Here is a 72,089-nt window from a genome sequence, read left to right on the forward strand (position 1 = left end):
AAATACCCATCAATAATAAACTGGATAAAGAAAGTGTCACACATATACACCCACAGCCATGAAAAAGAATGAGTTCATGTCCTTCTCAGGGACATGGATGAAGCTAGAAACCATCATTCTCAGCAAACTGACACAAGAACAGAAAACCAAACACCACATTTTCACACTCATAAGTGGGAGTTGAACAATGAGAGTACATGGACACAGGGAGGGGAACATCACATACCGGAGCCTGTCGGGGTTGGGCCTAGGGGAGAAATAGCATTAGGAGAAATACATAAGGTAGATCATGGGTTGATGGGTGCAACAAGCCCCCACGGTATGTGTATACCTAAGTAACAAACATGCATGTTCTGCACATGTACCACAAAATTTAAAGCATAATAATAAAAATAAGAAATCTGCTTTTAATTATAAAGCTCTTAAATAAAATCCTTTTGAATCTCTTACTACCACATCATAGCTGGGACAAACTGCTGATATTTTAAAAGTAACAAATACCAAACCAGAAAGAACTAGATTTAGGAACCAAACTCAGGTTGCTGTAGGGAACAGGGCAGAATGTTAGGATTGAAAGGTCACCACTGCTCCTTCAGTCTGGCCTTGGCTGGCAAAAGATGGTCTTGGCTGACAAAAGATGGCCTTATGTGGACAGAAAGTTTTAGGTTAAAAAAAAAAAAAAAGGCCGGGCACGGTGGCTCAAGCCTGTAATCCCAGCACTTTGGGAGGCCGAGGCGGGTGGATCACGAGGTCAAGAGATCGAGACCATCCTGGTCAATATGGTGAAACCCTGTCTCTACTAAAAATACTAAAAATTAGCTGGGCATGGTGGCGCGTGCCTGTAATCCCAGCTACTCAGGAGGCTGAGGCAAGAGAATTGCCTGAACCCAGGAGGTGGAGGTTGCGGTGAGCCGAGATCGTGCCATTGCACTCCAGCCTGGGTAACAAGAGCGAAACTCCGTCTCAAAAAAAAAAAAAAAAGGAATTTCTGCTCACTAGAAAATACATACTTGGCAGCTACAAGAGTTTTAGCCAATTCAGATGACTTGCTTCCAAAAATTTGGAATATTCCCTTGGATTTGACCAAGTCAGAAAGATATGGTCATACTTGATGGAAGAAAAGTGAAATAACAACAAAATCCCAAACATAAATAAATAAAAAAGTTAAGCAAGATTAAAAAATGCACAATAAATATGATGACTGAGTGTTATAATGTTAAGGAGAAATTAAAACCAAGTGGTTGGTAACCTTAAATTTTAGTCATTAAGGAAAAATTTTAAGACAAATCTCTAATTTAGCCACTTACCTGGAAATAAGTCTCAGGCTGATGACTGTTCTCTACCATCTTGGAAGCAGGAAAAAATTCACACTCACCTTTCCTGTCAGAAGCAAGCTGAAACTCAAGAAAGGAAGTGCCTGCTCTCCACCATCATGGAAGCAGAAAAACTTGTCTTCCTTACCGGAAATGAGAAAAACTTCACAAAAGGAGCTATAAAGCAAAATTAACCTTAGCTCTGAACCAAATTTTGGGAGATCCGGGACTCTCCAGGGGGCAGAAGCTCCCAAACCTCAGTAAATCATCTATCCTATTGGTTTGAACAAAAAGGATAGCCCAGATTGGTATCAAGCAATAATAACATTTATCAAAGGTCAGGGCCACATTTGTAATGTCCTTCTCTCTCTCTCTTTTTCTTTCTTTCTTTCTTTCTTTTTTTTTTTTTTTTTTTGAGGCAGAGTCTCGCTCTGTTGCCAGGCCTCAGACTGGAGTGCAGTGGCGCGATCTCAGCTCACTGCAACCTCTGCCTCCTGGGTTTAAGCAATTCTCCTGCCTCACTCAGCCTCCCAGGTAGCTGGGACTATAGGAGCATGCCTCCACGTCCAGCTAATTTTTTTTTTATATATATTTTTAGTAGGGACGGAGTTTCACCATGTTGGCCAGGATTGTCTTGACTTCTTGACTTCATGATTCGCCTGCCATGGCCTCCCAAAGTGCTGGGATTACAGGCTTGAGCCACAGTGCCAGGCCCATGTTCTTCTGTTTTTATCTTTATTTGTATAGCCTGCTTTGTCAGAAACTAGGATTGCAACACCTGCTTTTTTCTGTTTCCCATTTGCTTGAAGGAATTTTCTCCATTCATTTTGAGCCTATGTGTGGGAGTTCATGTGAGATGGGTCTCTTAAAGACAGCATACTCAAATGAGTCTTGGCTCTTTATTCATCTTGCTGCCCTATGTCTTTCATTTGGAGCATTTAGCCCAATTGGTTAGCAATGATATGTATGGATTGATTCTGTCATCACACTGTTAATTGATAATTTCACAGACTTGTGTATGTGGTTGGTTTTTTAGCATCATTGGTCTGTGTAATTCAGTGCCTTTTTGTAGTGGCTGGTGATGACCTTTTCTTTCCGTATTAAGTTCTACTTTCAGGAGCTCTTGTAAGGTAGATCTGCTGGTAATGAACTCCCTCAGCATTTGCTTGCCTGAAAATGATCTTATTTCTCCTTCACTTAAGACACTTAGTTTTGCTGGACTTGAAATTCTGGGTTGAAATTTTTTCTTTAAAATTTGAATATCTCTTCTGGCTTGTAGAGTTTCAGCTGAGCAGTCCACTGTTAGTCTGAAGGGATTCCTTTTGTAAGTGACCTTGTCTTTCTCCCTAGCTGCCTTTGACAATTTTTATTTCATTTTGACCTTGGAGAACCTGATGATTATGTGTCTTAGGATGTTCTTCCCGTGGCATATCTGAGGTTCTCTGGATTTCCTGAATTTCAATGTTGTTCTGTCTTGCTAGGTTGGGGAAATTCTAATGAATGATATTCTGAAATATGTTTTCCAAGTTGGTTACACTTTTGTCATCTTTCAGGTATATTAATAAGGCATACATTTTGCCTTTTTACATAATCCTTTATTTCTCAAATGTTTTGTTCATTCCTTTTTATTCTTTTCCCCCATTCTTGCCTCTTTTCTTTCAGAAAGCCAGTTTTCAAGCTCTGAGACTCTTCCCTCTGCTTGGTCAATTCTACTAGGTGGTCTTGCACATGAGATGGTGCTGGTCTGACCTCAGCACTCCTTAGTCTGCTTGCCTCTCCCAGGACCCCAGTCTGGCCACACCTGCTTACAGGGCACCCTTAGGTGCCCACACACATTACAAGAATTTTTATAATGCAATCACACACAATTACCATGTGGCTGCATTATAAAAATTCATGTAGTGTGCTTTTCAGCTCTATCACATCAGTTTATTCTTTTTTAAAAAATTGTACTTCAGGTTATAGGGTACACATGGAGATCATGCAGAATTGTTGCATAGGTTCACACAAGGCAATGTGGTTTCCTGCCTGCATCCCGTCACCTACATCACGATATTGATTCTTCCTAAAAATATAGAATGCTTCATGAATTTGCATGTCATCCTTAAGCAGGAGCCATGCTAATCTTCTCTATATCATTCCAATTTTAATATATATGCTGCCATAGCGAGCACCGGTAAGGTTCTTTATACTGGCTATATTGCCTGTTAACTCCTGCAATGTTTTACAATGATTTTTGGCTTCCTTGCATTGGATCATGACATACTTCTTTCACTCAGTGAACTTTGTTTCTACCCACATTCTGAATTCTACTTGTATCATTGCAGACATGTCAGTCTCTGGCCAGTTCTGAACAGGCTGAAGAGTTGATGTAATCATCTAGAGGAAAGAAAGCATGCTGACTTTTTGAGTTTCAGTGTTCTTGCACTGATTCTTCCTCATTTCTATGAGCTTATTCACCTTCAACCTTAGAGGTTGCTGACCTTTGGACAGGGTATTTTTCTTTTATCATATTTGATGACCTTGAGGGTTTGACTGTGGTGTAAGGCAGATGCAGCCAGCTGGCTTTGGTTTTGGAGGATTTTAGGGGGCCGATATTCATCTCCAAATTCCTGGACTGTGTGCTTTAACTCTGAGAAATTTATATTGGGTATCAACTTTGTTCTCTGGCTCCTTGAAGTTTGGAGTCTACTGCACTGAAGGCAGCAAAGTGTAGCAGTTGTGGCAGAGTGCTAGCAGATGCAGAAGTGCCTGACTCCCTGTTGGCATTCACCCAATGGTGGAAGTGGTGGAGGCAAGACAGCTTGGTGGGGGCCAGGGGACCCCTGCTGTGCCTGCTGTTGCACTGGAGGTAGTGTTGGTTCAGGCTGGGGTGCTGGCCTGTGCAGGTCTGGGTGCCTTCTCTGTAACCCCCTAAGCAGCAATCAAGCAACGTATATTAGGGTTTCTTTTTCGTGCACAGCATTAACTCAAGGGCAAGGTGTTGGCAGAGTTGGTTCTTTTGGTTCTGTGCCTACCATGGCTATCTCTTCAATGGGAGTTCAGGTGGGTTGAAGTGTGTGCTACACTCTCATGTGCTGGTAGGGCAAGTACAGCAAAATCCACTCATGTAAACACAAACCAGTAAAGCGATATAGGAAGTTTGTGTATTAAGAGCTGCAGTATGGAGAGGCAATGTAGAGGCTGGTGTGTGCCTGGAATGGCCACGTTGCCGCATCTCTCCCCTGCTCAGGTATGCTCCATTGGCACAGAAGCTATGGTGTGGGCAGCTGAGAGTGCCCTGTAGGCAGGTGTGGCCAGGCTGGGGCCCTGGGAGAGGCAAGCAGACTATGGAGTGCTGAGGTCAGACCAGCTTCATCTCATGTGTAAGAATGCCCAGCAGAGATCAGGTCTCAGAGAACTGTCTGAAAAGTGAGACCCCAGCACAGCACAGCTGCTCTACAAAAACGTGGCCAGACTTCTTTTTTAAGCAAGTCTCCTTTTATTAAGAGGGAAAATCTCAAACCTGATCTCTGCTGGGCAATCTTCACATGAGATGTGGCTGATCTGACCTCCACACTCCTAAAGTGCTGGGATAATGTGTCTCATAAGACCAAGTAGAGCCTAGAGAGATAGCTGTGCCTGCCCTCTGGGCTTCACATCAGCTGGCTTCCTGCTTCATGACTTGGCTTGTCTCCTGGGGGCTCTACCCCAGAGAGATGTGAGTTAGCCATCACTTAGTGTAATCAGCCCAGGATAGAGGGCCTGTGCTGTGCGCCCAAGCCAGGGTTCCCTGTCTGGTGATAATCAGTGGGGGTTATGTGTTATCCACAAGAGATGGACTGCCTTCTTCCTTGGGTCAACTGCAGCTTGTTAGAGTTATCAGTATGGCGCTTAGGGTCTTTGATTTCTTGATATTCTGAAGGTAACAAGGGCAGATCCACCGCAGAGGCAGTGGAAGAGAGGATTTCAGTTGATCTGTGAAGCTCTGTCCAAGGAATTGCCAAGTTGCTACTGGCTTGCCACTTTTCCATAAGGCTGCTGTGATATACTGGGGGTCCACTCCAATCCCTTATTGCCTCATATCTTCCAGTGCCTCAAGGTATCACTAGTAAGCTGCAAAAAGGCAGAGATAATAGCCTGCCTCTTCCTCTGGGAGCTCTGTACCACTGAGGTACAATCCTGTTGCCAATCTGGACACAACTATGAGAGGTGGCTGGAAACACGTTCAGAAGTCTTGTCTAGTCAGGAGGAACGAGATCAGAGACTTGCTTTTAAAAAACTCTGGCCATGTTTCTGTAGAGCAGCTGTGCTGTGCTGAGGGTTCACTTCAGCCCCTGGTTGCCTCAGACACTCTGAAGCCCCAAGGTTGAAATGCCTGAGTCACCCAAACAACAAAGATGACAGTCTGGTCCTCTCTCTGGAAGCTCTGACTCAGGGAGGCCTGAAACATCTGTCAGCCAGAGAACAGCAGTGAAGGCAGCCAGAGACCCTGGTTGAAAGGCTGTACGCAGTGATTAGAAATGTGGTTGGGGATTGACTTAAACAAGAGTCTGGCCATGTTTTTGCAAGGTGGCTCTGCTGTGCTGAGCTACTACTTACACCCCTGGTCAGCTTGGGTTCTCCAAAGCCCATGGGCGAAAACACCTAGTCACCCAAACAGCAAATTGGTGGCCCACCTTTCTCTGTGGGAGCTCTGTCTAAGGAATGTTTCAAATCTCCATTGGCCAGGGAACACCTGTGGGGGTAGCTGTAAGCCCCAGGTGGGAGGTCCTGTTCAGTAAGAAGGAACAGGATCAGGAGCCCGCTTACAGAAGCAGTCTGGCCATGATTTGGTAAAGCAGCTGTGCTGTGCTGCAGGACCTCTATGCCCCTGGTTGGTCTGTACTCTCCAATGCCTGCAGGCTGGAATAACTAAGTTCCTCCAACAGGAAAGATGGCGGCCTGCTTTCTCTTTTCTCTCACAGTTTATCTTGTGTGATGGAGCTGAATTTTTAGGCTGTTAATTTTACACTAAGCATTACAGTTGTTCAGAAAGAATCTTGCTGTTCTCTTTCAGATTAGATGTATGAGAATTCATTGTCTCCTGTAAATAAACCTGTTCATGTTTTGTTCTCTGGAAAGAAGTTTCTTTCTCCTATCTGGCTTTGGTCACATTCATGTAGAGCAGTAGCCAGTCTACAATGACATGATTGAATTTCCATTTCCAGTGTTTCCTAGTTGTGTCTTACATTCTCCAGTTCAGAACTGACCATTTTATTCTTCGTTGTCAAAATGCTAAGTTGTCCACTGTCCTTAAATACCATCTTTGTTCATTCTTCCTTATCCAATTTTATAGCCTTTAGAACATTAGCATTCTTTCCTTTCACACTTTCAATGTCCTCCAAAAATTTCTTTGCCCTTAGTGGGTTTTGCTGTTTTATTGTGCCTAGTTCCAGTCCAAGCATGGCAATTTTCCCCCACAACATGCTATTTTCATGCAAGAGATCTTTTTTTTTTTCTTATGGCTAAGAGAACTCTAAATCAACAAAGGAGCATTTTAGTTAGCACACAATAGAATAACATATCATAATTTCCTCTGAATTTAAACCATAACATGTATATTTGTATAATGAAAGAATTCCCACTGTGAATACATAACTGAAAAAAAGTTGGACAGAACTTCAAACCTAATAGAGTTTATATTCCAGAAAGTTTTAATAATGATTTAAACACCATGAAAAATAAATTACTAGAGGATTTTAAAGATTTCAGAATTGGAAAAGCCTTTCTCTGAATTACAAAATAAACATAGGCATAAAATATAAGATTAATACATTTGACTACGTTTTTAAAATTGGATTTACACTCTGATATCTATCCTATAAATCACACCATTGTAAGAGCCTTAGCTATGCAAATATTTGGATAGAAGCAATTCCTCAAAGTTTTTAAGTCTCTTTTTCTGAAGAATGCTTTATCAATATATGACTTTTCTAATACTGTTATAGTCAGTTATAATAATTACATTTATTCATAACTGTTAAATCTAAGTATTGTATCCTTCTATATGTACACATCTGCATCTAAGCATTGTGCTTCTACATATAACTCTGAACTCATTTACGATCGGGATTCTTAAAAAGAGAAATAAGAAAATCTATGTGGCTGGGTACTGTGGCTCATGCCTGTAATCCCAGCACAGTGTAATGTTCAGTGTTGTATGTAGTACTGCACTTCTACGTGTGGCTGGGTGCAGTGGCTCACACCTATAATCCCAGCTCCTGAGGCAGGTGGATTATGAGGAAAGAAGTTTGAGACCAGTGTGGCCAACATACGGAAACCTCATCTCTACTAAAAATTTAAAAATTAGCCAGGTATAGTGTTGTGCACCTGTAATCCCAGCTACTCAAAAGGTTTAGGTAGGAGAATCATGTGAACCAGGAGGTCGAGGTTGCTGTGAACTGAGATCATGCCATTGCACTCCAACCTAGGTGAAAGACAGTGTGAGACTGTTTCAAAATAAACGTGTGTGCATGTGTGTGTGTATATATATACGTATATAGGTGTGTGTGTGTGTATATATATGTATACATGTGTGGTGTGTGTGTGTCTATATATATATATATATATATAGACACACACAGATGTATAGAGTATATTGTGAAGAATTTTCCCTATGGCATCTGATGCTACTTCTAGTGATCCTCCAGAAAATCACACTTACGTCTGTGTTGGAAATATATAATCAAAAGAAGCTGTAATTCAAAATATGAATGATAAATAAGATACAACTCATAGAGTTTTTCTTACAAATCATGAGATTAGGGAGGATCCAAGATGGCTGAATAGAAACAACTCCAGAGTGCAGTTCCCAGCGAGAACAGTGCAGAGGATGAGTGCTCACTGCATTTCCAAACAAGTTTTCACTGCCCACAGACCAGGAGATTCCTGAGAGGAAATGCGCCATGAGTTTTCATTTCAGTGGTTTTAGCCAGTGCTGGGTCAGCACAAAGAAACTAACACAAGTTTGGGTGGCCATTTCGACTGGTGTCTGGAATGCCTGGGAGACAGAGCCACCCATTCAACTGAAAGGGAGGGGGCTGAGACAGGAAACTAGACGACCTGGCTTGATGGGTACCAACCCCACAAGACAAGAAATCTGAAACACTCTGGATTAGAAGTTTCACCATAAGTGCAGCTGGATCCGGGATGGTCCAGCTCAGTGTGGGGAAGGGCCCCCACTAAAAAGGCAGTCTGCCACTACTGATGCAGTTCATGCAGTAGCTGGGCAGAGCCTGCGGCAGCTCAGCACTACCTCTGCTAACAGACTGTGACTAGACTACTCTGTTCCGGGCAGGGCATCTACGAAAAAAGGCAGCAGCATGACAGGAATTTATAAATAAAACTGACCTTTCTAGGACAGAGCACCTGGGAAAACAGGTGGTTATGAGTTCAGCTGCAGTAGACTTAAAGGTATCAGCCCAGCACCTCTGCACAAAACAACAGAACTCCCAGGACAGCACTTGAGCTCTTATAAGGGACAGACTGTCTCCTCAAGCAACACTCTGAGCCCCATATACCCAAAAAGACACCTCATAAAGGAAAACTCAGGCCAACATCTGGTGGGTACCCTTCTGGGATGAGGTTAGCAGAGGGAGAAACCAGCAGCAACCCTTGCTGTTCTGCAGCCCCCGCAGGCAATCCCAAGGTGAGTGAGATCTGGAATGGACCTCCAGTGGTTCTGCAGCAGAGGGGCCTGTTAGAAGAAAAACTAAGAAGCAGAAATAAATAGCTTCAACATCAATAAAAAGGACATCCACTTAGAGACCCCACCTGAAAGTCACCAACTACAAAGACCACAGGTAGATAAAGCCACTAAGATGGGAAGAAACCAGCATAAAAAGGAAGAAAACACTAAAAACAAGAAGGCCTCTCCTCCAAGGGATTATAACTCCTCACCAGCTAGGGATCAAAGATAGATGGAGAATGAATCCAATGAACTGACAGAAACAGGTTTCAGAAAGTGGGTAAAAACAAACTTCTCAGAGCTAAAAGAACATGTGTTGACCCAATGCAAAAAAATTAAGAATCTAGATGAAAGGTTAGATGAGATGCTGACTAGAATAAACAGCTTAGAGAAGAATAGAAATGACTTGATGGAGCTGAAAAACACAGCACAACAACTTCATGATGCATCAAGCCTTAATAGCTGAATTGACCAAGCAGAAGAAAGGATATAAGAGATTGAAGATCAATGCAATGAAATAAAATGAGAAGGCAAGAATAGGGTGAAAAGAAATGAACAAAGCCTCCAAGAAATATGGAATTATGTGAAAAGACCTAATCTACGTCTGATAGGCATACGTGAATGTGACAGAGGGAATGAATGCAAACTGGAAAACACTCTTCAGGATATTATTCAGGAGAACTTCCCCAACCTAGCGAGGCAGGCCACCACTCAAGTCCAGAAAGTGCAGAGAACACCAGAAAGATATACCTCAAGAAGAGCAACCCCAAGGCACATAATCATCAGATTCACCAGTGTTAAAACGAAGGAAAAAATGCTAAGGGCAGCAAGAGACAAAGGGATGCTCACCAGACTCAATGTGGATCTCTCCACACAAACCCTACAAGCGAGAAGAGAGTGGGGGCCAATATTCAACATCCTTAGAGAAAAGAACTGTCAACCTAGAATTTGATATACAGCCAAACTAAGCTTCACACTCGAAGGAGAAAGAAAATCCTTTATGAACAAGCAACTACTGAGAGATTTTCTCACCACTAGGCCTGCCTTACAAGAGGTCCTGAAAGAAGCACTAATTAATGAAAGGAACAATCAGTAACAGCCACTACAAAAATGTACCAAATGGTAAACACCACTGACACAATGAAGAAAATGTGTCAACTAAAGGACAAAACAGCCAGCTAGCATCAAAATGGCAGTATCAAATTCACACATAACAGTATTAACCTGAAATGTAAATGGACTAAATGCCCCAATCAAAAACACAGACTGCCAAATTGGATAAAAAGTCAAAACCAGCCATGTGTGGTGGCTCAAGCCTGTAATCCCAGCACTTTGGGAGGCCGAGGTGGGTGGATCACGAGGTCAAGAGATCGAGATCATCCTGGTTAACATGGTGAAACCCTGTCTCTACTAAAAATACAAAACATTAGCTCAGCATGGTGGTGCATGCCTGTAATCCCAGCTACTCGGGAGGCTGAGGCAGGAGAATTGCCTGAACCCAGGAGGCGGAGGTTGCGGTGAGCCGAGATTGCGCCATTGCACTCCAGCCTGGGTAACAAGAGCGAGAGTCCGTCTCAAGAAAAAAAAGTCAAAACCCATCAGTGTGCTGTATTTGGGAAACCCATCTCATGTGCAAGGACATGTGTAGGCTAAAAACGAAGGGATGGAGGAAGACGTATCAAGTAAATGGAGAGAGAAAATAAAAAGCAGGAGCTGCAATCCTAGTCTCTGATAAAATGGACTTTAAACCAACAAAGATCAAAAGGCACAAAGAAGGGCATTACATAATGGTAAAAGGATCAATGCAACAAGAAGACTAATGATCCTAAATATATACACACGCAATACAGGAACACCTGGATAGCACCCAGATACATAAAGCAATTTTTTAATGACCTACAAAGAGACTTAGACTCCCACAAAGTAATAGTGGGAGACTTTAACACTCCATTGTTAATATCAGACATATCAACGAGACAGAAAATTAGCAAGGAGGTCCAGGACTTGAACTCAGATCTGGACCAAGCAGACCTAATGGACATCTACAGAAATCTCCACCCCAAATCCACAGAATATACGTTCTGCTCAGAAGCTGGTTTTTTGAAAGGATCAACAAAATAGACCCCTAGCCAAGTTAATTAAAAAGAAAAGGGAAAAGAATCATATAGATGCAATGAAAACTGACAAAGGGGATATCACCACTAACTCCACAGAAATACAAACTACAATCAGAGATTACTATAAATACTTCTATGCACATACACCAGTCAACCTGGAAAAAAATGGATAAATTCCTGGACACTTACATCCTCCCAAGCCTAAACCAGGAACAAGTTGAAACCTTGAACAGACCAATAACAAGGGCTGAAGTTGAGGTAGCAATTAATAGCCTACCAGCCAAAAACAGTACAGGCCCAGAAGTGTTCACAGATGAATTCTACCAGACATACAAAGAGGAGCTAGGACGATTCATTCTGAAACTATCCCAAACAATATACAGAGAAGGAATCCTTCCTAAATCATTTTATGAGGCCAACATCATCCTGATACCAAAACCCGGCAAAGACTCAAAAAACAAAAAAAAAAGAAAGAAAGAAAAAAAAAAGTCAAGCCAATCTCCATGATGAACACAGATGCTAAAATCTTCAATAACATACTGTCAAATGGATTGCAACAGCACATCAAAAAGCTTATTCATCATGATCAAGTAGGCTTCACTCAGGGGCTGCAAGGCTGGTTCAACATACGCAAGTCTATAAATTAAACCACCACATAAACAGAACAAGACAAAAACCACATGATTATCTCAATAGATGCAGAGAAGGCCTTTGACAAAATTCAACAGCTCTTCACGCTTAAAACAAAACAAAACAAAACAAAACAAAAACTCTCAATAAAGGTATTTATGGAATGTGTCATAAAATGATAAAAGCTATATATGACAAGCCTACAGCCATATCATACTGAACGGGCAAAAGCTGGAAGAATTCCCTTTGAAATGAGGCACTAGAGAAGGATGCCCTCTCTTACCACTCCTATTCAACACAGTATTGGAAGTTCTAGTCAAAGCAGTCAGCCAAGAAAAAGAAATAAAGTGTATTCAATTAGGAAAGAAAGAAGTCAAACTGTCTCTATTTGCAGATGACATGATTGTATATCTAAAAGTCCCCATTGTCTCAGCCCAAAATCTTCTCAAACTGATAAGCAACTTCCACAAAGTCTCAGGATACAAAATAATGTGCAGAAATCACAAGCATTCCTATATACCAATAACAGACAAACAGAGAGCCTAATCAAGAGCGAACTCCCATTCACAATTACTACAAAGAGAATAAAATACCTAGGAATATAACTAATAAAGGATGTAAAGGTCCTCTTCAAGGAGAACAACAAACGAAATAAGAGAGGACACAAACAGATGGAGAAACATTCCCTGCTCATGGTTAGGAAGAATCAATATGTCAAAATGGCCATGCTGCCCAAAGTAATCTATAGATTCAATGCTATCCCCATCAAGCTTCCAATGACCTTCTTCACAGAACTGGAAAAAACCACTTTAAACTTCATATGGAATCACAAGAGACCCCGCATAGCCAAGACAATCCTGAGCAAAAAGAACAAAGCTGGAGGCATCACACTGCCATACTTCAAACTATATAGAGGCTACAGTAATCAAAACAGCATGCTACTGGTACCAAAACAGAGACATCAAATGAAACAGAACAAAGATCCCAGAACACACATCTCAAACACCACACATCTAGAACCATCCAGTCTTTGACAAACCTGGCAAAAACAAGCAATGGGGAAAGGACTCCATGTTTAATAAGTGGTGTTGGGAAAACTGGCTAGCAATGTGCATAAAACAGAAACTGGACCCCTATTTGTCACCTTACACTAAAATTAACTCCAGAGAAATCAAAGATTTAAACATAAAACCTAACACGATAAAAACACTAGAAGAAAACAGGCAAAACCATCCTGGACATAGGCATAGGCAAGGACTTCATGACTAAAACACCAAAGGCAATGGCAATAAAATCCAGCATAGACAAATGGGATCTTATTAAACTCCAGAGCTTCTGTACAGCGAAAGAAACCAGCATTACATGAATCAGCAACCAAGAGAATGGGAAAAAATGTTTGCAATCTACCCATCTGACAAAGGGCTAATATCCAGAATCTACAAAGACCTAAAACAGATATATAAGAAAAAACAATCCTATTCAAAGTGGGCGAAGGATATGAACAGACACTTTTCAAAAGAGGACATATTTGAAGCCAACAAACATATGAAAAAAATGCTCATCATCACTGGTCATTAGAGAAATGCAAGTCAAAACCACACTGAGATATCATCTTACGCCAGTTAGAATGGTGATCTTTAAAAAATCGGAGACAACAGATGCTGGAGATGATGTGGAGAAATAGGAATACTCTTACACAGTTGGTGGGAGTGTGAAATAGTTCAGCCATTGTGGAAGACAGTATGGAGATTTCTCAAGGATCTAGGAATAGAAATTCCACTTGACCCAGCAATCCCACTATTGGGTATCTACCCAAAGAACTATAAATTGTTCTACTATAAAGACACATGCACACATATGTTGATAGCAGCCTGTGTACAATAGCAAAGACCTGGAACCAACCCAAATGCCCATCAATGATAGACTGGACAAAGAAAATGTGGTACATATACACCGTGGAATACTACGCACCCATAAAAAATGATGAGTTCGTGTCCTTTGTAGAGACTTGGATGAATCTGGAAACCAACATCTCAGCAAACTGACACAAGAACAGAAAGCCAAACACCATATGTTCTCACTCATAGGTGGGTGTTGAACAACAAGAACACATGGACTCAGGGAGAGGAACATCACACACTGGGGGCAGTTGGGAGGGGTAGGGGAGAGACAGTTGTGGGGGAGGGTGGGAAGGGCTAACATGGGAAGAAATGCCACATATAGTATGCACCTAAAATAAAATAAAGAATAATAAAAAAAGAAAAAGAAAAAATCATGAGGGGCCGGGCGCGGTGCCTAGTGCCTGAAATCCCAACACTTTGTGAGACCAAGGCAGGCAGATCACCTGAATTCAAGAGGTTAATACCAGCCTGGCCAACATGGGGAAACCCTGTCCCTACTAAAAATACAAAAATTAGCTTGGCATGGTGGCATGCACCTGTAATCCCAGCTAATCAGAAGGCTGGGGCAGAAGAATTGCTTGAACCCAGGAGGCGGAGGTTGTAATGAGCCATGATTGCACCACTGAAGTCCAGCCTAGGTGACAGAGCAAGACTCCATTTCAAAAAAAGAAAAAAAAGTAGCGAGAAAAGATTGAGGATTGAGCCCTAGGCAACAACAATGTGCAAAAGGAGAAAGTTGAGAAGCAAGTAAACAGGCCATGACAAAAGGACTAGAAAGGCAGGAGGCCTGAGGGAGTGAGGTCCTTCAGCGGGCTAATTGAAGATGCTATTAGGGAGATGTCCTCCATTTGGTTTAGTATTGCTGACAGATTACATAAAATGAGGTGTTAGAAAAAATCCCTAGATTTATTAGAGAAAAACATAAGTGATAACCTTGAGAAAAATAACCTTGGAGGAGTGTTGAATTTGAAGACTTACTGGCATGAAATCAAGACTGAATGGAAAGAAAATCTGAGTTCATGAGTGTATATAGTTCTTTTAAAGAGATCATAATTGGGAGTCAGTCATGGAAATGTGATAGAAAAGAAACAGTAGTTTTCAAATTTTATATAGCAATTATATATTTTAAAGGTTATAAAAATTATACACTTATAGTGTTAAAAAATCCTAGACTGAGGTATTAAATTCTTAAAATTATAGAATTAAAAGACCCCTTGAACATTTCTAAATTACAAGAGCTGGTTATCATATTCATTCTTACACATAAAGACCAAGGAATACTAAAAGTTTCAAAGAGAGTATTTCTTGCTTGATAAAAATCAGCCAATTCTAGGATAGTTGATACTCACCAAATATACAAAGTAATAATCACAGAAAAATACTGAATGCTATTAAAAAGAATAAAACAGAAGAAAAGCAGAAAAGAATCATTTTATAAATGAAATGTTAAAAATTATATGAAGTTACTGTTGAAAAATTTGGTGAGGTGGCTACTTAAATATATCCTTATTTCAAAGGAAGAAGAATGCCACACATACAGAGCACTTTTACAAATAAGATTCACTGCAGAATGCTGGGAAGATGGCCGCCTAAGAACAGCTCAGGACTTCAGCTCCCAGTGAAAGTGCAGAGGGTGAGTGGACACCGCATTTCCAGACGAACTCTTATTGCCCACAGACCAGGAGATACCCAGGCAGAGGGGTCACCAGCGTCGCAGTCCCAGCCGGTGCGGCTGTTTTGGCCCCCACGGGGCTGATTCCGCCCGCGCAGCTGCTGTGACCACTCCCTGTTGCTGCGGTTCTTCGTACAAAAGCCACTGGTCTGGGAGCCCTCTTAGCTGGCGAGCAGAGCCCTGAGACGGCAGAGTTCCCCACTCATCTGAAATAGCGAGTCAGGCCAGGAGATTCCTAGGCAAAAAATCCGCCAGGAGCCGGCGCCGCAGTTCGAGCCGACTCCGTGAGTCACAGCACGGGAGATCCCGGCGCCTTTTCAACAAGCGACTGGAACGCGGGGTCGTTCAACTTAAAAGACTCTGAGTCAGGGAGCCAGGTGATCAGGCTCCGTTGGTCCCACCCCTCCACCCCCAACAACAACGAAAACAAAAACAGTAATTAGAAACCCTCTGGGTTGAGCCCTTCAAACCAAGCACAGCTGAACCGGGAAGGTCTGGCTCGGTGGGGGAGGGGCTTCCGCCATTACTGAGACTCTCCACCACTACGGAGGCAGGCTGCCCTTGCTGAGGCAACCCGCCATTGCCGAGGCAACCTGCCACAACAGAGAGAGTCCGCCATAACAGAGGCGGGGCCACCATTGCCGAGACAGTTCTAACTACGCCCATATAAAAAGGACTACAGGGAAGAGCTCAGGGCAGCTCGGTGGAGCCCACAGCAGCTCAGCAAAGCCACTGTGGGCAGGCAGTGGCTAGGCCTGCTGCTAGCTGGGCGGGTCAGACCTGAAAGAAAAATCAAAATAGGCAGTAGTGCAACAGAAACTCATAAAGCTCCAACTCCCTGGGACAGAGACAGACAACAGGTGGATAAACCCACAAAAATGGGAAGAAACCAGAGCAAAAAGGATGAAAACTCCCGAAACCAGAACACCTCTCCTCCTAAAAGGGATCACAACTCCTCACCAGCAAGGGAACCAGACCAGATGGAGAAGGAGGGTGATGAAATGACAGAATCAGACTTCAGAAGGTGGGTAGTAAGAAACTGCAGTGAGCTAAAAGAACATGTTCTAACCGAACGCAAAGAAAATAGGAACCTTGAAAAAAGATTGGACGAACTGCTGACGAGAATGGACAGCATAGAGAGGAATATAAGTGAATTGATTGAGCTGAAAAACGCAACACGAGAACTTCGTGAAGCATGCACAAGCTTCAACAGCCGAATTGACCAAGCAGAAGAAAGGATATCAGAGGTCGAAGATCAACTCAATGAAATAAAAAGAGAAGGCAAGAACAGAGAAAAAAGCACAAAAAGGAATGAACAAAATCTTCAAGAAATGTGGGACTATGTGAAAAGACCTAATCTACGTCTGATAGGTGTACCTGAATGTGATGATGAGAATGAATCCAAGCTGGAAAATACTCTTCAGGATATTATCCAGGAAAACTTCCCCAACCTAGCAAGGCAGACCAATATTCAAATCCAGGAAATACAGAGACCACCACAAAGATATTCCTCAAGAAGAGCAACCCCAAGGCACATAATCGTCAGATTCACCAGGGTTGAAATGAAACAGAAAATGCTAAGGGCAGCCAGAGAGAAAGGTCGGGTTACCCACAAAGAGAAGCCCATTAGACTCAAAGCAGATCTCTCAGCAGAAACCCTACAAGCCAGAAGAGATTGGGGGCCAATATTCAACATCCTTAAAGAACAGAACTTTCAACCCAGAATCTCCTATCCAGCCAAACTAAGCTTCATAAGTGAAGGAAAAATAAAATCCTTTGTGAACAAGCAAGCACTCAGAGATTTCATCACCACCAAACCTGCTCTACAAGAACTCCTGAAAGAGGCTCTACACATATAAAGGAACAACCAGTACCAGCCACTCCAAAAACATACCAAATGGTAAAAGAGCATCGACACAATCAAGAATCTGCATCAAGTAACCAACAAAACAGCCAGGTAGCATCAAAATGACAGTATCAAATTCACACATAACAATACTATCCCTAAATGTCAATGGACTAAATGCCCCAATCAAAAGACACAGACTGGCAAATTGGATAAAAAGCCAAAACCCATCAGTGTGCTGTATCCAGGAAACCCATCTTACATGCAAGGATACACAAAGGCTCAAAATAAAGGGATGGAGGAAGATCTACCAAGCAAATGCAGAGCAAAAAAAGGCAGGAGTTGCAATTCTCATCTCTGATAAAATAGACTTTAAAGCAACAAAGATCAAAAGAGACAAAGAAGGACATTACATAATGGTAAAAGGATCACTGCAACAAGAAGAGCTAACGATCCTAAATATATACGCACCCAATACAGGAGCACCCAGATACATAAGGCAAGTTCTTAATGACTTACAAAGAGACTTAGACTCCCACACAATAATAGTGGGAGACTTTAACACCCCATTGTCAATATTAGACAGATCAACCAGACAGAAAATCAACAAGGACATCCAGGACCTGAACTCAGACCTGGAGCAAGCAAACCTAATAGACATTTACAGAACTCTCCACCCCAAATCCACAGAATATACATTCTTCTCAGCACCACATCACACCTACTCTAAAATTGACCACATAATTGGCAATAAATCACTCCCCAGCAAATGCAAAAGAACAGAAATCATAACAAACAGTCTCTCAGACCACAGTGCAATCAAGTTAGAACTCAGAATGCAGAAACTAACTCAGAAACACACAGCTTCATGGAAACTGAACAACTTGCTCTTGAATGTTGACTGGATAAACAATGACATGAAGGCAGAAATAAAGATGCTCTTTGAAACCAATGAGAATGAACACACAACATACCAGAATCTCTGGGACACATTTAAAGCAGTCTCTAGAGGAAAATATATAGCAATGAGTGCCCACATGAGAAGAAAGGAGAGATCTAAAATTGACACCCTATCATCAAAATTGAAAGAGCTAGAGGAGCAAGATCAAAAAAACTCAAAACCTAGCAGAAGACAGGAAATAACTAAGATCAGAGCAGAACTGAAGGAAATAGAGACACAAAAAACTATTCAAAAAATCAATAAATCCAGGAGCTGGTTTTTTGAAAAGATCAACAAAATAGACAGACCACTAGCCAGATTAATAAAAAAGAAAAGAGAGAATAACCACATTGATGCAATAAAAAACGATAAAGGGGTTATCACCACAGATTCCACAGAAATCCAAACCATCATCAGAGATTATTACAAACAACTCTATACACATAAACTAGTAAACCTGGAAGAAATGGATAAATTCCTGGACACCTGCATCCTCCCAAGACTAAACCTGGAAGAAGCCAAAACCCTGAATAGACCAATAACATGGTCTGAAGTCGAGGCAGCAATAAAGAGCCTACCACCCAAAAAAAGCCCATTTCCAGATGGGTTCACAGCTGAATTCTACCAGACATACAAAGAGGAGCTGATACCATTCCTTCTGAAACTATTCCAGACAATCCAAAAAGAGGGAATCCTTCCCAAATCATTTTACGAGACAAACATCATCCTGATACCAAAACCCGGCAGAGACTCAACAAGAAAAGAAAATTTCAGGCCAATATCCATGATGAACATAAATGCAAAAATCATCAATAAAATACTGGCAAACCGATTGCAACAGCATATCAAAAAGCTCATCCACCATGATCAAGTAGGATTCATCCCGGGGATGCAAGGCTGGTTCAACATACGCAAGTCCATAAACGTAATTCACCACATAAACAGAACCAAAGACAAAAACCACATGATTATCTCAATTTATGCGGAGAAGGCTTTTGACAAAATTCAACAACCCTTTATGCTAAAAACCCTCAATAAACTAGGTATTGATGGAACGTATCTCAAAACAATAAAAGCTATTTACGACAAACCAACAGCCAATATCATACTGAATGGGCAAAAACTTCCCTTTGAAATCTGGCACTAGACAAGGATGCCCTCTCTCACCACTCCTATTCAATATAGTACTGGAAGTTCTAGCCAGAGCAATCAGGCAAGAAAAAGAAATAAAGGGTATCCAAATTGGAAAGGAGGAAATCAAATTGTCTCTATTTGCAGATGACATGATTGTATATCTGGAAGACCCCATCATCTCAGCCCAAAATCTCCTGAAACTGATAAACAACTTCAGCAAAGTCTCAGGATACAAAATCAACGTGCAAAAATCACAAGCATTCCTATACACCAGTAATAGACTTCAAGAGAGGCAAATCAAGAACGAACTGCCATTCACAATTGCTACAAAGAGAATAAAGTACCTAGGAATACAACTAACAAGGAACGTAAAGGACCTCTTCAAGGAGAACTACAAGCCATTGCTCATCGAAATAAGAGAGGATACAAACAGATGGAGAAACATTCCATGTTCATGGTTAGGAAGAATCAACATTGTGAAAATGGCCATACTGCCCAAAGTAATTTACAGATTCAACGCTATTCCCATCAAGCTACCAATGACCTTCTTGACAGAACTGGAAAAAAACACCTTAAACTTCATATGGAACCAAAAGAGAGCCCGCATAGCCAAGTCAATTCTAAGCAAAAAGAACAAAGCAGGAGGCATCACACTACCGGACTTCAAACTATACTACAAGGCTACAGTAATCAAAACAGCATGGTACTGGTACCAAAACAGAGATATAGACCAATGGAACAGAACAGAGGCCTCAGAGGAAATACAACATACCCACAACCATCTGATCTTCAACAAACCTGACAAAAACAAGCAAGGGGGAAAGGACTCCCTGTTTAATAAATGGTTTTGGGAAAACTGGCTAGTCACGTGCAGAAAGCAGAAACAGGACCCCTTCCTGACACCTTACACCAAAATTAACTCCAGATGGATTAAAGACTTAAACATCAGACCTAATACCATAAAAACCTTAGAAGAAAATCTAGGCAAAACCATTCAGGACATAGGTGTAGGCAAGGACTTCATGACCAAAACGCCAAAAGCAATGGCAACAAAAGCCGAAATAGACAAATGGGACCTAATCAAACTCCACAGCTTCTGCACGGCAAAAGAAACAGTAAGTAGAGTGAATCGGCAACCAACAGAATGGGAAAAAATTTTTGCAGCCTACCCATCTGACAAGGGGCTGATATCCAGAATTTACAAAGAACTAAAGCAGATCTACAAGAAAAAAACAAACAAGCCCATTCAAAAATGGGCGAAGGATATGAACAGATACTTTACAAAAGAAGACATACAGGAGGCCAACAAACATATGAAAAAATGCTCATCATCACTGGTCATCAGAGAAATGCAAATCAAAACCACATTGAGATACCATCTCACACCAGTTAGAATGGCGATCATTAAAAAATCGGGAAACAACAGATGCTGGAGAGGATGTGGAGAAATAGGAACACTTTTACACTGCTGGTGGGAATGTAAATTAATTCAACCATTGTGGAAGACAGTGTGGCAATTCCTCAAGGACCTAAAAATAGAAATCCCATTTGACCCAGCAATCCCATTACTGGGTATATATCCAAAGGATTATAAATCATTCTACTACAAGGACACGTGCACACGAATGTTCATTGCAGCACTGTTTACAATAGCAAAGACCTGGAACCAACCCAAATGCCCAACGATGATAGACTGGATAGGGAAAATGTGGTACATATACACCATGGAATATTACGCAGCCATCAAAAACGATGAGTTCACGTCCTTTGTAGGGACATGGATGAACCTGGAAACCATCATTCTCAGCAAACTGACACAAGAGCAGAAAATCAAACACCGTATATTCTCACTCATAGGCGGGTGTTGAACAATGAGAACACATGGACACAGGGAGGGGAGCACTACACACTGGGGTCCGTTGGGGGGAATGGGGGAGGGGCGCAGGGGTGGGGAGGTGGGAAGAGATAGCATGGGGAGAAATGACAGATACAGGTGAGGGGACGGAAGGCAGCAAACCACACTGCCATGTGTGTACCTATGCAACAATCTTGCATGTTCATCACATGTACCCCAAAACCTAAAATGCAATAAAAAAAAAAAAAGAAAGAAATGGAGAGTAAAGAAGAGATGGAAGGAAGAAGAAAGATGGGGAGTGAGAACAGGCCAGGGGGCAGAGGCTAGGGCCATAGGGAATTAAGATGAAGGAAGTATAAGATTTAATATTATGCATACATGTTCTAATGTAGTACTATAAATACTATAAACCTCCCTTCAATGTGCCAACTTGTTAATAAACTTTATACACACACACACACATACACACACACACAAAAAAAAAAAAAAAAAGATTCACTGCATTAGCAGCACCTTCCTTTTAGCACAAGGATCAGCAAATTAGCACTTGTGGGCCAAATCCAGCCCACTGCCTGTTTTTCTAAGTGAAGCATCTTGGAGCACAGCCATGCTTATTCGCCTTATAGTCCATAGAGTCCATTAGCTGGGTGTGATGTTGCACACCTGTGGTCCCAGCTAGTAGAGAGGCTGAGACGGGAGAATCACTAGGACCCAGAAAGTCAAGACTGCAGTCAGCCATGATCATGCAATTGCACTCCAGCCTGGGAGACAGAGTGAGACCCTGTCTCAGAAAAACAAATATATATAACCCACAAAGCCTGAAATATTTACTAACTGAGTCCTTGCAGAAAAAGCTGGCCAGCTCCTGGTTTAGTGGATCAAAGATCCTTTGATGTATTTTAATAAAAGTTTTACCCAATATACTGAAATGTTTATATTAAATATAGATTTCTATCTAGTTTTCCCATCTTGTCCCTAAATTCTAAGTATAATCCTGGTACTCACTCCCAAGTTTATGTTAAATGCTAGCCTATACAAAAAAATACTCTTTCTCTTACTTTCTTCTTTTTGTTATTTACATGTTGCTTTGTTTCAATAAAGAATACAAAAATGCCCTACTAAAGGGATTCTGTTTGTTCACATGCTGCAAGAGGGGAAAAACACAAAGCACATTTTACAGAAAATAATTTGTTATAAGTCAGAACTATGACATGAAGCCAAACAGGGCACTCTAGGACTGAATTTGCTGTGCTTCTTTAATAGGCTTCTTGCTCTCTTTCTTTTCTGGCAGCTGTGAGTCACACAGGTAATAGAGAGTATCAGTCCATAAGAGAAACACAACTCCGACGTTCATCTTTATCTATTAAGTTCATCTGTCCCAATTCTGTGGATGCTGACTTTTGGTCATTGATGATGATACACATGGACATTTATCATCAACTTTCAGATTCTTGGATCTTTGACAAGTCTTATTATTGAGAGTCAGACTAGTAGGATGCAGGTTATAAATGCTGATTATCCAAACTGGTTATAAATGCTGATTATCCATACTCAAAATATCCTGTATGAATATTCCATTAAACATGCATAGAAAAAATTAGTCATTCCTACTAACCTGCTCCTGTTTACTCTTCTGTATTCACCAGAAAATTTCCTACTCCTTCCTCATGTCCAGGTTAAATGCTAGTGTACAATCTGGAAACCAGTGCATCATCTGAGCTTTCTCTCTATCCCCCAAACTTTCCTTATTCAATTATCACTAAATCATATTGACTATACCTCTCTTCTTTCTCTGCTTTATATTCCCACTGCCATTTGGAACATAAACATTTAGAAAATGGCTTTTATTTAAATAAAAATGGCCAACTATTAATGTTATTTCTTACATGAAAAAATTTAAGCAAAACAAATGAAAAAGACATAACACCACAAAAAAGGCCAACATTTTAAAATGAGTAACTGAGATTCCTAAGTTTCTTTTTTATCACCATGCATGGGTGAAAACCTCTTACTACAATGACACTAGTTCAAGGATGTGTGACAAGGAAACTATAGCTGACTACTACTGCAAAAGCTTCCTTTGTCTCCTGGTTTCTTTACATGTTACCTTCCATCAATCCTTTATGAGGGATCAGCAAACTACAGGCCACAGGCCAAATCCAGTCTGCCTTATGGCTTTGTAAATAAAGTTTTCTTGGATCTCAGTCATGCCTATTTGCTTACATGTTATCCGTGGTGGTTTTCACACTGCAACAGCAGGGTTAAGTAGATACAACAGAGACCACATAGTCTAAAATATTTCCCACCTCATCCTTTACAGGAAAAGCTTGCTAACCATTTTTACACCATAACCAGAATGCCTTAATACTCAAATTTAATCTTGTGGCTCCCCTACTCAAATTTCTCCAATGAGCCTCTGCAGCAAACACTGCTGGCTCCCTACCAATAGCCTTTCCTTATTCTTTCTTGCAGAAGAAACACAAGTCTATTGGGATGTTTATTATCCCAATTCTCCTCCTCAGCTTCAGAAAGAGAAATGAGTATTCTAAGCTAATCACTTATCCGCTTTCCCAGGGCCTGGTTTTGGGATGTGCATGTGGTGTGATCCATCCAATGGGGTTACAGGAAGCCCCTTACATGCTTCTAAGTTTTCTACCCATTTAAAAGACACTGTGAAGAAAAGCAGCCCTTGTGATGTTGTGTTGTGAGAACAAGATGTTTGGAGCTGTTGCGGATGAGCCAACTATGAAAGGAGACATCATAAAACGCTGCCAACAACATAGCTGAAAGAGGGAAAAGTGAAATCCCAGGATATCACTGAACAACCCAAACAACTCTGATTCCTACTGTTTTAGCCACTGCTCATCCAGTATTTGCAGTCCAAAGCATTCTACTGGTAAAATTCCCATGGCCCACCAGATAAGAGATATTCATTCCATTCATTCATTCATTCATTCATTCATTCCTTTATTTATGGAGATAAAGTCTTACTCTTTTGCCCAGGCTGGTGTGCGGTGGCACAACAGCTCACTGCAACCTCTACCTCCCAGGTTCAAGTGATTCTTGTGCCTCAGTCTCCCAATTAGCTGGGATTCCACATGCTGGCTACCACACTCAGCTAATTTTTGTATTTTTAGTAGAGATGGGGTTCCAACATGTTGACCAAGGCTGAAGACCTACTCATTTCTATAGTATTAAAAAGTCTATTATAAACTTGCCTTTTGGTACTAGCAAAAGTGAACTGCTCACAAACCCTGCAAAGCTCACTCAAGCATCTTGTCTTCTGCACTTGCTGCTCTTCCTCCCACAGGCAATCGCGTTAGATGTTCCTTCCAGCAAACACACAATCTTGTTACATCTTCCTTCTGCCAAACATCATTATTCTGCTTCTTTACCTTGAAACATTCTACTCAGTTTGCATGCTTACCTTCAATCCTACCTACCTTTATTCAAAAAGCTTTCATTCCTCATCAGTTATGTCTGGCACATAATCAATATAATAAATAATCGTAATTATAAGTTTCCAGTGGGCATCTAGCACACGGCAAGCACTGAATAAAGTAGCAAAATAATAAAAAATGACAATGATAATAATGAGCTCCTCTTTGTATTTTTACTTGTGTTCTCTAGCATTAGAAAAAATGTATCTAAAAAACATTTCATAGTTATTTGTTAAGTGCACAAGTTAAAACATAAATAAAAAATGTTTTCTTTGTCAATTCTGTGAAAAAGCACAGAAATGAAATAGAGACAATTCTATTATGAGCACCTTAAAGACCAAAATTACATGAATTTCATCTTTGTCTCCTTATCAAAAGGTCTCTGATAAATAGATGGCTAAATTAAAGGTGTTCTCATACAGTCTGGATTGTACAATGTATTAGGTGTCCACATCCAGGTAGCATACTAGCATTTTTGTTATTGTGAAACATTTTGTACTTTTATTATCATCTGCTGAGCCTAGAGTTGGGCAATTTGTATATTTATTATGACAATCTTTTGATGAATGGTAGCCAAGCATCCTGTTCTAACAAAATTACTGTTATCATGACAATTAACCCACAGATAGAAGAACACATCTTCCAACAAAGTAAATATATCTCTTTTCATTTCAAATTAGGAGTGAAGTCAGCAATAGTGAGACCTTGCTGGTACAAGCATATGTTTCCTGACCAGTGCTTCACAGATTGGTACCAGTCCGTGGCCTATTAGGAACCTCACTACACAGGAGGAAGTGAGCAGGAGGCAAACCAAGGAAGTGTCATCTGTATTTACAGCCACACCCCTGGCTCATCTTATTGCCTGAGCTCTGCCTCCTGTCAGATCAGTGACAGCATTAGATACTCACTGAAGCATGAACCTTGTTATGAACTGCCCACATGAAGGATCTAGATCATGTGCTGCTTATGAGAATCTAATGTCATATGATCCGTCACTGTCTCCCTTTGTCCCAAGATCAGACCATCTATTTGCAGGAAAAGAAGCTCAGAGCCCCCACTGATTCTCCATTATGGTAAGTTGCATAATTATTTCATTATATATTACAATGTATTAATAATATAAAGTAGTAAAATAAATGTAATGTGATTGAATAATCCTGAAACCAACTCAACCTTTGCCCAGTCCATGGAAAAATTGTCTTCCACAAAACCGGTCCCTGGTGCCAAAAAGGCTGGCGACAACTGGCCTAAAGTAATTCACTATCAGAAGTCTTACCTGGATTGCTGTTTTCAGAAAACTTTTTTGACATCTGTTTTTCTTTGTAGTCAGAAAGTAATTGGCAAATTCTGTGTATAAAAATGTAATAAATAAAAAGACTTAATACTGAGATAAAAAACACTTACCAAATGTAAAATGCTTAGAGTAATTCAAACAATATCAGAATATCAGAACTTAACACTATTATTCTATCCATCTATGTGTACATTCTACAAACTTATCATAAAGAAGAAAAAGAGTAAAGTGAAATACTCATAAATCAAGGGCACTATGACCCAGTAAGTTAACTCGCATTAGTCTGACATAACATGTCCCAACTCTGCATAAGTCCTAGCTCCATAATGAACAGCGATTTGTTCTTGGACAAGTTGCTCCTCTTGGGCTCAATGTCATCTTCTACAAAATAAGAACTTTGCTGCCTTATTTCACTAGGTTGTTATAAAGATTTAACAAGATAACATGTTTTAAATGCTCACAGAAATATTAAAGCAATGGAATAATCTGTTCCTAAATTTTATGACTGAAATAATGTTGGAATTTCAAATAAAACCCAATCTGTATTTTGTTCATAGGTTCTAATATGAAAATGCTGCTTTTTTCAGGAAATGTTATTAAGTCCTAATTTTGCTTATTAGTTGTCCTACTCTTTGTGGCTCATAGTTCAGGGCATCTAAACTATTTCATAGTTTGTAAGTAAATTTATTGATAAATATCTCATTAAAGTCGATGACATGATTGTCCACTATTATGGAGTCTATCAATCACACTAAGGGCAGAAAAACCAATGGATGTTAAGACCTGGCTTGGACCAATGATCCTTCTCTATAGACTCAAACTCTGAACCAGCAGATGTTTGTCAGGATGATGCTTTATACCCACGTTCATCTCCAGCTGACACGAGAGACCAAAACCCTACTTTCATTTATTTTTAGGTTCCATAAAGAAGTTGCAAGTTGACATTCTCTAATTTTCAACATACGTACTAACAACATATTTTGCACACAACACCACACACATTATTCAGTTCTGGTGTTATCTCATAGACCACCTTACATGACTACTTTTGCAGTGCAAATAACAATTTCAATATTTTGGTGGCACCCATTTTGCTTTGATTCACTCTGTTGCCTTACAGCTAGTCAGCAAACAGTCAAATGACCTTCCAGTGACTGCGCAAAATATGGAATGCTTCAAAAATCTGTGTGGCCTCCTTATGCAGGGGCCATGCTAATTTTCTCTTTATTGTTTCAATTTGAGAATGTGTGCTGCCAAAGCAAGCAGAAAGTTCTACTTTTTCACGTGATTAGTTGTTGGGAAAAGCAGCAAAGGAGAAAGAACTTACAGAGTGCCTACATAAATTGGTTATGAGTAACATATAAGCAGGGAATAATACACTGCGGAAGGCTGCAGGAGGCCACCTCTTCATGCCTCATGTTCCAGTTCAGGGTGACCTTAGCTCTGTTACCATAAACATTGTGCTCAAGGCTATAAAACCCCTTTTAGCACTATGATGTAGCCAGACTTGTGGGCTCCTTGTAAGGTCTGTGTTCCATCAGCTGTACATAGATAACAAGCTAAAGATAACCACATGTTCTTCTTTTGTGAAACTCCCAAACGGCCACTGTTATCAATCCTTAGAATGACACACCACTTCCAGTTCACTGATTCAGTTCTGGCTCACTGGTTCACTCCACCATCACCCTCTCCCCACCATTACTCCACCCCTACCCTGTAGATCAAAGTGATTGTAACCAATAAATAGAGTGGATGTCAGAGCTCGGGGCCTTCACTGTCACCTCTGAAGTAATAAGTGATGGCCCTCTGGTCCCATTGTCTCTCTTAATCTGTCTTTTTCTCATTCCTTTGTCACCACCGAACTCAGGGTACCCACAGGTGATGTAGGGGTGGCTCCCTACATTCTGGTGCCTAACATGGGGCTCATGGAGCCCTACATTCTGGCACCCAATGTGTGGGGCTTATAGATCCCTATGTTCTGGCACCCAGTGTGTGGGGCTCATGGATTCCCTACATTCAGTGATGAGACATGGACAAGGTATGGCTCTGTTAAGTCCAACTAACCTACTTGAGATTCTGAGAATTCTCTTCAATGGCTTCCTGTGAGGTAGAATTTGAAAATATTTTTAAATATTGAGGTAGAGATGCAAGTAGCTTGGGCAATTTTCATTATTATTTAAAACAGATCAGTCAAGGGCCAATCACAACTGGGAGTCTGCTGCTCTGGGGAAGGTTAATATGGGACTTTCTACTGCCTCAGGTATTATACAGGATATAAAGGTGCATGAGGGACAGAACTGGTAGCAAAGAAGAAAGAAACACTGATCTCTTTCTGCCACATTATTTCAACCTCTCTGACCATTTAGAACAAGCCCAATGAATATCTGCTACAGAAAAGACCAACAAGGGCCTGAAAGGATCTCTTACCATGAAGGTCTCAGCTAAGTCTAGGCTGAACATGGGGGTGATGGTCAATTAGCTCATTTTGTGTGTGGATAAAGTCACATTGCCAGAGCACGGTGCTGGTGCTTTGGGAATAATGGCTGAGTATATAAGCATAGGTATGTGAATTTAAAAAACACTGTAACTTCAACATCTCTGTATGAATCACCATGAAGACCTGAGGGATCTGAATCAGTAAGGGCATCTTGGTGTCAAAGATCAACCATTACCAGGCAGCAGGACCAGTTTCAGGGGCAATAATGCAGCAACAGAAACAACAGAATGATTGGAATGTCCTTTGTCTCTCCTCCTTCTGACTTGATAAAAGGGATTGTCTTCCTTGGATTTAGTAAATCCCTTTGGTTCTTGAAAAATTCAAGGAGTATGTAAGAGATAGTCTTCAGAAGACAGTAAATGACTTTCTGCTAAACTGGACATTTCAAGACCCAAATAACTAATCAAAAAAAGTGAAAGATGTGACACTATTTTTTATCTCATGCATAGGTGTTATACTTGGATGAAATGAACAATGTTGGAATCTGTAAACATAAAGGTCTTACAAGTCCTGAGATAAAGAATCCTGCACACACTGGTACCTCTAACCAGTCTACCTTTTGCTGGATTTCTAGCTGATGCAGGGGACTAACTCATTGCCACTCTAAAACTACCCAAACCAAACTACGACATCTCACTTGATATATAAGATGCAATCGTTGTAATTATTTTAAGCCTTAATTTAGTGTTAACTAGACTTTTCATGTAAACACTTACATATTATGTTGACTAGAAACAGCATAATCCATGGCAGATTTTCCAGATTTATCTTGACAAAATACAGCAATATCTTGATCAAGTAGAAGGCTAACCATACTTGCTGATCCACAACATACGGCAAGTATAAGCGCAGTCCTAAAATGACAGAGAGGTAATTTTTCCCTAATTGTGACAAAGTTGAAAGTTAATCTGGCATACTTTACCCATTTAATATCTTCCCTGTCAATGCAGAATTAAACATTTGCATGCACTAAAAGACATAAGCATCTTGGGTGCTCAAGTGTTAATCTCTGTAAAATACCACCAAGGTTAAAAGGAAGGCACAAAAAGAAAACCTCTTATCTCAGTGGGGTGTTAAATAGTAGAAGCTACTAATTTAAAGGCTTTTGATGGGCAAGAAACTATGCTAGGGCCACTTATCTGAAGTGAACAAAGATTTAAGTAAAGATTTTCTTCCAGCTTCCCTAGACTGATATACAGTAAACAGAAAATCAGCTGTGGGGTCACATAAGAGCTATCTGCATACTGAAAGCAGTAATATGAATAATAATGGTGAAAACAGTAGTCATAATAGTTTCAGTTAATGATGCCAATAAGCATGTGCTGGGCACTGAATTAAATGCCCCACACACACATCTTTCTTACTTATACACAGGCAATTTTGAAGGAGATATTCTCCTCCTTTTCATATATGACAACATATTTGGTGGTAAATAACATTGCCAAGGTCACACACCTATTAAGTAAGAAAGCTAGGAATTAAACCCCAGTCTTGTGTGAATCCAAAGCCTAGCTCTTTTCTCTTATCACCCACCTACAGCTTGCCTTCATTAAAGGAAAAGTGTATCCACTTAAAACTATCTTTACTTCCTCTCTCCATACCAAATAAAAATAAGGCCAGTCACAGTGGCCCATGCCTGTAATCCCAGCACTTTGGGAGGCTGAGGCAAGCGGATCAAAAGGTAAAGAGATTGAGACCATCCTGACCAACATGGTGAAAGCCAGTCTCTACTAAGAAATACAAAAATTAGCTGGGCATGGTGAAGTGTGCATACAATCCCAGCTACTCAGGAGGCTGAGGCAGGAAAATTGCTTGAACCTGGGAGGTGGAGGTTGCAGTGAGCAGAGATGGTACCGCTGCACTCCAGCCTGGTGCCTGGTGACAGAGTGAAACTCTGTCTCAAAAATAAATAAATAAATAAATAAATAATAAAAACATCAAAATACACTGGAATTAAAACAAAAGCTGATGAACTTACAGTATGTGGGAATAGCAATTAATTGTCTTAGAGGCATAAGCTAACATTAATATTCTTCAAAGAAAGCAACTTAACGCAGAGTTATTCAAAAGACAAAATGATTATCAACTCCTATTTATGTTTAATAAAGTGTATTAGTGGAAAAGCATGTAAGACATAGAGGTTAAAAACTACTAGAAAGAGTTAAGTTCAATACTGAGTCATAAAGTAAACTAAAAGTTAAAGTTCACACTTCATGAGACAAATATGAAATCCATTTAGCTAACATAAACCATATAACCAAAAATGTCACATAATAACATCAGTCAATGTAGTAAGATGAATCCCACTAAAACTGTTCTTTATGTTGCCCAGTCTAATTGTTTTCCTACTTAACTGATTTGTTGATACTGATCACTATGTTGCAATAAGTTAATCTTTTTTTTTTTTTGAGACGGAGTTTCGCTCTTGTTACCCAGGCTGGTGTGCAATGCCGCGATCTCGACTCACCGCAACCTCCGCCTCCTGGGTTCAAGCAATTCTCCTGCCTCCGCCTCCCTAGTAGCTGGGACTACAGGCGTGCGCCACCATGCCCAGCTAATTTTTGTATTCTTAGTAGAGACGGGGTTTCACCATGTTGACCAGGATGATCTCGATCTCTTGACCTCATGATCCACCCGCCTCGGCCTCTCAAAGTGCTGGGATTACAGGCGTGAGCCACTGCACCCGGCAGCAATAAGTTAATCTTATAAATGTTTATGACTTGAGCGACTGCTATCATTCTACAACACAGAGATTAAAAAAAATAACTATACCTTCCAAATTTATCAATTGCATTTACATTAGCTTTTTTCTTGATTAAAAATTTCATCATTTTCTCTTTTTGTCCTCCGTATATAGCAAGTGAAAGTGGCGTGAGGCCACACTGTAAAACAATACAAAGCAAAAATGATATTTGATTCAAAAAATTACATACTTCTCAACTGAACTGGAAACTATATAAGATCCTATAAACTTACACTCATAGAAAGTAAACAAATTATAGTCACTTCCTTCTTGCTCTTCCGTGCTTTCTCACACACTGCTCTTTCCCTTGGAGACACCTCTCTTTTGCCTCAACACATTAACTCTGATCATCTCAAAAACTCACTTTAAACACTTACTGGTTCCAGGAATCTTTGCTCCTATGCCAGCATTTGGCATGGTATTATTGGATGATAATATTTTTCCCATCTAAACAAAGAGTTGTATCTTTTAGCTCTATATTCTCAAACTCTAAAACAAATTCTTGGGTGTAAAGCAAGAATTTGTAAAATATTTCTTTAGTTTCATGTTTTACCAAAAGATCAAGCTCCAACGTGCAATAAATATTGCTATTAAGTCTCATACTGCCCATTTCAACAATTTTTCCAACATTTATTCATTTAAAATCAATTTGTATTTAAGTGTTCCAGATTGGTAACTAAATAAATAATCAGTTCATAGGACTACCGAAACTAAATTTACAGAATCCCTATATGTAGTCTTAATAACGCCATGGTTTTTAGTGTTTAAAACTGCCATCCTGATTAAGCAAATGCTCTACAAACGTTTTATTTTTCATTGTATTTTAGGTTCTGGGGTGCATGTGCAAATCATGCAGGATTGTTGCATAGTTACATACATGGCAAGGTGGTTTGCTGCCTTCATCCCCCTATCTCCTCTATCTTGTATTTCTCCCCTCATTATCCCTCCCTACCCTCCCCATCCCCCTGCTGTACCTCTCCTAGACCCCTCAACTGACCACAGTCTCTGATGCTCCTCTCCCTGTGTCCATGTGTTCTCATAGTTCAACACCCACCTTTGAGTGATAACATGTGGTGTTTGGTTTCCTGTTCTTGTGTCTGTTTGCTAAAATGATGGTTTCCAGATTCATCCATGTCCCTACGAAGGACATGAACTCATCATTTTTTATGGCTGCATAGTATTCCATGGTGTATATGTGCCACATTTTGTTTATCCAGTCTATCACTGATGGACATTTGGGTTGGTTCCAGATCTTTGCTATTGTAAACAGTGCTGCAATGAACATACGTGTGCATATGTCTTTATAATAGAACAATTTATAATTCTTTGGGTATATACCCAGTAATGAGATTGCTGGGTCAAATGGAATTTCTATTTCTAGGTCCTTGAGAAACTGCCACACTGTCTTCCACAATGGTTGAACTAATTTGCAATCCCACCAACAGTGTAAAAATGCTCCTATTTCTCCACATCCTCTCCAGCATCTGTTGTCTCCAGGTTTTTTAATAATCACCATTCTAACTGGTGTGAGATGGTATCTCAATGTGGTTTTGACTTGCATTTCTCTAATGACCAGTGATGATGAGCAGTTTTTAATATGTTTGTTGGGCTCAGGTATGTCTTCTTTTGTAAAGTGTCTGTTCATATTCTTTGCCCACTTTTGATTGGGTTTGTTTGTTTTCTTATAAATCTGTTTTAGTTCTTTGCACATTCTGGATATTAGCCTTTTGTCAGATGGGCAGACTGCAAAATTTTTTTCCCATTCTGTTGGTTGCCAGTTCTCTCTAATGATTGTTTCCTTTGCTGTACAGAAGCTCTGGAGTTTAATTAGATCCCATTTGTCTATTTTGGCTTTTCTTGCCATTGCTTTTGGTGTTTTGGCCATGAAGTCCTTGCCTATGCCTATGTCCTGAATGGTTTTGCCTAGGTTTTCTTCTAGGGTGTTCATGGTGTTAGGTCTTATGCTTAGATCATTAATCCATCTGGAAGTAATTTTAGTGTAAGGTGTCAGGAAGGGGTCCAGTTTTTGCTTTCTGCACACTGCTAGCCAGTTTTCCCAACACCATTTAGAGGGATACTGGATAGTCAATAATACAGCTTCAATTGATCAAAGAGGTTTAGAATTTGCTACAATTCTAATTGAGAAAACTCTGATCTTACTAACAACTTACTGAGCTAAGCGCTTTGATGGTAACAGAGACACAAAATCCTGAGAGGACCATCCTCTACTTGTAGAAGACTACTCACTGCAAATTTCTAAAGACCTTCTGAATGGCAGTGAATAACTCATGTTAGGAGAAGGTATTATTCCATAAGCTGATTGATACTGCCAATAATATTCATTTTAACATCCCAGCAACAGAGATAAAAGTCAGATTAGGCCAGGAATGGCGGCTCACACCTGTAATCCTAGCATTTTGAAAGCCTGAAGCAGGTGAATCACTTGAGCCCAGGAGTTCAAGACTGGCCTGGGCAACATGGCAAAAAAAACTCATCTCTACTCAGGAAAAAAAAATACAAAAACTGAGATTGAAGGACCACCTGAGCTTGGGGAGGTTGAGGCTGCAGTGAGCTGTGATCACACTCTGCACTCCAGCCTGGCAGAGACCTTGTCCCAAAAAAGAAAAAAAGTCAAACTAGTATTATGGTAAATGAAAGATATAAAGGAATTAGCACATATCCAACTCCAACTATTCCAGAGATCTTAAGTTTCTGAGATGTAAGAATTTATATATTACACTTATTTCTTCAGTGATTCCTAAGCAGGAGTGTATCCAGATTTTGAGGAATTAGTCATCGTTGTTTAGAGAAAGGTCTCATTATGTTGCCCAGGCTAGACTCAAACTCCTGAGCTCAAGCAATTTTCCCACTCAGCCTCCCCAGCATCTGAGACTACAGCCATTCACCACCATGCCTGACTTCAAGGAAACCTTTTGAAACATACACGTCCAGGATTTATTAGACTTACTTTATGAAAATCTTCAGGGGAGAGCCTAGACTTATAGATTATTTAAAATTTGTCCTCAGGTTACTGGGATGCACAATTCTAGCTGAAAACTAGTGCAATAGATAATTACTTCAGTGTCCTCTCTTAGCCACATGACCAATTCCCTTTATCATTCGAGGATTTGGCCAAAAAGAGAAGAGAGTAGGAGAGAGATTCATTTGCTGAAAATACTGCATAATTTTCCCCGGTAAGAGAAGAACAGGGACTAGTAAACTCAAAATCCAACTTGTTCTTGTTACTTATAAGCTCCTTATCTCCCACCTTCCCATCAAGACATTCTAGATAAGAAAGCAGAATTGAGACTCTAGTTGGCTATTTCTACCAGAAGAGGATCATGAGTCAGTTAAGTACTTGTTATTCCGTCTGCTCAAGGGTTTCCCACTACATTACTACCTATTCACTGCCAATCTGGTTCCTCAGAGGCCTCCTAACATTGATCTCTAGGCAGTTTATAACTAACTCCCTCTCCCAAACTGAAAACTCATTCTCTAAAACTGAAGAGAACCTTGTCTCACCATGCAAAAGAAATGAATGAATACCACTACCACACACACACACACACACACACACACACACACAGACACACACAGACACAGACACACACACACACACGTTTCATGGTCTTTCCCCTCCATTACCTAATTTCCAAACTAGCCTTGATATTTCTGATTGCTCTCTTCTCCCCTTTCCATTTCTCCCTCATAAGCAACCAGAGCTACCTTAAGCCTTGCCACTCAAGATGCATCACTTCATATCTATTACTTTTTCTAGAAATTTGCCAAAGCAGCAGGATTTCTATTCACTAAAACATCGTTTTGTTTTCTTGGAGTTTTAATGTAAAACCTATTTCCAGGGCAAAGTTTACTATTTTACAGTCATTAGGAAAAACAAACAAACAAACAAAAAACCTGGGAAAGAAAAATTGAAAAAAAAAAAAAAAGTATTACCTTTTACAATTTCAGTGTTTTCAAAAAAAAAAAAAATTTACCGCAAGTACATTTTTTAAAAAGCTGTACCCTCTAATTCTTCTTTAAATTTAACAACATTTAACGCCTAGGGAAACAAGATAAAGAGGGGTTCCACTGCACAGGAAAAAGAGAGTATCAGCATAATCCTTACCTAAGGCTGCTCAGAGGCTGAGAATATAAGCAAGAGAGTAAAAAAAAAAAAAAAAAAAAAAAAAATTAACAACATTTAAAATAAAATCTTAGACAATTAAGTTATTTCAAAATATTTTCATTCAGGTATGCTTGAGCTTCTAAATACAGAAAACTAACCCTTGCACAGGAGGTCAGTGTTAAAACAATCGCATTTCAGTATTTTGAAAATAAAATTGATAGATCTATACCTTGTTTTTTGCTTCAATATCAGCACCGTATAAAAGCAGTGCTTTGGCCAGTAATTTGTCTTCATTGTAGACCGCGTAGTGTAGTGCGGTATTGCCATACACATCCGGAAGGTTTGGATCAGTGCCATGTTCTAGCAACGTTAACACACATTCATCTTCTTGGCACTGTATGGCCTGTCAGTATTAGACCAAAAACAAATCATAAATCCTAGGAACTCAAAAGAAATATTCCACAGGTTTCACCAACTAGCTATATTTAAATGAGAAAACTCATCTTTATTCTACATATTGAAATCAAATCCATCTCATGCTGATACAGTCGGCTACTGCATACCTTTATTAGAGCTGTCCTCTTTTTGCTGTCAAAGGCATGAAGTTCACATCTTCTGTACAGCAGGAGTTTTACTATTTCTGAATTCCCATTGGCAGAGGCCAAATGGAGAGCAGTTCTATGAGAGTGAGAAGACTTTTTAGGAAATTGTAGTGCACTATCTACAGCCACCTCAACAATTCATGTCATTGCAAACACTGAACAGTCTGCTATTACTCTGCCTTCAAAACAAACATTGAATTTTCCTTTGAAGAAAGTATACTATTTATTACCCCTCCTTACTCACTGTATGAGTGAAAGAGCAGCCTATTTGAACAGAAAGAGCATAGCCCTTGGATTCCATTCAACTTGGGCTGGAATCCTCTTTCCGCTCTGTCACTTCCTAGATGTTAGTTAGTCTTTTTGTATCTCAATTTCCTCAACAATAAAATGGGAATGAAAATAGTAGCTTTCTCAGAGAAAACCACTGTAATACTTAAATGAGACTCTACACAAAAGATAGAAAATAGTTCCTAACACAAATAACAGCTCAATAATTGTTAAGATACTATAATTTTTACTACTACTACTAGAGACAGCATTTGAATTAAGTGAGATAATACAATTTTACCTACACTTTGAGGTATGTTTTTAAGATTACAGGTAACATTCTATTTTAGTGATTCTAAGATGATTCCATGTTTGAACATTTCTTACACTGGAATACCACTTATAATTCATGATTTACTATAACTGTAATTAGTGGCATTTAAATAATTCTCTTATTGGGACATAAAATAATGGGGCATCTTACAATTCCTGGTGCCTTACATTAGGTAGGCTACGTTATAATATAACAGGTCTGGCACAGTTCTAATCCGATGACTGGCATTTAGATGAATTTTAGTTCTTAAAAGAACTATGAAATAAGAAGGCTGAGGTGAAAACAAAAAACAAATTTCTAAAATAAACTAAGTCTTACTTTGGTTTTCAAAAAACTTTAAGCCAAAGAAAACTTGAGATTTAAATGACGAAGTATGGCTCATTTTTTTCAATACTCAGGATTACAGAATGTATGTAAATCAGATATTTCCAATCATTAATATTAGGATTTAAGACTATTATCAATTTTCTTTTTTAAAAAAGGATTTAGAGGAGTTTCTTCAATGTTTACATCCAGGGATACCTGTACAGGATGCGCGGTTTTGTTACATAGGTAAACATGTGCCAAGGGGGGTTGTACAGATTGTTTCATAACCCAGATATGAAGCCTACTACCTGTTCGTTCTATTTCCTGCTGCTTTCCCTCCGCCCAACCCCCACCGTCTGATAGGCCCCGTGTGTGCTGCTCCCCTGGAGGTGTCTGTGTGTTCTCATCATTTAGCTCTCACCTATAAATGAGAACATGTGGTATCTGGTGTTTTCTGTTCCTGTGTTAATTTGCTAAGGAAAATGGCCTCCAACATCATCCATGTCCCTGTAAAGGACATGCTCTCATTCCTTTTTTGTGGCTGCTGTTTACGTATCACATTTTAGTTCTTAAAAGTACTAACACAGTCTTTATCCAAGACTGTTATAAATTTCAAAGGGCAATTAAAGGTTATCTTTTTACTATTTCTACCTTCAGAAACGCTTTTGTTTGAAAGGAGAGAGGAAAAGCTTCAATTGAGATTAGGTTCTAATACCCCAATTTTAAATCTCTCAGCTTGCCCAGCCCCAGCATGTAAACATGAAGTTTTCAAAGATGAAGGACCCTGAGAGAGAGTAGACATGCCTGCCACATAATAGGTGTGAGACAGTAGAATATGCCTGCCACATAATAGGTGTCTGGCTTATGTTTGATGAATAAATAGATTGAAAGGACACAGCTGGTGAGTTCAATATTTAAAAAAAAAAAAACTCCTGTAGAGGAATACATTTGTAATAGTAATAATCAGTTATATTTGCTATTTTAATTTTCATATATAACTAAAGTAAAACCATTAATCCATAGTTTTTACATGTTAATCTATATATAAGGAAAAGATAAATATATAATAAAATGTATATACAATAAAATCTACAAGAACAGGTAAACAGATTCCCTCTACTTCTGAAGATGGTAAAAGTTTACAGAAGATACCCATCCACAGAAATAAAAATAAATAATAGAATGTGAGAAATTATTTGTATCTATGCAAGTAGCATATTTCTTCTCTTCCCAAGGATTATTTCATGACTACTGAAATTTAACTAAAACTTTTGAGATGTTCATTGCAGAAATCACTGATAAGAAAAAGGGAAAAACTTCACTCACAAATCCCCAGAAACAAATTTCATCATATTTTCTACTTCTTTTCAGCTAACACAAAAGCAGATTGTTTGTGTATATGTAAAACAAACTGATTTTTTCCTCACTTTATATACCAAATTACATCTTTGCATGTCAACATATCTCTGTATCTATTGACACCCTCAATGGTTACATATCATTCCATGCCACAGATGCACTGAAATTTGTTCATAAAATCTTCATATGAGTTCTTCTCAATACATTGCTATTATAAGCAATACTAAAAAAACAGATGTATACATTTCTTAAAGCTATTTCAGAATAATGAAATTGATGGGTAAAAGGCATACACATTTTAAAAATACAGTCCTTACCACCAAAGTATCTACTTGAAAAACAGCAACTTAAACTTTAAGCAACTGTGTAAGTACCACTGTTCTTCATCCTCACAAATTTGCAGATAGAACATTGTATTCCATTTCGTTTTTTTTTTTTTCTTTTGAGGGGGAGTCTCGCTGTGTCCGCCAGACCAGAGTGCAGTGGCATGACCTTGGTTCACTGCAACCTATGCCTCCCAGGTTGAAGCAATTCTCGTGCCTCAGTCTCCCAAGTATCTGAGATTACAAGTACTTGCCCCCAGGCCCAGGTCCGGCAAAGTTTTGTATTTTTAGTAGACACAGGGTTTCACCATGCTGGCCTGGCTGGTCTCAAATTCCTGAAATCATGATCCACCTGCCTTGATCTCCCAAAGTGCTGAGATTACAGGCATGAACCACCACACCTGGCCTGTGATTCCTCTTCTAAGTGAAATAGAAAACAGTATTTCATTCCTCTTCTAACTTAAATTCCTTCTCTTACCAGGAACACTGTTTTCCTAAGTGCATAGATCACTGGTAGACATACAAAAAAAGTACTTTGCCCAATTTTAAATTTTATTTAGTTGTTTTTTGGTTGATTTGAAAGAATTCTCTGTAAAATGAAAATACATGTTTTGTAAAGATGTTCGACCTCTGTTAATGTTTTTCTTATATACGGATGTTTTTTTATTTTGCCAAACCAACCTTCAGAATACTTGCTTGGGAGGTTCTTAGGAAGGTCACTGTGAACATAAAAATACATCTGCATATATAGGCCAGGCACAGTGGCTTACACCTGTAATCTCAGCACTTTGGGAGGCCAAGGCAGGTAGATCACAATTCAAGAGTTCAAGACCAGCCTGGCCAAGATGATGAAACCCATCTCTACTAAAAATACAAAAACAAATAGCCGGGCATGGTGATGGGCACCTGTAATCCCAGCTACTCAAGAGGCTGAGGCAGAGAATTGCTTAAATCTGGGAGACAGAGGTTGCAGTGAGCCGAGATCACATCACTGTACTCCAGCCTGGGGGACAGAGTAAGACTTAACGTAAATGTTTATATATGCATATATAAATAGGCATTTGTGGTTTTTTTCTGGTACTTTTCATCTTTTGCGTATTTAAAGTTTTTTACTCTATACTCCAGGAATTTATTTTTGTGACATAAAAATCTAACTAGGTTTCTCCAAACAGCATGCATTTCACTTAGGAATAATTAAGTTTTTACTAATATAAAACATCACCATTATCAAGGGCTAAATTCTTACATACATTTGGGTATTTCTGGATTTCCTATTCTGTTCTCCTCATTTATATCTTTTCAGCTGTTAGTAAACACTTTGTGGAAATAGCACATGCAAATTTTGACATCTGGAAAGCAAATCTTTTTCTATTCTGCTACAAAAAAATTAATTTATCACAATAACAGACAGCATGCCTAATTTAAAAATGCTAAAACTTTGCTAGTTTCATTTGGCTTAGGTAAAAGTGATAAATACAGAAAGAGCCCATATCTTTGTTTTTTAATTTTTTTAATTGCATTTTAGGTTTTGGGGTACATGTGAAGAACATGCAAGATTGTTGCATAGGTACAGACATGGCAGTGTGATTTGCTGCCTTCCTTCCCCTCACCTATATCTGTCATTTCTCCGCAGATATCCCCACCTCCCCACCCCCCTGTCCCTCCCCCATTTCCCCCCAACGGACCCAGTGTGTAGTGCTCCCCTCCCCATGTCCATGTGTTCTCATTGTTCAACACCCGCAGAAACAGCTCATATCTTAAGAGAAATGAGCCTTCCTATTCAAAGACACAAACCATCTTCCCATTTATTTTCCTTCTAAGGTTTCTCAATAAGTAACATATCTACATAGGATACACTGATATGAAACACATATTGAATTTTATTTGAAGAATATTTAGCCAGAAGTTGATATACTATGGGACTTAGTTCTCAATATATACCTTTCTATAATGTATATAACATTGTTTTAAAATGTGTACATTAAAAATAATCCACTGCAACGATTTAATTTTGCGAGGTACATCACTTTAAGACAGTCTATTAGTGTTCTACGAGGGAAATTAGAATTTGGTTGGAAATCAGTTAAAGTTTTGTTTTCGTGTTGCTGCTCATAAAGAGGCCTGTGCCCTGACCCCTCTGAGGTTTCCACAGCCAGGGTGGTGTGGGGCCTGCAGAGACGATAAAGCCGGGCACCCCGCCACCGCCCCCACACCAGTGGGGCACATCCCCACCATCCCACCTCCTCTCAGCGAGGCCCAGTTACCTTTGTTCCGTGTCCGTCTCGTTCACGTCAGTGCTCCTGAGCATGACGATGAGATCGGCTCTGGGGACTTTACCCCACCAGGCGGCTCTGTGGAGCTTGCCCAGGTCTTCTCGCTGGACCTGGTACCTTGGCTCCTCGAAGGCACTGTCGTCATAGTCTGCCCAAGTGCCCACGTTGCTCTTGCCGCTCCCCCTGCAGCAGGAGAAGCAGTGGCAGCACCATTTGCCCATCCTGCTCCTGAGACCAAAGGGCTTCTTCATAGCGGAGGCAGCCGGCTTTGAACAAACCTCAGCCACCATCTGCGTTTAACAGCCAGGGGAGGCCAGTAGTAGCGGGCAGATCGCCTCTACGAACCAGCTTGACCGACTAGCAGGAAACTCCGGGTTTCCAACCTGTTTGAAGAGAAAGGTCAATCCTAGCCCGAACCTGCCCACCCCAGGAGGGGAGCCCAGCCCAGCCCAGCCCACCCAGGGACAGCCCACTCCAACCCAAGGAAACACCCAGCCCAGCCAGGGGAACGCCAAGCTCAGCAGATAAAAGGTCAAGCCCAGCAAAGGAACGCGAGGGAGGAAACGTCAGTCAAAGCTAGGAACACGAAGCCAAGCGAGGAACGCCACGCTAAGCCAGGAACAGCAAAGCCAAACCGCCGCGACAAGCAAGCTAAGCCGTTATGCGCGTGCCGCGTGCTCGAGGCCAAGCTTCTACAGGCTAGCCACAGAGCGCGACGTGCGCGTGCGGCGTGCGCGTGACCCAGCCTCCACAGTCGAGCCACAGCGTGCGGCGTGCGTGTGCGGCGTGCGCGTGACCCAGCCTCCACAGGCGAGCCACAGCGTGCGGCGTGCGCGTGCGGCGTGTGCGTGTGGCGTGCGCGTGACCCACCCTCCACAGGCGAGCCACAGCGTGAGGCGTGCGCGTGCTGCGTGCGCGTGGCCCAGCCTCCACAGGCGAGCCACAGCGTGCGCGTCTCAGGTGGCGTCACTGCTAGTGGCTCAGTTACCGACGTGTGCAACCCACACGCGCCAGTCTTGGTGCCACCAATGTTAGTGACAGCCTTGTGTTCCCCATAAACCTCGTGGGAATTGATGGAGGTTTCAGGCCATTGAGAAGAGAAGGCCGCCCCTGAGAAAAAGCCTCTTGAAGCAGTGCTGGGGCTAGAGCCCCTACAACTTGAGGATGCTGACAGCGTCCTCTGAAGAAAGCCCCCAAGACAATCTGGGCGGTGCTGGTGCAGGTGCCTGCGGCTGCAGTTTGGAGCTCGGGCTGTCGGAGCTTGCTGGAAATGGCCTCAATATCGCGAGCACAAGCAGCCCACCGAGCCCAGACCCTGCCCGAGGCGCTTTTGCCACCCGTTTGCACCCAAAACACATGGCTATTGGCGACAGGGCACTCTGGAGCCACAGGATTGGAGCTGGGCGGCCAGCTCCCGCTCTGGTGCCCCAGGCCCAGTGTCCAAGCCAGGGCTAACCGCTGTGGGGCTTCTGGTCTGGAGGGCTCTGCTGGAGTGCAGTAGGGGTGGGGTTCAGGCCGCTGTCTCCAGGCCAGCAGGAGGGGGTTGGAGGAGCACTTACCTGATGGCGAGATGCAGCAAGGCAACCCCATGTGCAGATCCAGGTAACAGGATGCTGTGAGCCCCAGGGAACCAGACTGGGGCATCCCTGGTAGCCTCTGAGCTGGGCCCCAGGCAGTGGCACCTTGACTTGCTTCAGGCTGCTTCACCCAAACCGCAGGTGCTTTGGTGTGAGAAGACATTTATGCAGCCAACAAACATATGAAAGAAAAAAGGCTCATCATCACTGGTCATTAGAGAAATGCCACATTGAGATAACATTTCACGCCAGTCAGAATGGCTATCACTGAAAAATCAGGAGACAGCAGATGCTGGAGAGGATGTGGAGAAATAGTAACACTTTCACACTGCTGATGGGAGTGTAAATGAGTTCAACCATTGTGGAAGACAGTGTGGTGATTCCTCAAGGATCTTGAACTAGAAATACCATTTGGCCCAGCAATCCCATTACTAGGTATATACCCAAAGGATTATAATCATTCTGTTATAAAAACACATGCACATGTATGTTTATAGCACCGTTCACAGTAACAAAGACTTGGAACCAACCCAAATGTCCATCAATGATAGACTGGACAAAGAAAATGTGGCACATATATGCCATGGAATACTATGCAGCCATAAAAAAGGTTGAGTTCATGTCCTTTGCAGGGACATAGATAAAGCTGGAAACCATCATTCTTAGGAAACTGACCCAAGAACAGAAAACCAAACACCATATGTTCTCACTCATAGGTGGGAGTTGAATGATGAGAACACATGGACACACAAAGGGGAACATCACACACTGGGGTCTGCTGTGGAGTTGGAGCTAGAGGAGGGATAGCGGGGGGTGGGGAGGTTGGGAAGGAATAACATTGGGAGAAATGCCTGACGTAGGTGACGGGGGTTGGTGGCAGCAAACCACCATGGCATGTGTGTACCTATGCAACAATCCTGCAAGATCTACACATATACTCCAGAACTTAAAGTATAATTAAAAAAAAAAAAAAAGAACAGAGATTTTTTGAAAGAGGTGGCCAAGCCATGTGCAGACAATTTCCATGAGAATCTTAAGAAATTTTTATGTCCAGTCTTATGGTGCATCCGGTGCTGACTATAAGCTCCTATCTGTCTAAAACTGCAGTAAAGACTTTAAGTAATTTGTTTCTTTGTAAATATAACAGAAAGGGGTTGGAGCTATGTTCCATCAGTGCCAAGATGTGAATAATAAGAAATAACAGCAAGCATGGAGCAGAGAATGATTCGGCAATGTTTGGAAGTCATGGCTGGAGGTGATTATGAAAACGTGAACCTCTCCAAGAATTCACAGTGCATGGGTAATGGCAGCAAAATTCTGAATATTACGGGGAAAAAAAATCCACAAGTATAGGTACATTTATTGGAATGACTCATCACAGAAACTTACTGTTGGGGAGTGATTACTATATGCTAATGTAGGTTTGTACAAAACCTTTTGGAGTCCCCCCGGGATAGAATGACTTACTGAGTTGAAGAGAAAGGAATTTGCCCTACATACCAGAATCTGCCCTACATACCAGAATTTGGTGGAATGACCGCTTGCCCAATATAGACCATTAAGGATGACTAGAGCAGGTAGTTCTTGCTAGACAAACTTTCCTTCAAATTCTCAATATAACATTCCTGCTAGAGGGTAAGTACAATCTGCTTATGAGAGCCAGTGCTGGAGTACCCAAAGGCTGTTCTGTAATTGGATTCTCCTCCCCTTGTCCTCTCTGAACTCTCCCCTGCCCTAGAGGGTTTCAATGTTGGAGCATCTGAGTGCCAGCCAGGTAGACAAGTATGAGAATTTTGCTTTCAGGTAGGGTCATAAAGCATTCAAGGACCTGAAGTAGGTCCAGGAAGATCAAAGTGTGGCCCAGGAGGTAAATCCTTAATTAGTATTGAGTTAAAGCCAGTAAAAATCAGCTCACACGTCCAAGAATATGAACTGATCCAAATCAGGTTGAGAAATCTAGACCAGAAAGAAAAAAGAATTGTAATAAAACAGGAGGATTTTAGGGGATAGGACAGAGGAGACTGTGTCTGTTAAGCTGATGGGTCCCAGGCTTACACATGTTTGCTCTCAGGTATTTGGTTTGGGTTTCTGGCTGTGTTGATTTAACTTAAACGTACAGGTTTAGGACAAGTTGTACAAAGAAAAAAGCACAGAGGACTCAATGGTAGCTGAGTCCTCACGAGAGTGACAGAACCCAGAATGACTCAAAAGTTCTGGCTAGTTCACCAAAGCAATGATGAAGGCTTTGTAGTATAGTTGAAAGAACATCAAATTCAAAAGAAATCAACAATGAGTGATTCCCAACTTACTGAACAAATTTACTAGTTTTCATTTTTTTAGTTCAGGAGACCTGTTTCATGGTTCTGAGCCTATAGAAATTAAAATAGAAAAAATACATACCTTGGGCTGGGTGCCGTGGCTCATGCCTATAATCCTAGCAGTTTGGGAGGCTGAGGTGGGTGGATTTCCTGAGCTCAGGAGTTCGAGACCAGCCTGGGCAACTCAGTGAAACCCCATCTCTACTAAAATATAAAAATTAGCCAGGCACAGTGGTAGGTGCCTGTAATCCTAGCTACTTGGGAGGCTGAGACAGTAAAATCACTTGAACCCGGGAGGAGGAGATTGCAGTGAGCCGAGATCACACCATTGCACTCCAGCCAGGGTAACAGAGCAAGACTCCATCTCAAAAAACAAACAAAAAACCCCAAAAACAAAACAAAAACACACCTTGCCAGGCTGTCTGTGAGGATCAAATAAACTACAACTGTGAAAATAAATCAGACAGTGTTTAGCAAATATTTTTGGCATCTTTTTCTCCCTGCCTCTTTTCTTCTCTTTCTCCCTTTCTTTCTCTATTCCTCCTCTTTATCTTCCACAGTAGACACCTTAGAAGCATCCCTGCCTGAGAATCAGACCCACCAAGCTGTTCACTGCAGTCTGATTTTCTGACATCGCCACAGTGACCTTCAAGAACATTAATTTGTTGGTTTCCTTCCATGCCGTCTCAGCTGGGGGGATGCTCTATGCCCACATGGAAGTAAGCAGAGGGCAACTGAAGCCTTGAGTCAGGGTGCCTCAGAGAAGGTCAGGGGAAGCCTCAGCAAATTCAAAGCATGTGTTTTATAAATCAGGAGAGCACACAAGGGCAGACTGTCTGTCAGTTGTTTCCACGGGTGAGTAGGGAGGCTTTGCTGACAGCACCCCACCAGTCAGTGTTCACACCTCTTTAGTGATGACACATTTCCCTCTGCTCTGTAGCAAATTTGTCTTATTAGCTAGAATGATACCAGTTTGGAAACATCCTCTACAAAGCAGTTACCTATACAGTTACAAAGCAGGGCTTAGGCAGACCACATATATATTCATGTGACCAAAATTGTGCATGACTTATTTTGTAAGCAGATGAAAAAAGGCAACTGTAACCTGGGGGGAAAGTTTTGGAGGTATCTACAAGAAGGTGATAGCTGAAACCGTTCAACAGGGTGAGATCACTCAGGGACAGAGTGGAAAGCAATAGTTAAGGAGCAGACACATTAGCCGAGCATGGTGGCAGGTGCCTATTATCCCAGCCACTCAGGAGGCTGAGGCAGGAGAATTGCTTCAACCCCAGTGGGGGTGGAGGTTGCATTGAGTAGAAATCACATCATTGCATTCCAGCCTGGGCAACAAGAGCAAAAATCCCTCTCAAAAAAATAGGAGCAGACAGAGAAAAATGAAGTTGAAAAAGCAAAGCCAGAGTAATGGGAACACAGTCAGAATAAAGTGGTATCTCTAAAGAATGAAGGCTAAGAATGTCAAGATGTTGGAGGGCTAGCAAGTTAGGAATATAGATTGATATACAGGTTGCGGACAAGGGAGGAGCCTTTCAGTGGTGTCCCATTTCTGCTAGGATAATTTCCTAAATTTCTCACAATGCCCAAATTGCCCTTCAACCTCATGTCACATCATTCCCATTCTCCCACTGCCAACTCTGTGGCTTTCTTCTCCTTTCCCCAGTGCACCGTGTTCACTCCTACCACAGAGCCTTTGGATGGGCTATTTCTACGCCTGGAATACTCTTCCCTTAAGGTGCACTTTAATTCATCATTCCAAACGCAGATGAAGCATCATTTCCTCATTAAAGCCTTACCTGGCTCATCCAGATCAATCCAAATTATTTATTTATTTTTTTTATTTTTGAGATAGAGTCTCACCCTGTCACCCAGGCTGGAGTGCAATGGCATAACTTGGATCACTGCAACCTCCACCTCCAGAGTTCAAGTGATTCTCCTGTCTCAGCCTCTTGAGTAGCTGAGATTACAGGCATCTGCCACCACTCCCAGCTAATTTTTGTATTTTTAGTAGAGACAAGGTTTCACCATTTAATAGAAACAAGCTTTCACAATATTGGTCAGGGTGGTCTCAAACTCCTGACCTCAGGTGATCCACCTGCCTTAGACTCCAAAAGTACTGGGATTACAGATGTGAACCACTGCACCTGGCCAAGCCAAATTATTTAGTTTTATAGAATCATGTCTCTTTCTATTCTAGCACTCTTCCCAATTTATAATTATGCATGCATATGTGTTTTTTGGTGACTATGTGTCATTCACTGGATTGTAGACTTTACTAGAGTGAGACTTGAGAAATTCTTAGCACAGCAATATTTTAACTAAACACCAATGGAATAAAGTTTCCCACTGGAATAAAGTTTGATGTAGAAACAGACACCCTGTACTTTCTTCCCATTAGTGCATGCCTAAACAACCCCATCAGAATGGATGAACCTGGAAATCATCATTCTCAGCAAACTGACACAAGAACAGAAAATCAAACACCACATGTTCTCACTCATAGGCAGGTGTTGAACAATGAGAACACATGAACAAAGGGAGGGGAGCATCACACACTGAGGTCTGTCAGGAGAACTAGGGGAGGAACAGCGGGGGTGGGGAGTTGGGGAGGGATAACATGGGGAGAAAAGCCAGATATAGGTGATGGGGAGGAAGGCAGCAAACCACATTTCTATGTATATACCTATGCAACAATCCTGAATGTTCTTTGCATGTACCCCAAAACCTAAAATGCAATAAAATATCTATTTTTAAAAAAAGAATTACTTGGGGGAATGCTGGGAAGATGGTCAACTAAGAACAGCTCAGGACTTCAGCTCCCAGTGAAAGTGCAGAGGGTGACTGGACGCCACATTTCCAGACGAATTTTTATTGCCCACAGACCAGGAGATACCCAGGCAGAGGGGTCGCCAGCGCTGCTGTTCTGGCCAGTGTGGCTGTTTTGGCCCCTGTGGGGCTGACTTGGCCCACGCGGCTGCTTTGACCACGCCTGTTGCAGCGGTTCTCCGTACAAAAGCCACTGGTCTGGGAGCCTTCTTAGCTGGCGATCGGAGCCCTGAGATGGCAGAGTTGCCCATTCATCTGAAATAGTGAGCCAGTCCAGGAGATTCCTAGGGAAAAAAAAAACCACCAGGAGTCTTGGCGCCGCTGTTTGAGCCGACTCAGTGAGTCGTGGCACGGGAGATCCTGGCACCTTTTCAACAAGCGACTGGAATGATGGGTTGTTCAACTTAAAAAATTAAAAACAAAAAAAAAGGCTCTGAGTCAGAGAGCCAGGTGATCAGGCTCGGTTCGTCCCACCCCCACCCCCAACAATAACAACAACGACAACAAAAACAGTAATTGAAAACGCTCTGGGTTAAGTGTTTCACAGCAAGCACAGCTGAACCCAGGATGGTCTGGCTCTGTGGGGGAGGGGCGTCCACCATTACTGAGACTCTCCATCACTATGGAGGCAGGCCACCATTGCTGAGGCAACCTGCCACAATGGAGAGAGTCCGCCATAACAGAGGTGGGGCCACCATTGCCGAGGCAGTTCTAACTATGGCCATATAAACAGGACTGCAGGGAAGAGCACAGGGCAGCTGGGCAGAGCCCACAGCAGCTCAGCAAAGCCTCTGCAGGCAGGCAGTGGCTAGGTGGGCTGCTAGCTGGGCGGGGCAGACCTGAAAGAAAAAACAAAAAAGGCAGTAGCACAACAGAAACTCATAAAGCCCCAACTCCCCCGGACAGAGCACCTGGGAACAAAAAGTGCTTTATGAGTTCAGTTGCAGCAGACCTAAACGTACCTGCCCAGCAGCTCTGAATGAACAACGGTGCTCACAGCTCAGGACTTAAGCCCCAATAAAAGATAGACTGTCTCCTCAAGTAGCTCCCTGACCCCCATAGATCCAAAGAGTCACCTCATAAAGGAGAGAACGGGCTGACAGTTGGCGAGCATCCTTCTGGGACAAAGCGGAAGAGGAAACTGGTAGCAACCCTTACTGTTCTGCAGCTGCTGCAGGTGATCCCCAGGCAAGCAGGGCCTGGAGAGGACCTCAGCAGTCCTACAGCAGAGAGGCCAGACTGTTAGAAGGAAAGCTTAAAAAAAAAAAAAGTAATTTCAGCATTCATGAACTAGAAGCTCACTGAGAGACCTAATCTGAAAGACAGTAACTACAAAGACAACAGGTGGATAAACCCACAAAAACGGGAAGAAACCAGCACAAAAAGGGTGAAAACTCCCAAAGCCAGAACACCTCTCCTCCTAAAAGGGATAACAACTCCTCGCCAGCAAGGGAACCAGACCAGATGGAGAAGGAGTGTGATGAAATGACAGAATCAGACTTCAGAAGGTGGGTAGTAAGAAACTACAGTGAGCTAAAAGAACATGTTCTAACCCAATGCAAAGAAACTAGGAACCTTGAAAAAAGATTGGACGAAATGCTAGTGAGAATGGACAACATAGAGAGGAATATAAGTGAATTGATTGAGCTGAAAAACGCAACACGAGAACTTCGCGAAGCATGCACAAGTTTCAACAGCCAAATTGACCAAGCAGAAGAAAGGATATCAGAGGTCGAAGATCAACTCAATGAAATAAAAAGAGAAGGCAAGAACAGAGAAAAAAGCACAAAAAGGAATGAACAAAATCTTCAAGAAATGTGGGACTATGTGAAAAGACCTAATCTACGTCTGATAGGTGTACCTGAATGTGATGATGAGAATGAATCCAAGCTGGAAAATACTCTTCAGGATATTATCCAGGAAAACTTCCCCAACCTAGCAAGGCAGACCAATATTCAAATCCAGGAAATACAGAGACCACCACAAAGATATTCCTCAAGAAGAGCAACCCCAAGGCACATAATCGTCAGATTCACCAGGGTTGAAATGAAACAGAAAATGCTAAGGGCAGCCAGAGAGAAAGGTCGGGTTACCCACAAAGAGAAGCCCATTAGACTCAAAGCAGATCTCTCAGCAGAAACCCTACAAGCCAGAAGAGATTGGGGGCCAATATTCAACATCCTTAAAGAACAGAACTTTCAACCCAGAATCTCCTATCCAGCCAAACTAAGCTTCATAAGTGAAGGAAAAATAAAATCCTTTGCGAGCAAGCAAGTACTCGGAGATTTCATCACCACCAAACCTGCTGTACAAGAACTCCTGAAAGAGGCTCTACACATATAAAGGAACAACCAGTACCAGCCACTCCAAAAACATACCAAATGGTAAAAGAGCATCGACACAATCAAGAATCTGCATCAACTAACCAACAAAACAGCCAACCAGGTAGCATCAAAATGACAGTACCAAATTCATGCATAACAATACTATCCCTACATGTAAATGGACTAAATGCCCCAATCAAAAGACACAGACTGGCAAATTGGATAAAAAGCCAAAACCCATCAGTGTGCTGTATCCAGGAAACCCATCTTACATGCAAGGATACACAAAGGCTCAAAATAAAGGGATGGAGGAAGATCTACCAAGCAAACAGAGAGCAAAAAAAATAAAAAGCAGGAGTTGCAATTCTCATCTCTCATAAAATAGACTTTGAAGCAACAAAGATCAAAAGAGACAAAGAAGGACATTACATAATGGTAAAAAGATCACTGCAACAAGAAGAGCTAACGATCCTAAATATATACGCACCCAATACATGAGCACCCAGATACATAAGGCAAGTTCTTAATGACTTACAAAGAGACTTAGACTCCCACACAATAATAGTGGGAGACTTTAACACCCCATTGTCAATATTAGACAGATCAACCAGACAGAAAATCAACAAGGATATCCAGGACCTGATCTCAGACCTGAAACAAGGAAACCTAATAGACATTTACAGAACTCTCCACCCCAAATCCACAGAATATACATTCTTCTCAGCACCACATCACACCTACTCTAAAATTGACCACATAATTGGCAACAAATCACTCCTCAGCAAATGTAAAAGAACGGAAATCATAACAAACAGTCTCTCAGACCACAGTGCAATCGAATTAGAACTCAGAATGCAGAAACTAACTCAGAACCGCACAGCCTCATGGAAACTGAACAACTTGCTCTTGAATGTTGACTGGATAAACAATGAAATGAAGGCAGAAATAAAGATGTTCTTCGAAACCAATGAGAATGAAGACACAACATACCAGAATCTCTGGGACACATTTAAAGCAGTCTCTAGAGGAAAATATATAGCAATGAGTGCCCACATGAGAAGAAAGGAGAGATCTAAAATTGACACCCTATCATCAAAATTGAAAGAGCTATGGGAGCAAGATCAAAATAATTCAAAACCTAGCAGAAGACAGGAAATAACTAAGATCAGAGCAGAACTGAAGGAAATAGAGACACAAAAAACTCTTCAAAAAATCAATAAATCCAGGAGCTGGTTTTTTGAAAAGATCAACAAAATAGACAGACCACTAGCCAGATTAATAAAAAAGAAAAGAGAGAATAACCAAACTGATGCAATAAAAAACGATAAAGGGGATATCACTACAGATTCCACAGAAATCCAAACCATCATCAGAGGTTATTACAAACAACTCTATGCACATAAACTAGTAAACCTGGACGAAATCGATAAATTCCTGGACACCTGCATCCTCCCAAGCCTAAACCCAGAAGAAGTTGAAACCCTGAATAGACCAATAACAAGGTCTGAAGTTGAGGCAGCAATTAAGAGCCTACCTCCCAGAAAAAGCCCATTTCCAGATGGGTTCACAGACAAATTCTACCAGACATACAAAGAGGAGCTGGTACCATTCCTTCTGAAACTCTTCCAGACAATCCAAAAAGAGAGAATCCTTCCCAAATCATTTTATGAGACCAACATCATCCTAATACCAAAACCCGGCAGAGACTCAACAAGAAAAGAAAACTTCAGGCCAATATCCATGATGAACATAGATGCAAAAATCATCAATAAAATACTGGCAAGCCGATTGCAACAGCATATCAAAAAGCTTATCCACCATGATCAAGTAGGATACATCCCAGGGATGCAAGGCTGGTTCAACTTACACAAGTCCATAAACGTAATTCACCACATAAACAGAACCAAAGACAAAAACCACATGATTATCTCAATTGATGCAGAGAAAGCCTTTGACAAAATTCAACAGCCCTTTATGCTAAAAACCCTCAATAAACTAGGTATTGATGGAACATATCTCAAAATAATAAAAGCTATTTACCACAAACCAACAGCCAATATCATACTGAATGGGCAAAAACTGGAAGCATTCCCTTTGAAATCTGGCACTAGACAAGGATGCCCTCTCTCACCACTCCTATTCAATATAGTACTGGAAGTTCTAGCCGGGGCAATCAGGCAAGAAAAAGAAATAAAGTGTATTCAAATAGGAAAAGAGGAAATCAAATTGTCTCTATTTGCAGATGACATGATTGTATATCTAGAAGACCCCATCGTCGCAGCCCAAAATCTTCTGAAACTGATAAACAACTTCAGCAAAGTCTTAGGATACAAAATCAATGTGCAAAAATCACAAGCATTCCTATACATCAGTAACAGACTTAAAGAGAGCCAAATCAAAAACTGCCATTCACAATTGCTACAAAGAGAATAAAATACCTAGGAATACAACTAACAAGGAACGTAAAGGACCTCTTCAAGGAGAACTACAAGCCACTGCTCAACGAAATAAGAGAGGACACAAACAGATGGAGAAACATTCCATGTTCATGGTTAGGAAGAATCAACATCGTGAAAATGGCCATACTGCCCAAAGTAATTTACAAATTCAATGCTATTCCCATCAAGCTACCAATGACCTTCTTCACAGAACTGGAAAAAAAACACCTTACACTTCATATGGAACCAAAAGAGAGCCCGCGTAGCCAAGTCAATTCTAAGCAAAAAGAACAAAGCAGGAGGCATCACACTACCGGACTTCAAACTATACTACAAGGCTACAGTAATCAAAACAGCATGGTACTGGTACCAAAACAGAGATATAGATCAATGGAACAAAACAAAGGCCTCAGAGGAAATACAACATATCTACAACCATCCGGTCTTCAACAAACCTGACAAAAACAAGCAATGGGGAAAGGACTCCCTGTTTAATAAATGGTGTTGGGAAAGCTGGCTAGCCATGTGCAGAAAGCAGAAACAGGACCCCTTCCTGACACCTTACACCAAAATTAACTCCAGATGGATTAAAGACTTAAACATCAGACCTAACACCATAAAAACCCTAGAAGAAAATATAGGCAAAACCATTCAGGACATAGGCATAGACAAGGACTTCATGACCAAAACGCCAAAAGCAATGGCAACAAAAGCCAGGATAGACAAATGGGACCTAATCAAACTCCACAGCTTCTGCATGGCAAAAGAAACAGTAAGTAGAGTGAATCGGCAACCAACAGAATGGGAAAAAATTTTTGCAGTCTACCCATCTGACAAGAATATCCAGAATTTACAAAGAACTAAAACAGATCTGCAAGAAAAAAACAAACAAGCCCATTCAAAAATGGGCAAAGGATATATGAACAGACACTTTACAAAAAAAGACATACAGGAGGCCAACAAACATATGAAAAAATGCTCATCATCACTGGTCATCAGAGAAATGCAAATCAAAACCACATTGAGATACCATCTCACACCAGTTAGAATGGCGATCATTAAAAAATCTGGAGACAACAGATGCTGGAGAGAATGTGGAGAAATAGGAACACTCTTACACTGTTGGTGGGAGTGTAAATTAGTTCAACCATTGTGGAAGACAGCGTGGCGATTCCTCAATGACCTAAAAATAGAAATCCCATTTGACCCAGCAATCCCATTACTGGGTATATATCCAAAGGATTATAAATCATTCTACTACAAGGACACATGCACACGAATGTTCATTGCAGCACTGTTTACAATAGTAAAGACCTGGAACCAACCCAAATGCCCATTGATGATAGACTGGATAGGGAAAATGTGGCACATATACACCATGGAATATTACGCAGCCATCAAAAATGTTGAGTTCGTGTCCTTTGTAGGGACATGGATGAACCTGGAAACCGTCATTCTCAGCAAACTGACACAAGAGCAGAAAATCAAACACCGCGGGTGTTGAACAATGAGAACACATGGACACAGGGAGGGGAGCACTACACACTGGGGTCCGTTGGGAGGAAATGGCAGCAGACCACCAGACCATCCTGCGTGCCTGGGCCGTGAAGGACTTCGCCCCCAACTGCCCCCTCTACGTCCAGATCCTCAAGCCTGAAAATAAGTTTCACGTCAAGTTCACCGACCACGTGGTGTGTGAGGAGGAGTGCAAGTATGCCATGCTGACACTCAACTGCATCTGCCCGGCCACCTCCACCCTCATTACCCTGCTGGTGCACACGTCCCGTGGCCAGGAGGGACAGGAGTCCCCAGAGCAGTGGCAGTGCATGTACGGGCACTGCTCCGGCAACGAGGTGTACCACATCCGCATGGGCGACAGCAAGTTCTTCCGCGAGTACGAGGGTAAGAGCTTCACCTACGCGGCCTTCCACGCCCACAAGAAGTACGGTGTGTGCCTCATCGGGCTGAAGCGGGAGGACAACAAGAGCATCCTGTTGAACCCGGGGCCATGGCACATCCTGGCCGCCTCCGACACCTGCTTCTACATCAACATCACCAAGGAGGAGAACTCGGCCTTCATCTTCAAGCAGGAGGAGAAGCGGAAGAAGAGGGCGTTCTCGGGGCAGGGGCTGCACGAGGGTCCGGCACAGCATCATCGCCTCCATGGGGACAGTGGCCATGGACCTGCAGGGCACAGAGCACCAGCCCATGCAGAGTGTCGGGAGCGTCGGGAGCAGCAAGCTGGCACTGCCCACAGAGAACGGCTCGGGCAGCCAGCGACCCAGCATCGCACCCGTCCTAGAACTGGCTGACAGCTCGGCCCTGCTGCCCTATGACCTGCTGAGTGACCAGTTGGAGGACGAGGTGACACCCTCGGACGACGAGGGGCTCTCTGTGGTGGAGTACGTGAAGGGATACCCTCCGAACCCGCCCTACATAGGCAGCTCCCCAACCCTGCGCCACCTCCTGCCTGTGAAAGCCCCCTTCTGCTGCCTGTGGCTGGACAAGAGCTGCAAGCACAACAGCTATGAAGATGCCAAAGCCTACGGGTTCAAGAACAAGCTGATCATTGTGTCGGCAGAGACGGCTGGCAATGGGCTGTACAACTTCATTGTGCCGCTGCAGACCTACTACAGGTCCCGCAAGGAGCTGAACCCCATCGTTCTGCTGCTGAACAACAAGTGAGGCTCCTGGGGCTCAGCCCACCTTGCCAACCCAGGCCCTCAGACCTGCAGCCAGCAGCTTCCCCCACCAGGCCCACCCTCACCTTCACAGAGGGCATGGGAACATGCGGGCTCTGGCCCAGTCCTCTCAGCTTTCCTACTACTATAGAGTGGGGCTCTCCTTCCTGCTTCCCCTCCTCCTGCTCCCAGCTCCTCTGACTCCCAGCTCCTCCCCGCTCCCAGAAAAAAAAAAAAAAAAAAGAAGCCCTAATCCCCGTATGACTGCATCTGGAGTAAGAAATAATTAAGGTTGGACGAGGTGATAAGTTGGGGTCCTGGGATAGGATTTGCATCCTTATTAAACTGAGGCATCAGGGAGCTGGCTGTCACTCTACCAGCACACACCGAGGAAAGGCCACGTGGAGATACAGTGAGAGGAGCCATCTACAAGCCAGGATGAGCCTTCACCAGGAACTGATGCTGCCACACCTTCATCTGGGACTTCCAACCTACAGAACTGTAAAAACTGAAGCAGTTTTACGTCACCCAGCCTGTGGTGTTTTGTTATGGCAGCTCAAGCGGACTGATGCACAAATTAAAACCATGGTGAGACAGCATGACACACCCATGACCATACCTTAAACAAATGTAGAAACAGTAACAAAAGCTGACAAGGATGGGGAGAAACTGGGTTACCCACACATCACCACTGGTAATGTAATGTGGTACAGCCACCCTGGAAGAGTGTGACAACCCCTCCCCCCAAGACAGCAAACACTGCCACCACCAGCAAGAAAAACAAGAGCAAAATGTGCAACTACAAAAGAACCTGGCAACTCAATCCCTGGGCATTTGTCCCAGAGAAATTAACATGTATTCAGCAAAGAGTTAGTGCAGTAGGCCTGGGATGCTTCTAAACTGCCCATTCCCAAGAGAATCTCTGGCCTTGCCTGGCTCCTGGGAGAATTCCCGCAAACCCTTGGATTATCCTGCCTCATAGTGACTTTGTGTAGCTGGGGCTGTGGGCAGTTAAGGTGATGACCTGATCTATGCTGGGGGCCTTGGGCCAGGTAGTGTCCTTCAGGGAGCTGAGCCTCATGAAGCTCTTTGAGTCTTTCCAGAGAGTCAGCCAACTCAAAGGTATTTTGAGGACCCCACCAGACAGCACATAAGTTCACATAAAATCCTATACACTAATATGCAGCAGGCTTGTGTAGGGCTAAGGGCCCCACAGGGTCATGGGGTGTCCCTTATGCTGTGCTGAGGTGCTGGATCCGAGAAATAAAGAGACAGGATACAGATGTACAAAAAGAGTGCAGCTGGGCTCAGGGGGGCCACACCACCTGTAAGTGGAGACAGACAAGGCCCCAAATGTCCGGAAGCATCTGTATTTATTGGGTATTGGTTGGAGGCAGGGTAGTGAGTGAAGTCATCTTTAAGGATAGTGATAGGGTCGTGAGCAATAAACAATAGGTCCACCCTCATTAGGTCACCTAGGCAGGAGGTGGACAGTGCGCAGCAAGGAGTCCACCCTTATTAGGTCATCAAGGCAAGGAGGTGGACTGTGTGCAGTAAGGGGTCCACCCCCATTAGGTCACTGAGGCATGGGGGTGGGCTGTGCACGGCAAGGGGTCCACCCCCATTAGGTCATCGAGTCTAGGAGGTGGGCTGTGCACAGCAAGGGGTCCATTCCCATTAGGTCACTGAGGCATGGAGGTGGACTGTGTGCAGTAAGGGGTCCACCCCCATTAGGTCACTGAGGCATGGAGGTGGGCTATGCACAGCAAGGGGTCCACCCCCATTAGGTCACTGAGGCATGGAGGTGGGCTGTGCACAGCAAGGGGTCCATTCCCATTAGGTCACTGAGGCATGGAGGTGGACTGTATGCAGTAAGGGGTCCACTCCCATTAGGTCACTGAGGCATGGAGGTGGGCTGTGCACAGCAAGGGATCCACCCCCATTAGGTCACTGAGGCATGGAGGTGGGCTGTGCACAGCAAGGGGTCCAGCCCCATCAGATCACTGAGGCATGGAGGTGGACTGTGTGCAGTAAGGGGTCCACCCCCATTAGGTCACTGAGGCATGGAGGTGGGCTATGCACAGCAAGGGGTCCACCCCCATTAGGTCACTGAGGCATAGAGGTGGGCTGTGCGCAGCAAGGGGTCCAACCCCATTAGGTCATCGAGGCTAGGAGGTGGACAGTGCGCAGCAAGGGGTCCATTCCCATTAGGTCATCGAGACATGGAGGTGGACTGTGTGCAGTAAGGGGTCCACCCCCATCAGGTCACTGAGGCATGGAGGTGGGCTGCGCACAGTGAAGAGGGTGCAGTGTGCAATATCTCTTATCTATGGGTATGCTACTTCTAAGAATATCTATAGGAGGATGCTTTAAGTCACACAGCAGTGACAGACTGACAGTCTCCCACCACCTGCTGGCAGCTTCCAGTGAGTTCTATAGGAGGATGCTTTTGAGCCAGCACAGTAACAAGGGCTGATAAAAGTTCACAGTCACCAAGGCACGATTATCCGGAGGGGTTTTGAGCCCTCAGATGCTGGAGGGATTGCCGGTCTGGGGGCAGCCTTCCAAAAGAACTGGAGCAAGGTCCTACAACTCCTTTATCAGGAGGGGTGGCTCTCGACCCAAGCCTGCCATACAGCAGGTATCTTTACGATACTGAACGCTGCTGCCTGGGCCATGGATTCTTGTCCTGGTATAACTGTTTTTCCCTTAAATCATGCTCTGCCCTGTGTCTGCTCCAGACAGTCCTCCAACTATAAGCTGCTTATTCCTTAATTCATGCTCTGTGCCGTGTCTGCTCTAAGCATTCCTCTGACTATGAACTAATATATAGTTATATATATGTAGGGAAATAGCTGAGTAGTAAAATATTCTTCAGGCACTCATTCTATAAACTAATATATGATTATATATAAAGGATTATATAAAAAGAAATCACTGAGTAGTAACACTATAAACAGATATTCGTCAGCACTAATTGTATCACGATCCTGCTTAGCTCTTCTTCCTCAGTGTCTATATGGGGGGTTACCCACAGGCTTGTTCCTCACAGCCAAAACCTGGAAACAACTCCTCAGATGCCCTTCAAGGAGGAAGAGGCTAAAGGTTGGGGGTGGTCATGGAAATGAAGAGAGGCATTTGGAAATCCATCTTGGGAGGAGAAATGAACAGGACTTGGTCACAGGTCATTTGAGATACACAGCGTAAAAGTTTCCCAGGATCAGGAAACTCTCCCAATTCTATATAAATACACAAATTAAAATACATGGGCACAGCCAGGGCGAGTTGAATTATACTCGTAATCCCAGCACTTCGGAAGGCCAAGGCGGGAGGACTGTTGGAGTCCAGGAGTGGGCGGCTGCAGCGAGCTGTGATTCCACCTCTGCAACAGAGTGAGACTCTGTCTCTCAAGACAATAACAACCACAAAACCACTGTTACACTTTATTGAGACAGTAAGTCTGGGTCACAGGCAAGTGGAGGAAGAGGAAGACCAAGATTTGGGGGTTAGATTGTTTTTAATCTGTAATGTTATGAAGCATCCAAGTTAGCGAATCACCAAGGCAACTCTCTATATAATTCTGAATGGAGATAAAATGCTGGGCTTATCCATGGAGCTCGTCATTAACTTCTTAGGTATGGATTACATCACCCCGAGGTTTTTTTTTTTTTAAGTACAGGATAAAATAATAAGGCCAGGCTTGAGCTAGATGCACTGCAGATTGTAAACCCAAGGAAGGAGTCCCTGTTGGCAAATGCTGCTGCAGAGGGGGACCCAGAAGAGGAGGAGCAACGGAGTAGGTTCCGATGTCAAGATCCAGAGATGAGAGCGCCTGAGAAACACAGTGAGGCTGGCATCTGGACTGCTTCCAGGATGTCCAGGAAGATGATCAGTGGAAAGTGACCATTAGGTTTCCCCTATGGAAGTCATCAGTGCTGAGAGACAGATGCTCTGGAATGATCTGGTGGGACAGCAAAGGGTGTAGGAAAAATGAAGAGGGAACTTCTGGAGACCGTGATGAAAGGACGCTGTGTGCTGATTTCACGGGACTTTATCTCTGAAGGGGCCCACACCTATGGGGCTCTTGAACACTGTCAGCCATGTGACAGTCATAATTTTTAAAAGAAGCCCTTTTAAAACGGTTTTAGGTTCACAGGACAAACTGAGGAGAATTGAGTGAAGAGTAGAGAGAGTTCCCTTATGCTCCCTGTCCCTGCACAGCCTCCCCCACTATCAACATCCCCCACCAGAGTGGGACACTATTAGAATTGATGACCCTGCATTGACACATCATGGTTACCCACAGTCCATAGTGCATATTGGGGTTCATGGTTGGAGTTATAATTTCCACCAGTTTGGATGAATGTATAATGACATATAATGAAGGTAGCCTTCTTGGAGGAGGGACTGCTGGAGCAGCTCTAATGGGGCCTGGTTCAGAGAGGAGAGAAGGGGTCTCCTATGAGCAAAGATCCAGACACTGGCCCCTACCTCATCCAACACCCCCATAGGGCCCCTCCAGCATCTCTGCTCAGGCCCTGTGACCATCCTGTCCTTCTGTTTGGCCCCAGGAATTCAAAGTAACCAAGGAGGTCCAGTTGTCCCAGTTGGCTGCAAAAAATTACAACCTCCATCCCAGGTGGCATGTGGAGCTTGGTTCAGGGCCATCAGCAGCTCAGTACAGCTGAGAGGTAAGGCCAGGGCAGAGAATCAGCACATTTGTCAAATTATTCTCTTTCCTACCTTGATAAAGGCACAGAATGAGTAAATGTATAAGGTTTATGTGATGTTAGATTTGCGTAAAGTAAAAATGTAATTTTTAGAGACAGAGTTAAATTACTATGTTTATAGGAAAGCCATAATGAAGTAATGGTAAATCAAATATTGTTTACGTCAGCATTGTTGCTCCATATTAACATTCACTAATTTTTAACAAATACGTTGGTTTTTAAAAAATCAATAATGTAGGCAAAGAGAGTTTTATCTGATTCACAAACTGCTTGAAAGTCATTGCTCCCATCCTAACAAGAAAATATCTAAACAAAATGAAAATCAGTAACTTTTTTCAGATTCATCAAAGAATTGAATTCACCTAGTAAATTGCAGAAAGTCAAAATCAAAGAGAAATTTTGTAAAAAGTCAGAGAAAATGCAACTCTCTATAAAGAAACAATGAGAATGACTAACACTATCTGTCCATCAGAAACCATGCAAACAAGAATAGAGTGGAGTTAAATATTTGAAGAGTTGAAAGAAAAATACCACCCATTTTTAATTCTGTATTGAATAAAATTATTCTTCAAAAGTCGAAAAACAGAAATTTTCTCAAATGAGGAGAGGAGGCGACACCAGAACGCAGCTCCCAGCGAATGAGACACAGAGGGCTAGAGGACTTCAGGATTCCAAGTGAGGTGCCGGGTTCACCGCAGTGGAACTGGTAGGACTCTGAAAACAGCCCCGGGAAGGCGAGGGGAGAAGCAGGGCGAGTGCAGCCCAGGGAGGGCGAACAGAGACAGGGCGGCGCGAGTTCCCACCTGGAAAGTGCAGCTGGCTAGGAAGGTCGGGTACTTCACCCCTTGGTCCTCCAATTCGGATTCAGTGGTTCCCCCATCCTTCCTGCAACCCATGGTCCACGAGAGCCCTGCTGGACTGAGGGGTGCCATCGGTTGTCGATGCAAATCTGAGCGATAGCTCCCACCTGGTGCAACTTGGCACAGACCTGGGGGGAAGTGTGGACTAACACCAGCGGGACGAAACTACCCGTCCCACAGAAAGAGGCAGAGTTGAAAGCAGGGAAACAGACCATAAGGCCTGGCAGACCCCACCCCACGCAAAACTCAACTGAAGCCCAAGAGCTTCCCAGCAAAACACCAGTTTGATCCCAGCCAGGAAGATCGAGCTTGGGGAAGAGGAGACTAATTTAACCTGCCTAAATAAACTCCAGGGGAAGACCACCCACCCAGCAACCTGACTGATTCCGAGGCAGCCCAGCAGCGCCTCTACAGCCCAAAAAAGATATAGTGCCAACCTCAGCAAAAAGCACCTGCACTCAGAGATTCCTCCTGAAATCACCAACTTCAAAGATCAAAGGGAGATAAAGCCACAAAGATGGGAGAAAACCCAGCGCAAAAAGGATGAATCCATCAAAGATCAGAACACCTCTTCACCTCCCAGGGATCACAGCTCCTCACCATCAAGGGAACAAAATAAGACAGAGAAAGAGTTTGACAAACTGACAGAAGCAGGCTTCAGAAGGTGGGTAATAAACTTCTCAAAGTTAAAAGACAGTGTTCTAACCCATTACAAAGAAACCAAGAACCTTGAAAAAAGGTTAGATGAAATACTAACTAGAATAACCAGCCTAGAGAAGAACACCAATGACTTGATGGAGCTGAAAAACACAGCTCGAGAACTTTGCGAAGCATACACAAGTTTCAACAGGTGAATCAATCAAGCAGAAAAAAGGCTATCAGAGATCGAAGATCAAATCAACGAAATAAAACAAGAAGGCAAGATTAGAGAAAAAAGAGTGAAAAGAAAAGAACAAAGCATCCAAGAACTATGGGATTATGTGAAAAGACCTAATCTACGCTTGGTTGATGTACCTGAACATGACGGGGAGAATGAATCCAAGCTGGAAAACACTCTTCAGGATATTATCCAAGAGAACTTCCCCAACCTAACAAAGCAGGCCAATATTCAAATCCAGGAAATACAGAGAACACCACAAAGATAGTCCTCCAGAAGAGCAACATAATCATCAGATTCACCAGCGTTGAACTGAAGGAAAAAATCCTAAGGGCAGACAGAGAGAAAGGATGAATCACCAACAAAGGAAAGACCATCAGACTCACAGCAGATCTCTCAGCAGAAACCCTATAAGCTAGAAGGGAGTGGGGGCCAATAGTCAACATCCTTAAAGAAAAGAACTTTCAACCCAGAATTTCATATCCAGCCAAACTCAGCTTCATAAGTGAAGGAGAAATAAAATCCTTTATGAACAAGCAATTGCTGAGAGATTTCATCACTACAAGACCTGCCTTACAAGAGCTCCTGAAGGAAGTACTCAACATGGAAAGGAACAACCAGTACCAGCCACTGCAAAAACACCAAATGGTAAAGAACGACACAATGAAGAAACCGCATCAACTACCGGGCAAAACAACCAGCCAGTAACAAAATGGCACAATTAAATTCAAACATAACAATATTAACATTGAATGTAAATGGGCTAAATGCCCAAATCAACAGACACAGACTGGCAAACTGGGTAAAAAGCCAAGACCTATTCATGTGCTGTATTCAGGAGACCCACCTCATGTGCAAATAAATTTTCTCAAATAAATTGAAAAGTAATAAAATGTCATTTTTCTTATTCTTAGTCTGACCTAATAAACATTTGTTCAAAATAATAGTAGCCACAATGTACTAGGTGATTATAACATAGGAATAAATGAGATGAATGGTAATGATACCATAAGGGTTAGGAGGGAGGGATTGAGAACACTTATAAAGTACCTACAATATCCAGGCAGTAGCATAGCAACCAGTTGAAAAGAAGCATCACATGCCAAGGGACTCTGGGCTTTTTGTAAGTCAAATTTATAACTATATATAAACGATTATAAAGGCAAATTGGGGGTTCTGTCTCTTAATATATATGTTAAATACAGGAGCCCATTTTATTTTCTTTATTGGAACTATATCCACACACATACACGCATGCAGTTTTGAAAGAAAGGAAGAGGGGGCCGGGCGCGGTGGCTCAAGCCTGTAATCCCAGCACTTTGGGAGGCCGAGGCGGGTGGATCACGAGGTCGAGAGATCGAGACCATCCTGGTCAAGATGGTGAAACCCCGTCTCTACTAAAAATACAAAAAAATTAGCTGGGCACGGTGGCGCGTGCCTGTAATCCCAGCTACTTAGGAGGCTGAGGCAGGAGAATTGCCTGAACCCAGGAGGCGGAGGTTGCGGTGAGCCGAGATCGTGCCATTGCCCTCCAGCCTGGGTAACAAGAGCGAAACTCCGTCTCAAAAAAAAAAAAAAAAAAAAAAGAAAGGAAGAGGAGGAGGCAAGGGAGGAAGAGGAAGAAAAAAACTCCTAGTTTTATTTTTAAATCCTGGTCAAGCTAATGACCTGCTGTTTTCTGTTAAGAATAATTGAAGCAGGGCTAAGATATAAAACAGGGTGACATAATCCAATTTTCTCTCTGAACAATGATATATATTTTCTAGAAAATAGTGCCACAATGAACATATGGGTGCATGTATCTTTATAATAGAATAATTTATATTCCTTTGGATATATACCCCGTAATGGGATTGTTGGGCCAAATGGTTCTAGCTCTTTGAGGAATCGCCACACTGTCTTTCACAATGGGTAAAATAATTTACATTCCAACCAACAGCATAAAATCATTCCTATTTCTCCACAGCCTCACTAGCATCTGTTATTTCTTGGCTTTTTGGTAATCACCATTCTGACTAGCATGAGCTGGTATCTCATTGTGACTTTTATTTGCATTTCTCTAATGATCAGTGGTGTTGAACTTTTTTTCTTTCTTTCTTTTTTCTTTTTTCTTTCTTTTTTCTTTCTTTTTTTTTTTTTTTTTTTTTTTTTTGAGACAGTCTTGCTCTGTCACCCAGGCTGGAGTGCAGTAGCAAGATCTCAGCTCACTGCAACCTCCACCCTCCCGGTTCATGTGATTCTTCTGTCTCTGCCTCTGAAGTAGATGGGATTACAGCCATACACCACCACACCTGGCTAATTTTTGCATTTTTAGTAGAGACAGAGTTTCACCATGTTGGCCAGGATGGTCTCGAACTCCTGACCTCAGGTGATCCACCTGCCTCGGCCTCCTGAAGTGCTGAGATTACAGGCATAAGCCAGTGCTGGGATTAGAGACATGAACCACTGCGCCCAGCCACTGAGCTTCTTTTTACATATGTTTGTTGGCCACATAAGTGTTTTCTTTTGAGAAGTGTCTGTTCATGTCCTTTGCCCACTTTATAATGTGGTCATTCTTTTCTTGTAAATGTGTTTAAGTTGCTTTTAGATTCTGGGTATTCGACCTTTATCAGATGAATAGATTGCAAAAATGTTCTCCCAATCTGTAGGTCATTCACTCAGGATAGTTTCTTCTGCTGTGCAGAAGCTCTTTAGTATAATTAGAGCTCATGAGTCAATTTTGCTTTTGTTGCAATTGCTGTTGATGTTTTTATCATGAAATCTTTGCCTGAATCTATGTACTGAATAGTATTGCCTAGATTTTCCTCTAGGGTTTTTATAGTTTTGGGTTTTGCATTTAAGTCTTTAGTCCATCTCGAGTTAATTTTTGTGTAGGCTGTAAGGAAGGGGTCCAGTTTCAACTTTCTGCATATGTACTACCAGTTCTCCCAGCACTATTTATTAAATAAGAAATCCTTTCCCCATTACTTGTTCTTGTCAGGTTTGTTGAAGATCAGATGGTTATAGATATGCAGACTTATTTCTGAGTTCTCTACTCTGTTCCTTTGGTTTATATGTCTGGTTTTTTTGGTACCAATACTATGCTGTTTTGGTTACTCCAGCCTTGTAGTATGTACGTGTGTGTGTGTGTGTGTGTGTGTGTGTGTATGTATATATTTACAATTGTCATATCCTCTTTCTGAATTGATCTCTTTATCATTTTATAATGACATTGTCTCTTCACACTTTTTTTGACCCTAAGTTTGTTTTATCTGATATAAGTATAGCTATTCCTATCCACTTTTGATTTTCATTTACATGGAGTATCTTTTTCCATACCTTTGCTTTTAGTCTGTTTCTGTCTTTGCAGGTGAGATGAGTTTCTTGCAAGCAGAATATGAATGGGTCATGTTTTTTAATCCACTTAACTATTCTACATCCTTTATGTGCAGAATTTCATCCATTTATATTAAAAGTACTTATTGATTGGTGAGGACTTACAGCAGCTGTTTTGTTAATTGTTTTATGACGTTTTGTATATCATTTGTTCCATATATATACGCCAGCTTGGTGGTTTTCTGTAATGCTAAGCTTTATAATTCTTTTCTCTTTTCTCCTTTGTTTATCTGGTATACCAGTTTTATTCCTTGCATGGTTTTATGTTAGTGATTGTCATCCTGTTGTTTTCAGATGTAGAAATCCCTTGAGCATTTATTGTAAGGCCAATCTAGTGGTGATAAAGTCCCATAGTTTTTGCTTTCCTTGTAAATTCTCTATTTTTTTTTCTCATTTCTGAGGATAGCTTTGTTGGCTATAACATTCTTTGCTGGCTTTTTTTTTTTTCTTTCAGTACTTTGAATATATCATCCTATTCTCTCCTTGCCTGGAAGGTTTCTGAGGAGAAATCTGCTGTTCATCCAATAGTGATTACCCTATATGACATGACACTTTGACTGTTTCTAGACTTGTCTCTTTGTAATCAACTTTTGACAATTTGGCTATAATGTGCCTTAGGCCTCCCTAAGAGCATCTTCCCTTTGTGTTAAATCTATATGGAAACTTTGTGCTTCCTGGATCTGGAGGTCAGATTTGGGAAGTTTTTGGTTATTCTTTTAATAAAGTGTAAGTATGTTCCTAAGATTTTTTTTCTCTTCCTTTTCTGGACCTTTCATATTATGAACATCTGTTCACTTGATGCTGTTCTAAAAGTCTTGTAGGCTTTCTTCATGTTTTTGTCATTCTTATTCTGTCATTTTTTTGTCATTCTTATTTGTTTTTTGTTTTGTTTTTTTCTAACTGGGTATTATAAATGACCTATCTTCAAATCACAGATTCCTTTTTCTATTTGATCAAGTCTGCTGGTGAAGCCCTGTATTATATCTTTAATGTCATTCATTGAACTATTCAGCTGCAGGATTTCTGTTTGATTCATTTTTACTATTTCTATGTTTTAGCTGAATATTTTGTTCATATAATCAATTTTCCTGATTTCATTACACTGTCTACCTATATTTTCTTGTCTTTCATTAAGTTTCCTTAAGATTATTATTTTAAATTCATTTTACAGTAATGTGTTGATTTCCCATTCATTGGTGTCTGTTACTGAAGAGCTATTATTAGACTGGGCATGGTGGCTCAACTCTGTAACCCCACTACTTTTAGAGGCTGAAGTGGTGGATTACAAGGTCAAGAGATCAAGACCATACTGGCCAACATGGTAAAATCTCATCTCTAATAAAAACACAAATATTAGCTGGGCATGGTGGCCCACACCTGTAGTCCCAGCTACTCAGGAGGCTGAGGCAGGAAAATCATGTGAACCTGGGAAGCAGAGGTTCCAGTGAGCTGAAGTCATGCCACTGCACTCCAGCCAGGCAACAGAGTGAAACTCCATCTAAAAAAAGAAATAGGTATTATTTTCCTTTGGTAATGTCATATTTCCTTGTAAAAAATAATGTTTATTCCCTGAATAGACCAATAACAAGGGCTGAAGTTGAGGCAGCAATTAACAACCTACCAACCAAAAAAATTCCAGGTCCAGATGGGTTCACAGGTCTAGATGTACAAAGAGGAGCTGGTACCAATTATTCTGAAATGATTCCAAATAATACAAAAAGAGGGAATCCTCCCGAACTCATGTTATGAGATCAACATCATCCTGATACCAAACCCCAGCAGAGACTCAACAAAAAAAGAAAACTTCAGGCCAATATCCATGATGAACATAGATGCAAAAATCTTCAATAAAATACTGGCAAACTGATTGAAACAGCACTTCAAAAAGCGTATCCATCATGACCAAGTAAGCTTCATCCCGGGGATGCAAGGCTGGTTCAACATACACAAGTCCATAAACATAATTCACCACATAAATAGAACCAAAGTCGAAAACCACATGATTATCTCAATAGATGCAGAGAAGGCCTTTGACACAATTCAACAGCCATTTATGCTAAAAACTCTCAGTAAACTAGGTATCCGTGGAACCTATCACGAAATAATGAAAGCTATTTGCAACAAACCCATAGCCAACATCATACTGACTGGGCAAAAACTGGAAGCATTCCCTTTGAAATCTGGCACTAGACAAGGATGCCCTCTCTTTCCACTCTTATTCAATATAGTATTGGAAGATCTAGCCAGAGCAATCAGGCAAGAAAAAGAAATAAAGGGTAATCAACTGGGAAAGGAGGCAGTCAAATCATCTCTATTTGCAGATGACATGATTGTATATTTAGAAGACCTCATTGTCTCAGCCCAAACTCTACTTAAGCTGATAAGCAACTTCAGCAAAGTCTCAGGATACAAAATCAATGTGCAGAAATCACAAGCATTCCTATACACCAATAACAGACAAATAGAGAGCCAAATCAAGAGTGAACTCCCATTCACAACTGCTACAAGAAGAATAAAATACTCAGGAATACAACTAACGAAGGAGGTAAAGGACCTCTTCAAGGAGAACTGCAAACCACTGCTCAAGGAAATAAGAGAAGACACAAACAGATGGAAAAACGTTCCATGCTCATGGATCAGAAGAATCAATATTGTGAAAATGGCCACACTGCCCAGAGTAATTTATAGATTTAATGCTATCCCCATCAAACTACCAATGACCTTCACAGAACTAGGAAAAAAAAACACTTAAAGCTTCATATGGAACTAAAAAAGAGCCCACATAGCCAAGTCAATCCAAAGCAAAAAGAACAAAGCTGGTGGCATCACGCTGCCAGACTTCAAGCTATACTACAAGGCAGCAGTAACCAAAACAGCATGGCACTGGTAACAAAACAGAGACATATACCAGTGGAACAGAACAGAGGCCTCCAGAGCAACACCACACATCTACAATTATCTGATCTTTGATAAACCTGACAAAAACAAGCAATAGGGAAAGGACTCCATGTTTAATAAACGGTGTTGGGAAAACTGGCTAGCCATGTGCAGAAAGCAGAAACTGGACCCTTCCTGACACCTTACACTAAAATTAACTCCAGACGGATTAAAGACTTAAACATAAGACCTAACGCCATAAAAACCCTGGAAGAAAACCTAGGTAAAACCATTCAGGACATACGTGTAGGCAAGGACTTCATGACTAAAACACCAAAAGCAATGGCAACAAAAGCCAAAATAGACAAATGGGACCTAATCAAACTCCACAGCTTCTGCACAGCTAAAGAAACAGTCATTAGAGTGAATCGGCAACCAACAGAACGGGAAAAAAATGTTTGCAGTCTACCCATCTGACAAAGGGCTAATATCCAGAATCTACAAAGAACTAAAACAGATTTACAAGAAAAAAACAAATAAGCTCATTCAAAAGTGGGTGAAGGATATGAACAGACACTTTACAAAAGAAGACATACATTAGGCCAACGAACATGAAAAAATGCTCATCATCACTGGCCATTAGAGACATCAAAACCACATTGAGATACCATCTCATACCAGTTAGAATGGCAATCACTAAAAATTTGGAGACAGATGCTGGAGAGGATGTAGAGAAATAGGAACGCTTTTACACTGTTGGTGGGAGTGTGAACTAGTGCAACCATTGTGGAAGACAGTTTGGCAATCCCTCAAGGACCTAGAAATAGAAATTCCATTTGACCCAGCAATCCCATTACTGGGTATATACCCAAAGGATTATAAACCGTTCTATTATAAAGACACAAGCACACGTATGTTCACTGCAGCACTGTTCACAATAGTAAAGACCTGGAACCAACTCAAATGGCCATCAATGATAGACTGGACAAAGAAAATATGGCACATATACACCATGGAATACTATGCAGCCATAAAAAAGATGAGTTCATGTCCTTTGTTGGGACATGGATGAATCTGGAAACCATCATTCTCAGAAAACTGACACAAGAACAGAAAACCAAACACCGTATGTTCTCATTCATAGGTGGGTGTTGAACAATGAGAACGCATGGACACAGGGAGGGGAACATCACACACTGTGGTCTGTTGAGGGGTGGGGGACTAGGGAAGGGACAGAAGTGAGTGGGGAGGTTGGGGAGGGATAACACTGGAAGAAATGCCTGATATAGGTAATGGGGGATGGAGGCAGCAAACCACCATGGCATGCGTGTACCTATGCAACAATCCTGCAAGATCTGCCCATGTATTCAAGAACTTAAAGTACAATAAAAAGAAAAGACCCTATCTCAAAACAAAACAAAACTACCCACTTCCAGCCCAGTTTAGTTTCCAGTTTCTGCAGTGGTGCAGTGAAAGGCACAAACAGCTATACAGTTGCATGAGGCAGAAATCTAGAAAACTTTAATTGTTCTTTCACTCCTAACATCCAAAATATTGCAAAGACACAGTAATTCCACTCCGTGAGTATCTCTTGAACTCACCCACATTTCTTCATTTCTACTTTCACCCACCTAACCCAACTATCACTGCTCTGTGAGGCCAGTGTCCAGGGTTTCCCATTCCTGAATCAACTGCGTGATCTCCTTGGGGGTCTTGGGCAAGGGAGGAAGAAAGTGTTCCTTCCCCCTTCATTTTTTATTAATCACTGTGCCAAGGGTCTCTATGGGTGTGAGCCCCGGTGCTCCACAGGCTGCAGGGGACAAACTGTGACAGCCTCAAGGCAGACAACACCATAGCAGTCCACAAATGCTAGCAAGGACTCGAGGGGTGCCGTGGATCCCGGAAGAGGCTGCGAGTGCGCCGACCCGTGAGCGACCAGCCCCAGGGCCGTCCTGGCAGTGCGGTCTCCCGCTGTACTGTGGAATGGGCCGCAGAAAGTGATGCGTTTGCTGAGAATGATGGTTTCCAGGTTCATCCATGTCCCTACAAAGGACATGAACTCATCGTTTTTGATGGCTGCGTAATATTCCATGGTGTATATGTACCACATTTTCCCTGTCCAGTCTATCATCAATGGGCATTTGGGTTGGTTCCAGGTCTTTGCTATTGTAAACAGTGCTGCAGTGAACATTCGTGTGCATGTGTCCTTATAGTAGAATGATTTATAATCCTTTGGATATATACCCAGTAATGGGATTGCTGGGTCAAATGGGATTTCTATTTTTAGGTCATTGAGGAATCTCCACACTGTCTTCCACAATGGTTGAATTAATTTACACTCCCACCAACAGTGTAAAAGTGTTCCCATTTTTCCACATCCTCTCCAGCATCTGTTGTCGCCAGATTTTTTAATGATCACCATTCTAACTGGTGTGAGATGGTATCTCAATGTGGTTTTGATTTGCATTTCTCGCATGTTCTCACTCATAGGCGGGTGTTGAACAATGAGAACACATGGACACAGAGAGGGGAGCACTACACACTGGGGTCAGTTGGGGGGAAGTGGGGGAGGGACGGGGGGTGGGGAGGTGGGAAGAGATGGCATGGGGAGAAATGACAGATACAGGTGAGGGGAAGGAAGGCAGCAAACCACACTGCCATGTGTGTACCGATGCAGCAATCTTGCATGTCCTTCACATGTACCCTAAAACCTAAAATGCAATTTAAAAAAAGAAAAAGAAAGTGATGCGTTGCCAGCCACGTGTCCGCGTTGCCTGATTGGCCACTCAGAGGACTCCATGGCACCTGGAGGGGAGCCACACTCCCTCCTCGCCCCTTACCCGCTTGGATGAGTCTTTTGACAACCAGAAGTAGCCAATTAATTTGAGCTGCCAGCAGCACTTGATATCTTGGTTTAGGAGAAACTCTGGAGGACTCAACGTTTCACAATTTGTGGATAGGATTCACCAGACACCCCGTAGACAGCAGAAAGCAGCCGCCGCCCCAGGCTGGTGCTGCCACCTGGTGGGGCCAGTCGGTAAGCACGGGCGGCCTAGTGGCTGTCATCGCAGCTGGCCAAACCACCCTGCTTGCAGGCTCACTGCTTCAATAGGCTTTGTGATTATTCAGGTAACATTATTCGGATTAGGAAAGGAATGATATTGAAAAGACAGGACATGACTGACATTGAAACATTTCACTCACAGATCTGGAGAGAGCACGTGTAATGGGTTAGGGAGGGGTTGATTAGGTCAGGTGTGTAGAGCCCAGATTGAGACCGCCCAGTGGTTGCCATATGAACTTAATTGGCTGCTCAGGAAGGGAAACTGGCCCCTAGCCAGGGCCTCCAAACTGGCTCAAGGGAGCATTTCTGAAACTTTAAGAATCCATGGTTTTGCTGTTTGTCCCTCCAGGTGCTCTGTCTTGGGTTGAACAGTGTCTCCCCATCAAAAAGAAAAAAAAAAAAAAAATCGTGCCTACCCATAACCTCAGAATATGATGTTATTTGGAAACAGAATCCTGCAGATGTAATTAAGTTATGGTGATTTGTACTGGATTAGAGTAGGTTCTGTATCCAGTGACTGCTGTTCTTGCAAGAGGAAGAGAGGACTCATGGATACATACAGAGAAGAAAGCCACGTGAAGAATGGAAGGATGGGGGCAGAGATCAGAGCAATGTACCTACCACTCAAGGAATGTGAAGGACTGTCAGAGCCACCAGAAGCTAGGATGAGCACAGAAGCGTTCTTCCCTGGAGCCTTCAGAGGAAACACGGGTCTGCCAGCAGCTAGATTCCAGACTTCTCTCAGAACTGTGAGAGGATAAATTACTAAGTTTGTGTTAAATTATTGTGGTAGCCTAGGAAACTAATACAGTCATTGGTGCCAGGAAGTAGGATGTATCTGTAACAAATACTTAAAATGTGGAAGGAGCTTTGGAATCAGGGAGAGGCTGGAAGAAGTTTGAGGCACGTGATAGAAAACGCCTAGAATCCATTGAGGGAACAGTTGGTGGAAATGTGGACAGTAATTCTAATGAAAGCTCAGAAGGAAGTGAGAAGAGCTATAGAGGCTTCTGTCCTCTTAGCAGGGGTTCCCAACCCCCAGGCAAGGACTGGTACAGGTCCCTGGCCTGTTAGGAACCAGGCCACACAGCAGGAGGTGAGCGGACAGTGATCCAGCCTTACCGCCTGAGCTCCGCCTCCTGTCAGATCAGCGGGGGCACGAACCCTACTGTGAACTGCTTGTACCTGGGATCTAGGCTGTGCACTCCTTATGAGAATCTAACTAATGCCTGATGATCTGAGGTGGACCAGTTTCATCCTAAAACCATCCCACCATCCCTTCAATCCCCCTACCCCTGGTTCCTGGTGCCAGAAAGGTTGGGAACCGCTGCTCTTAGAGAATACATATATTGTCATGAACAGAATGTTAAGTAGAAACATAATGTTAAAGGTACTTCTGGTGAGGTCTTAGAAAGAAATGAGGAACATGTTCTTTGACATTTGAGTA

At 42.0% G+C, this 72,089-nt stretch overlaps 1 protein-coding gene, 2 non-coding genes and 1 pseudogene across 3 annotated transcripts; 1 reads left to right on the top strand and 3 right to left on the bottom strand.

Annotated features, from left to right (window-relative positions):
• Nucleotides 1-2,915: 2,915 nt before the first annotated feature.
• ANKRD30BL (ankyrin repeat domain 30B like) lies at nt 2,916-40,970 on the bottom strand. Its single transcript, XM_074400184.1, has 7 exons — nt 40,672-40,970; nt 35,780-35,894; nt 35,446-35,619; nt 31,120-31,229; nt 29,064-29,201; nt 25,833-25,903; nt 2,916-3,034 (listed from the first exon to the last, which is right to left on the bottom strand). The coding sequence occupies exons 1-7, from the start codon at nt 40,968-40,970 to the stop codon at nt 2,916-2,918; spliced, it is 1,026 nt and encodes a 341-aa protein (XP_074256285.1).
• LOC141584723 (U6 spliceosomal RNA) lies at nt 3,381-3,487 on the bottom strand. The gene has a single exon (XR_012517928.1). It is a non-coding gene; the product is annotated as a U6 spliceosomal RNA (small nuclear RNA).
• LOC141584726 (U6 spliceosomal RNA) lies at nt 27,010-27,112 on the bottom strand. The gene has a single exon (XR_012517931.1). It is a non-coding gene; the product is annotated as a U6 spliceosomal RNA (small nuclear RNA).
• Nucleotides 40,971-53,695: 12,725 nt separating the features above from the next.
• On the top strand, nt 53,696-54,863 carry LOC120368078 (potassium channel subfamily T member 1 pseudogene; annotated as a pseudogene).
• The last annotated feature ends 17,226 nt before the right edge of the window (nt 54,864-72,089 follow it).

This window comes from Saimiri boliviensis, chromosome 5 (assembly GCF_048565385.1).
Source record: "Saimiri boliviensis isolate mSaiBol1 chromosome 5, mSaiBol1.pri, whole genome shotgun sequence".
Classification (NCBI taxonomy): domain Eukaryota; kingdom Metazoa; phylum Chordata; class Mammalia; order Primates; family Cebidae; genus Saimiri; species Saimiri boliviensis.

Bases quoted from the DNA above. Each gene is read 5' to 3' on its own strand.
- ANKRD30BL (XM_074400184.1), bottom strand. From the start codon at position 40,970: ATGGTGGCTGAGGTTTGTTCAAAGCCGGCTGCCTCCGCTATGAAGAAG. The intron at 29,202-31,119 runs GTATAGTTATTT...CTGTCATTTTAG, and splicing joins GCAATTGATAAATTTGGAAG to GACTGCGCTTATACTTGCCG. The intron at 3,035-25,832 runs GTAAGACTTCTG...CTCATGTGCAAG, and splicing joins TTCTGAAAACAGCAATCCAG to ACCACCTAGTAGAATTGACC.